At 37.2% G+C, this 64,891-nt stretch overlaps 3 protein-coding genes and 1 pseudogene across 8 annotated transcripts; 2 read left to right on the forward strand and 2 right to left on the reverse strand.

The window, feature by feature from the left end:
* Positions 1 to 8,872: 8,872 nt before the first annotated feature.
* On the forward strand, positions 8,873 to 10,192 carry LOC148875090 (F-box protein SNE pseudogene; annotated as a pseudogene).
* Positions 10,193 to 11,470: 1,278 nt separating this feature from the next.
* On the reverse strand, positions 11,471 to 19,009 carry LOC148875091 (uncharacterized). Its single transcript, XM_088964160.1, has 3 exons — positions 18,663 to 19,009; positions 13,562 to 13,718; positions 11,471 to 11,711 (listed from the first exon to the last, which is right to left on the reverse strand). Exons 1-3 carry the CDS (start codon positions 18,921 to 18,923, stop codon positions 11,665 to 11,667), a joined length of 465 nt encoding a protein of 154 aa, XP_088820286.1. The 5' UTR covers positions 18,924 to 19,009; the 3' UTR covers positions 11,471 to 11,664.
* An 11,650-nt stretch (positions 19,010 to 30,659) lies between these two features.
* LOC148875092 (uncharacterized) lies at positions 30,660 to 34,246 on the forward strand. Its single transcript, XM_088966145.1, has one exon. It carries the CDS (start codon positions 31,763 to 31,765, stop codon positions 33,938 to 33,940), a length of 2,178 nt encoding a protein of 725 aa, XP_088822271.1. The 5' UTR covers positions 30,660 to 31,762; the 3' UTR covers positions 33,941 to 34,246.
* A 2,079-nt stretch (positions 34,247 to 36,325) lies between these two features.
* Positions 36,326 to 60,491, reverse strand: NAR1 (ferredoxin hydrogenase). 6 transcript variants are annotated; one of them, XM_088965881.1, is made up of 13 exons: positions 60,404 to 60,487; positions 60,048 to 60,203; positions 57,597 to 57,679; positions 56,633 to 56,717; positions 54,079 to 54,232; positions 53,656 to 53,842; positions 50,601 to 50,727; positions 39,188 to 39,365; positions 38,656 to 38,705; positions 38,407 to 38,578; positions 37,980 to 38,106; positions 37,807 to 37,898; positions 36,326 to 37,036 (listed from the first exon to the last, which is right to left on the reverse strand). In XM_088965881.1, the coding sequence occupies exons 4-13, from the start codon at positions 56,644 to 56,646 to the stop codon at positions 36,884 to 36,886; spliced, it is 1,254 nt and encodes a 417-aa protein (XP_088822007.1). In that variant the 5' UTR covers positions 56,647 to 56,717; positions 57,597 to 57,679; positions 60,048 to 60,203; positions 60,404 to 60,487; the 3' UTR covers positions 36,326 to 36,883. The 6 variants fall into 6 exon arrangements, with proteins under 6 accessions (XP_088822007.1, XP_088822006.1, XP_088822005.1 ...); XM_088965880.1 differs by having other exon boundaries at positions 60,358 to 60,475; XM_088965879.1 differs by having other exon boundaries at positions 60,292 to 60,465.
* Positions 60,492 to 64,891: the final 4,400 nt, after the last annotated feature.

Raw genomic sequence — 64,891 nt, forward strand, 5'->3', positions numbered from 1 at the left:
GTTTACAGTTGGTCCATACATATCCCACTAGACTGTAGTTGGCATATGTTATTGGTTGCTATTCATAGCAAAGCTGGAGACACTAGTTTTCCACTATAGATAATAAATCTTCCTATATACAAGGGCTATTGAGGATCTATGACTACCTTTTTCCTGACATAAAGCCTACGTTCCAGATGCCCTGTTCTTATCTTCTCCTATTTTGGTACCACTTTTCCTACATATTGGGCCAAGAAACAGACATGACTATCTTCCACCATACCTTTAGGGATCATGTGAATTTATAACCATAGACGTTTCCATACCTTCTTCGTTACCCCTGTAAATGAGTCAGACCATTCATCCAATAGTAACCAGCTAGATCTGTAGAACCAAGGCCCTTCTTCGAGAGCCTTCTTTTTGTCTTCAAGATTTTCGAAAATAAACTCCAAGTTACCACCCTCAATAAATCTAATTGTTAACGAGGATTGAATATTCCATAAGTTTTTTGCATGCCCTTCCATTATTTTTTGAGAGACTTATTGGTCATATATTTAGTTTTTGCATGTCCACCCTCGATAAATTTTTTTACCTAATTGACCATATATTTAGTTTAATGATCTTGATTAGATTTGAAGCTCAATTTTAATGATCTTGATCTTTGGTCAGAAGAGCATGATCACAAATACTTTTTTATTAATATTAATGAAGAGTATAAATTGTCCTACAAATAAAGAAAAGGGAATTTATGATTTGGAAACATTTGACAAGGCATAGAGTTATATTGAAAAGTGGATCTTATTATTCAATTTGATTTGAAAATCCAAAATGGAGATATCTGAATCCTACAAAATAGGATAAGACTTTGAATCGGATTGGATCATGATTCTATTTGCACCCCTTACTTGGATAAGTATTTCCCAAATAGGTGTATTTACCTATTTCTTTTTGTTTAGTGAGTTTTCCATATTTAGCCTTAGACCCTTTTGTTTTTTAAAAACGTGTTCATTGGACAATTTGTCTTATTAATTTTAGTAGTTTTTTTTCAGGTAAGAAATTAATTTACTCAGTAAGGCCCTATTTGATTTCACTTCTATTAAGTGCTTATTTCTATAAGTATTTATAAGAAGTGTTGGGATCACACATTAAGTGATAAATAAGCACTTATTCCTAATTGGCAAAAAAGTCAGGAATAAGTGTTTATTCTAAAAGGAAGCACTCAAGTGGCTTTTTTAAGCACTTGTTGAAGAATTGCTTGTTCGATTTTTATGGGACAATTTATATAGTACCTACCTATTTTATGTAATGCCAATAATGCCCCCACAAGGAGAAGACCCTCTTCCTCCTTTCATTTGAAAAGAAGACAACCCAGAAGTGGTACACCAGGCTTATTGGCGACCGACAACCACCGACATGACAAAGAAACCGGCTGGCGATTAGGTCAGTTTACCACTTTTAACCTTTTGCTCCTTCCCAATCTCGACTTCACATGGTTTTGGGATGGTTTTAACGTCTGGAAAGCTTCTGGCTTTTTTGTTCTTAGATCCGGGTTTCAAAGGGGTTTAACGGTGAGAAATCACCATACAGTCGCCGTTGATTGAAGGTAAGTCATCCCAAATGAAAACCCTCCATCGTTTCTAGTGTACTTTCGATTTTTTTGGTGTAATATAGTGTTGAAATCCTTTTTTTTTTTCAAATTTTAGAGATAAAAACTGAAATATTGTGAGCATTTTATGTGCATTGCTTGTGTGATGATGTGTATGAATAAGTAGTATTTTTTTTGTTGAAAATTATGCTAATAATGTGCTGAAATATGAGGTTGCTGAATTTTTTGATGTTATTTATTTTGCAAAATCTGATTTTTTTTTTCTTGATTTTTAATATGAATAATTTGTTATGTGATTACATTTTGCATAATCCGAATTGAGGAATAATTGCTAAAATTATTTTGCACATTTGTGATTGTTGATCTTCAATTTATTATTATTAATATGAATAGTTGATGTTCTTCAATTATTATTATTATTATTATTATTTATTAATAGCATGTGTGGGCTCACTTGGTCTCTCATGTATCACAATGTGGTGATGTGGCGAGTTTCTTTGAAATGCATGATATAGTATGTGAAGACCATTGTTTGTATGTGTGGGTGAAATAAGGGCTAAATTTGTCATTTAAACTAAAAATAAGCTTGTTGTGAAAAAAGTAGCTTATCAAACATCATTATCCCAATAAGTGATTTGACAAATGGGCCACTAAAAAGCTTAATTAGTTGTTAATAAGCAGCAAATGCTTATTTTTCAAACTACTTAATCACTAATCATAACCTTAGGTAGAAAAAGAATGACTTTTTGCCAAAAATCGCTCTCAAAGCATAGAGCCAAAGTTTTTCTGCCAAATTGGAACTTAATCGTCTATTCGTTGGCAAAACTGACAAAAAACCATCTGCTTTAACAAAACCCAGTTTCACATATCCAAACTCTTCCTCAGTTAAAGGTTGAACGTAGACCACGCAACTTTATTCAAATTCAAAGCCATTGGCGGAGCCACTCGTACTCTCTTAGCATAAGAAAACAAGGCCAAATACATATCCAACAACTTTATTCCTTCTATGCCTTTTTCACGACGGACAGCTCACAGCTGATTGTGGTCCGGCACTAAGTTGCCCTTATTAGTACCGTGGTCTGGTTGGGTATCTTCAATTCTAGGCCCCATCTTTGTGGGAGAAGTCATGTGCTTTTATTTGAAATCAGGGACATATGTCAACTGTGGACTAGAAGGTTATAACATTGAGCAAGGATTAGCTGAAGGTGATAACTAGTTGTTCAGCAGGCTGTGGAGTCAATGATAATGTTCCACGCGTGCCGATAATAAAATTACATGGCATTCACTCGTACTTTTTACGGTGAGACCCGTCAATTTATTATTTATTATTGGTGTGAAACATTATCATTGGTTCACAGCCTTGCTTTCAGCTAATCTGAATTCTCTAACATTTGTGTGTTTTAAACACTCAAAGATGAACAAGAATTATATCCACATTATATAATATAAATATAGAGATACCATCACATAAGCACCATTTAGGCGTTTTGATTTTATATTTGGTTGGGCTGATTTAAGTGAAAATGGTTGTACTTATCTTACCTTCCAAGATATGTACACAACTGAACTGTTTTCTTGATTTCTAAAATAAAAACGGACTGAAAGAAATAATTATATTACCAAGCTGGTGCAATAATGGACGTAAGATTTAATCCCCTTCTAAATAAAGATGGGGTTCGTATATTGAAATGATCACTAAGCAAGTTTTGAAATGTTGTTCAACTCTACCCATTAAATTATGACTCCATCCATAGTTTAGTTGGGATAAACTTGGGCGTCACTCCAGAAAAGAGGGATCTGATCGATCAAACATTTAGAACACTGCAGGTTCTCTGTATAAATGCTCAAATACACCCTGTTCTACTTGATCAAATATGGATTGATTGATTCTATCTTCTGTTAATTTGATATAGTAAACTAGCTGTTTAAGGGGACTCCTTTTTCTTAATATTTGTTCTGATGTGTGTTTTGATCTGAATGAGAGCTTTCCTTTTGATGTCATTCATTATTCATTTGTGGTGGAGGCGTGTATCAACCTAATGGAATCTCTTATGGTTTTTGTGTCTTTCATACATCCAAGTCTTTTGTTATGGTGCTGGAGGAAGAAGGGAGGGTAATCCTGGGACTCCTTTTTCTTTTCTAGATCAAATTGTAACTCTGAAACAGTATTTGTCTGTAATTAATTTAAGTTTATTTCTAGGTCTGAGAATAGGGCTGTTCACACTTTAGCTCAATAGCAAAAGATTTGGTAAGGGATCAGTCGAAGGAAAAGGTAAGGAAATCTATACATGGTTTGTAAAGATTTCCTTAACTTTCCCTTCCTTTCCCTATTTTTTCCTTCAAACCAAATACAGATTTAGTGTTTCTTTTTCTTTCATCTATAAAAAAAGGGACACCCTGTTCTACCCCCACCTCTGAATTCTCTCTAATGTGTGTGCTATGTAATACCCAAAAGAAAAAGAATAGTCACAGGATCCAATCTATTAATTGCCAAATTAAATTATGAGCTTCTCTCTAATCATTAATTTGTCACTACAAATCAACGTTTCCTCTTCTGGTTATCTTTGGCTCTTCTACACCATTCCACTCTAAATAAACAAATCATTTTGTTTACTGCTATAGTAGATGAATTTGTATTCACATGCCCAAACGATGTAGGAAAAAGATGGTCAAATTCTTCAGGTTAGAATTAGAATACGATATTTTTATTATTTTTAGTGATGTTGGGTATCTTAGATTCATCATCACTATTATTCTTCACGATTTAGGTATTGTTGTTGGACCAAGTGTTCATCCAAATTTGATGTGATTTGAGAAAGTTAGTTAATTATTTGTATTTTACAAGGTTTGTTTTAAGTAGGACTTGGGTCTTAAGGTACGGTTTTATTTCTCATATATAGTTGTTACGGAAGCATTTTGAGGAAGTTTTATGATTAAATGAAGATTTGAGTCTATTTTATTTGATTTCTTAATTTTCACTTAGGTTGTGTTTGGAAATGGTGCAAATAAGTGTGAATGTAAATATGTAGTGCGTAAAAAGGTTCATCATAAATTGTAAAATTGGGTTAGTTTTGCACTCACAAATTTATCTTCTTACCAAACAGACTTTAAGCTGTAATGGATACAAATACGAATTCTAATGAAACATATGCCTTTTTTTATCAAAAGCCCACTTGAATACAAATTACTTTTACATCTTATTATTAATGTAAACATGCAGTGGAAAATATGTTTTTTGTCATTTGTTAATGCATAAATGTAATGTTATCAAACATAAGCAAAAATGAACCAGAGTGCAAATTTACCCTGAACCAGAATTTACACTCTATTTTCATCGTTTCTGAACACAGCCATATAGGTTTCATTTATTTGCAATGCAGATATTGTACCCGGTTCAATTTTACATCTCTTTATTTCAACAAGATGCTGTTTTATGCATTTAAATTCCAAGTTCCAACTCAACATCATCAAATTAATTATTTTGGTTAAATCATGGATAGACAAAAGAGAAAATTATTACGTGTTGGAAAATTATTCTACCAGCAGGAAGACAAGTTGCACGCCTTTTTCTTTTGTCAATTAAAAAAAAAGAAGACAAGAAAAAAGGATACTAAATTAACTAATGAAACTGCGAAAGATAATTCTTACAAAGTTAATAAAGTTATTATTAAAAAGATGAAACCATGAATAATGCCAAATGATGATACATCTGAGAAAGAAGTTTGTGCAAATGTTGATGATCCAGATTCAGTCAAAGCTCAGAAGTCGTCTCAGCTGTGGTTGTAGAGCCAAATTAAACAAGAAGTTCACCACGATGTACAAAGCCAAGATACATGCCAATATCTGATTTTTAGAAATCTGTAACCGATGTGGAATTGAGCAAAATTCTTGTAAAGTACTCTGCATCAATCCCGTCTATTAATACATAAAAAAAAAAAAAAAAAAAAAAATCTACAGACGAAACAAACACCTACATAAGACAGTTTTTTCAACCCAGCCCTGATCCGGGCAGCTTGACTGTTTGACTAAAGCTGTTGACTGAATACAAGTTGTAGACCGAGAGGCCAAGCTGGTAAAACTTTCGATGATGGGTCATGGCCTCATGGGTCAACCCATAAACCACAGAAGTACCATCGTTTCAAGTGTTGGTTTTCTTTTGACTGATGAATCCTTTACAGTTGATTCAAAGGCCACTGCTACCACTGACCCATCTCCGGTCAAGTGGTATATGAGTGGAAGCCCTTCAAACTGTAACGGTCAGGTGGTGTATATGAGTGCAATCGATCATATAGTAACCCCTCTTGTTTCTAAGTTCATCAACCCTGTAGAGCAGTGGTTAATTACCCTGTGTTGATAATGAAACTGTAAGAAAATCATTATTCCAGGTGGCGTTTGGCTCTGTGTCGGCTTCACTTTGTATCTTTGACTGAGAGAGTTTTCCTCTTAAAATGTTCTCATAAAACAAGGAAAGCCCAACAAACCACAAAAAGCTATCTGCTTCTCTCTCAAGAGCCAAACAATACATATACTACTAGAAGAAGACGCAGTTGGAATATCGAGACGAAAGGAAATAAACCCATCTCAACCCAACACTACAAACATTTCTGGCTAAGAGAGCAGTTAGGGTTTGGTGTCCCTCCTGATACCCAAAAATCATCTTCTAATGGTCTCTTATCCAAGTTTTTTTTTTTTTTTTTCGCTTCGCTGTTTTACCTTTTTATCCGCTTGTTTGTTTCTTCGTTTTCTACATTTTTTTCTTTGTTCCATTTCAACTTTAAAATAATGGGTAAGTAAATGTCTCCTTAGAGTTGGAAGATATGATTTGTTTAAATCTGCTTGACTCTTCTAATTGCTGTGCTCTATAAAGTATGGTTTTTTTATGCATAATTGAGGTGTCAATGGAGGAAAATGAGATGGGATCTCTACACTCTAGCCTATTCCCTAAAGGTAAGGGAAGATTAAAAGTTGCAATCATGCATTGGATCAGCAGATTTACTGCTTATCTTGTGTTCTAGTAAACCCAACTTGTTGAACTGGATTTCTATTTAATATCTAATTAATGGGAACAGAACAGTAAGCCATGAAGGTTTGACCATCTAGGCTTCTTACTATTATTATAATAATTAATTACATTATTTGATGAGAGTTTTGACTTTACTTCCTAGTAACATCACATTAAAATACGGACATTTTAAATTATTTGTCTCCAATATCTATGACAATATTGTACACCACTGAGATGGTAAAAGAATGGGTCAAGGAGATAAAAAAAAAAAAAACCAGCAGTTTGATTCATAACTGGTGTTTCAGAAATAAATAAAAAAAGAGAAAAGTCCACCAATCAACTTGATATTCATGTTAAGCAGAGATCATAGAGACCATTCATATGAGAACAAACTAATCAGTCTTTGACAGTGCAGACTTAATATGGTATTTTCTTTTCCCCACTAGCTATAAGAAGTCACCAAAATTCCTCTCTAATGAAGGGACCACGGATGGAAGAAGCCCGCCCATAGTTGCTGTGATGGAGAGCTGATTGAAGGGCAAACAGATACAATTAGGTATAACAGAGATGGATGATGATGATGATGACAAGACTAAATCGATCATAAGATGACCAGAGAGATCATCACAACCCACAAACCAAACACAAACAATAGAAACTACAAAGTAGAAATAATGGGTGGGAGTGAGAGAATGTGGAAATGGCGTAGTTTGCGGGTTCCTCTTGTAATCTTGCTATTATCAAATTCCTACGCATCGGAATCGGGAGCAGTGCATCTCTGATATGTCCAACAAACAAGTCCAACCCAAACAAAACAACCACTCATGACGTGCTTTACAGAGTTTCTGAGTTTCTCCCTTTCTCTCTCTTGTAGTTACTATATGCATGCATGGTAGGTGGGGTATAACCATTAACCCCAGGTTGGATACAACGTCAATTTCAAACCCCCCATTTTTATTATTGTTATTTTTATTTATATGCTTTCTGTCTGAGCCTCCAAGCAGGAGTGGGGTTTTCCTTTCCATGCCAAATTCCTATTCCACGGGACAAAGTAATTGGGTCCTACCCGACCATATGCATAAAGCATAATGCATCTCTCGTCAGACTTGCTTTGGCTGTAATACACATATTATTTTGTTTGAAGGCAGAAGGAAAGGAGTCTTTTGGGCATTTGGATGATTGATAAAGAAAATTGGATAACACCCAAAGGCCATTTGCATATCTTCACATGCCACAGACTAAATTGAAACATTTTGGGAGCTTAGGTACTGGATTGGCATATTTTGAAATTTGGATAACAAAGTGAAATGAGGCCCAGAGTACAGGATACTAATGTGAAATTTAGTGGATATGTATTTCTTGGAAAGAAGACACTAATCTTCACGTTTAGATGTGATGACCATTCAGTCTTTTTTTTCTTTCTTTCTTCTTCGTTTTTTATGAAGATGACTATTCAGTCTATAGTCATTTTCTTCTTTATTTTTTTGGTTGTGTGTGGGAAATCATCTGTCAAGCTAGGCCTACAACTAACAGTGACTACTGATGAATAACTTGCTACACTAATTGAGGTTGTTTTCCTACCACTGCCAGAACTAGAGCGTCAAGCAGCTGCTGGAAGGAATATATTTATTGGTTGCTTCACATGCTTTCGTGTACGATCAATTAATTGGGTGAATGCTGAAGAAAAAAAAATGAAGATCTATGGCTGCTCTTCGATCGTCATCCAATTAATTTCCTACTCAGTTTGGGTATCGTGACCACTCATCTTGAGGCTGAGGCCGGGTTTCAATTCCTTTAATTTTTTGGGTTGATTAGGGTCATGGAGTATCATCATAACAGGGGTTGAAGTAAGAAGAAGATAAGACCCACCAAAAGGAATAACTAATAATGGAGTGGGAGGCAAAGGAACATGAAGATGGTGGGTCAGCACTCACGACTCATCACCTGATGTTGTCTTTAGAATCCCAATTCACTTAGGTATCCGACTGGTCCCCCAGAAAATCCAACGGTTGAGATCATACTCTGTAATGGCCAGTGCCATCACTCTAGGCCTTTAGAGCTCTAGCCATTACCCATTAGCATTAGCCAAAGTTAGTATTAATAATCTGCATGAATTAAGCTCTCTGTTTGAGATATTCTTAATTGGGGTTATGCGTGTGTGAGTTCCACCACTTCCAGACTTGCAGTTCCACCCCAAACTTTAGGTGTCGACTAGTAAACATCTAATATCTCTTACTAAGATCTCTGGAATTTCTGATAGTCTGATAGTCTGAAGCAGCAGCAGCAGTCCATCCTTCCATCGTAGGCTCGTAACAGGACTGACTTAAGCTTGTTTTTGTCGTCGTAATTAAAACAGATATCAATCAAGATAAAAACAACGAAAACAACAAACAATAAAACTGCTTCACCCGAGGCCGAGAAGAGAGGAGAAAAAAGAATAAAAGCAATAAAGAAAAGCATGGCATTGGTTCCAGTTCTTGCTTTGGAACTTTTTCCTTGGCCTTTCTCTTCATCTCTCGATACCCACGAAACCCAGCAAGTCTCTCTCTCTCTCTCTCTCTCTCTCTCTCTCTCGTTAAATCCCCTTCATTGGTTCATTAACGCTAGCTGCAACCCCTTCAAATGCTATCGGTTACCACTTACCACACTACGGTCGGTCTCTCTCTCTCTCTCATTCATAAATCATATTCGTTCTACTCACTCCAAGCGCCACTGCTATTTAAAATATGAAAGAACTAGTCCGCCAGCCAACTTCCAGCTAAATATATGGGGGAAGAGAAAGAGAAAAAAACCAAGTTCTGCATCAACGACCACCAAGACCTCCTCATCGAGATACTGACGAGATTGGATGAGCGCTCCCTGGGAGTGGCTGCCTGTGTCTGCCGCCTCTGGTGCTCCATTTGCCGCAATGATTCGCTCTGGGAGAACCTCTGCTTCCGCCAAGTATCCCCTCCTACGCCGGATGTAAGACCGGTGGTGGCGGCCCTTGGTGGCTATAGGCGTCTCTACATGGTCTGCCTACGCCCGGTGCTGAGTCGGCTCTCCAGACTGAGTCTAGGAACGGGGGCCAACTACTCGGGAGGCAATGGGAGGGTCTGGACTCGAGACGAGGTGCAACTCTCGCTGTCGCTCTTCTCGATAGATTATTATGAGAGGTTGGGTGCGAGGAAGGATGGTGATGCCCATGCGTCGGCCTCGTCGCTTATGTTTCTCTGCAAGCCGGTGAATGTGTGAGTCATGAGATCGACCTGAACGTTGTGTGAGAACTGAGCGATGAGATTGAGAAGTACTCCGCCATTAAAAGCAGAATGAGGGTGTTTTGTTTTTTCAGTTACTATTTTAGTTTGTTGTTTTCTACCAACCCATAAAGCAGGTTAGAAGAAGCCATAGCCGAATTCTTTCTTTTAAACGTGCATGCCGATTGATGTGTTATTACAGAAGACCAGAAAGGTCCCTCTGCTTGGCTGCCTGCATAGCATTTCTCTCATTGCATTGCTACTATCATGTATTATTTATTCTTATTCTTAGTATTTAAGATGATGAGAACATTTATTTGGATTTGGATTAATACCTAAAAGGAGGAAGAGGAATATTTGCTCATAGTCTTTTGAAGCATGCAGTTAGTTGTTATTTTGTTCCAGATGGGATGAATGAGAAAGACTTAAGAGGATTTGATTTTCATGGCGTTTGGTGATGATAGTAGTTATAAGGATTTGAATTGAAGATTGTTTAGGCGGACAAACATCATTCTAATTAATATTTGCAAAATATATTATTTATGTATTGTTTGTAGAGTTTTTGAATAAATGTAGAGGGCCGGGGGACAAGTGAGGGTGGTAGTGGTAGGGACTAGGGAGGGGACCCTCGGAATATAGAGCTAACTAGCTAGCTGTCTTTGACGTTGAATGTTCTTCCTAACGTCTACAGGTCCGGTGTCCGGTCCAGCTTCCCTTCCCTTGGCTTTTCTTCTCAAGAGAAAAGAAAAGAAATGAAAAGAAATTTTATCTCATTTGTTTTTCCTTTTCTTTTTTCGGGACGAGGGAATTCTTGTCCCTGCAGCCTGCACGATCCACCCCCAGCCCAAACGAGAAAGGACCCCAACTTGAGCTGCAGACTGCAGTGTATGCATATGATCCAACTTAAACCTCCATTTGTAGTTTTAATTTCTGAACGGATTAAAACGCAAGAGAGGGGGAGAAAGTGTGGTGGATCACTTTCAGCCTTTCAGGTGCCCGGTCTAATAAATGGGTGATGATGGTAGATGTTTTGTTCTGTTAGGATTAATAAACCCCTCCACTGTCCACTCCACCCCCTACCGATACGGAAATATCAGGCTCTGAACCACACAGCGAGCAGGTGCAACACAGACAGGCAGACAGATAGACGAACAGGGAGTTCCTGTTCACTTGCAACTGGTTGCCCGTACACCTTACCATCTCTCTCTCTCTCTCTCATTTTGGTCACTGTCTAATCTACCTTTGCATCCAAGGGAATGTTTTCTCGACACCATACATGATACATGTGACCTACATACCACATTATTTTTCTTCTTTCCGAGAGGTTTTATTTTCCCGGCAGCGGCAATTCGGCAAACATGTAAACCACCATATAATTTAAACGAAAATAAAGTTGATGGAAATAAAAACGGTAGCACGGTGCTGAGACGGGGCTAAAAAGTGAACAGGCTAATTAGCTAGCCTTTTTTACGTAGCAAAATCAACTTTCCGGAGCGTGTTTAGTTGGCAGTCAGCATTGATAACGAGGAATCAGAGAGAGCAAAGGCAACGGCGATGGACTATTACAACATCAACTTGTAAGCTTGCAATAGTTAAAACTCGGCAAAAAGAATTTTTACCAAGCAAGGAAACGACAGCATCCAGTGGGGGACGATAGCATTTTATTTTTATTTAATAACAAAACTGCTGTTCTAGTACACAGTACACACTTCTCTTTCTTTAACACGGCCATTTTCTAGGTTAGCCATTCACACAGCACAATACCCATGTCCAGTCCAGCCAAACTCTCTCTCTCTCTCTCTCTCTCTCTCTCTCTCTCTCTCTCTCTCTCCATCTTCTCATGCCATCCCACCACTTGTGGCTGTCCTAATTATCTGAAACAGAGCTGCAAATCATAAAACCAAAGAACTTAAATCAATACTTCTGAAGCAGAATTGATCACTTGCTTATCCCTATAATAGATTTCAATTACCGTTTGTGTACCGAGGTACAAGCTACAGGTTAATGGTAAATTAATAAAAAATAAACAGAAAAACAAATAACATTTCCATATTCAAGGCAATGAAATGCAGGTGTGGAGTCTTTTCACTAAAGTTCCCACTCTAGTATGAATGGGGGTACACAATGAAAATACATAGACAGTTCTATCCAGTAACCACGAATATCCATCAAGCATTTTCAAGTAGTCTCATAACACCCACAAACAATATCGTTTTACTATATATATTGGAATCAACCAAGGACGTTATCCAATGTTTGGTTTGGACTCATCTACTGGGGTACTTGGGAGGGATGGAGTGATGGACCGGTTAGAGACCTAACCAGCATTTTCTAAACAAAGTTGCTGCTCTCATATCTTACATTCTCTCACTTGTCAGCCTGAGATTTTACCATTGCTAAGCAATGACCCCTACTAGCACAGGTAGTAAACAACAACAATAATAATCAAAACCAATACCAGTAAATCGAATTCACATCAAAGCCCCGTAGCACATCCCAACCGTCTATTTGGAACATCTCCCAATGACAAGCACAGGAAATGTTCCCCATGTACGCTGAGATGTGCATGTGGGGCACATTGTGCCAGGCACTAATGTGTATTCCACTAAACCCCACGAAACAAATATTTAGAACATGGGCACAACATTTATGCAGCAATGCATGCTATATTTAACAAAACAAGTTGCATCACTCTTAATGGTATCATATGACAGCAATACGTAAGGTAAACAGAATGGAGAGTGAGACCAATAATGAATGCATTTAAAAAAAAAAAAAAGGCCAATAGTGAATTATCCCAGCAAGGAAATTGGCATAAAATTGTTACTAGGAATTGGTAAGAGTTATCAGTAGTTGAATTCATGGGTCCGCCTCAACAAAGATTGATACAAGTACACTTTATTTGCTACATCGTAAGATACTGGTAAGTAGTAACATGTTATTTCTTTTTTGATACTGATAAGCGGGTAACATGTTCCACCTCATTCATAGGGTTCTCAAATAATTATTGAAACTCGTTAGGTATTACATTGGTAAACAATTAGGAATGTTAATGGAATAAAGGTATACATTAAAGCTCAGAACTTATTTAATATGGTTGAAACCAAGAGTAATCATGTTTTAAGTAAAAAAAAAAAACACAAATTATCCAAACTTGAATTACAGGCATGGATATCAAATGAAATCCACATATATCAATCCAAGCAGAAAAGCAAACAGGGAAAAATAACAATAAATGACAGTTCGATCTACTACTGCATTAGGATTTTATTTATTACTATAATACCATATCAAGAGATAAATTAAAAGACTCTTTCCTCGTTGAACACTTCAATCAAGAGTGGTTAACGTTTCTATGACTTGCCTCACCATAAGGGGCAAATCGTCATGCAGAGTTTCTAAAATTTCTTCTTTTCCCTACTAATGGGGTTGCCATCCTATTTAGACCCCTTGTTTCTGACATTTTGGAATTCATGTAGACAACCCTATATGGTTGGAACAAGGCCTAGATGATGATGACCTGAAACTGCTATTTACCGCCTGTGACTGATGAGAGGATGAAACTCTGCACTAGTGCTACTAAGCTACAATCTCTTGGTCTCATCCCAATATGAATTTTATGATGCTCTAGTGAAAGAGATCTTCTATGACCATGCAAAACACAGTTGAGAAAGAAAAATTTAAAGATTTCAGATATTAATGGAAAAGATGCTGACTAGGAAGAAAGAAGCATACATGATCCAATGACCACAAAGACAAAGAAACCAAGTACAATTGGTCCAACCGGGTAGTCATATCCTTTTTTAATTGAGGTTTCAGGAACAGCTCCCCTCTTTGTGATGTTTTTCTGAAACTTGGCAACTTTCCTGTCTGCAAGGCGCCTTGAGGTAGTCTGTCAAAAGTCAATTCATCATACACAACCATGAGCTCATGGAACGGTAAGGGATTGGTTATATAATGGCTTGATCAAGAAAATATTCATCTAATGCAAATCCATTTTGGTTACCATGATTAAGATGCTGTATAACACTCAACCAGCAATCAAAAATGCCAAAACTAAAAAAATGAGCATTTTTATTTTATAACCCACTTCATATTAACAATGCTCTATGGTTATTAACCAAAGTTTCAATAAAACAACCCAAAGCATGTAAATCTATGGCAGGTATGGTTTGGATGCCAGGCAACTGCTAAATGCTAGTCACATATGTCCAGATACATACAAATTAGTGTTTAGAAATGTGGAGGTGTGAGATGAGGCGCTAGGACCTTAAAATGCACGAGAGAGCATCATGAAGCTTAAGGCTCATAAATATATGAACATAGAAGTCTGTTTTTGTTTTAATTTTTGCAACGAATTTCTACATTTTTAAGAAATTAGATGTCCTCACAGAATTTTAATTTTCTATCCCTCGGAAAAATATAACAGAATATAGTGAAATATTCATCAGATATTAAAATTTTGCCATTGTAGTATATGATTTCATTTATCTTTTCCTAGATTTCCTGGTCTGAACCCATTGTATAGTAAATCCCTTGAGAAATTTATCTACAAAAACTCCTTAACTGAATACTATGTGAACAATTATGCTAGCCTCATGGAACTAATTACAACTATAGGTAGATCATGTTTCAGGACAATAAAAAATGCCTTGTGTTTGCAAGAACATACATTCAATTCACATGTAAGGTATGACAAGCAAATAAAATAATTTGGCATGTGTACTCATAATTTTTCTGTTCTCTTTTTAGCATTTAGCAATTACTAGTGTAAAGGCAAGTAAGTATTCACCATATATGATATATGGTATTTAGATTTTACTTTTATGACCTGCACAGAATCCAAGGCAACTATCTACTTTATATAGTATAGATATGATAATTCAAAAAAACCATATAGGTAACTACATATGCTATTAAATTACCATTCACAAACATGCAACCATGGATTTTCTTTCTTTCTTTTTGATACAAAGAAAGCAATAACACCAGCGGGGCAGAGCCCTGCCAGCAGCATCAAGGAGGACCAAGTAACTTAGGTCTTTGACACGAGCTCATCTTCCTTCTCTACTCCTTTCTTCGCAAGCCAGTCAGCAGCAAAGTTGCCTTCCCTACATGTGTGTGAGTATTCAATCTTGGCATGGGTGTTGAATGTTGTCAAAATCTTACGATTTACGATACGATTCAAGATTTGAATCATAAATCCCAAGGGTTTCGATTCAAATCTTATGTCTGAATCCTTTTACGATTTTTGCTTGAATCCTGCGATTTGGTTCATAAATCTTACGATTTATATGATTCAAATAAATTCAATTAAGAATTAGTTCTCTAGTTTGTTATGCTTTTGTTTATATCTAATTTTGTCAAGGGAGATTTTTTTAAAGCCCTTACTAGAAAATGATTTATTTACGTTATTTAAGACTAGAAATTGAGTTTATTTTCCATCATATGTTGGTTATGTCATTATATGTGGATTTGTTTGACTTTCAAGTCCAACTTGATTATGTCATCTCAGGCTTCTATTGTATAAGTGGTAAATTCTATTATTTTAGGTACATATATGGTATATATAGATTAAAAATAGGGTCAACTTGATTATGTCAACTTGATTATCCTATATATATTTACCCTTTAGTTATATCTATATTTAATTTTTTGACAAGTTTATAAAAAATAGAAATAATCTTACGATTCATGATTCGATTCGATTAGACTTTCTCTACGATTACGATTTTCAAAACACTACAGTTGAGGGCTAGAAATTTGCATTCCTCTAAGACGGATTGGCACGTCCATGGAGCTTCCGCCTGATTTTGGAGGATCTTGACCACAAGGAGTGAATCTCCTTCTAATATAATCAACAGGCATCTGTGGTGAGAAGCAACCAGTACAGCAAGCTTGTGGGCTTGGAGTGCAGCCCACATTTCCACTGAAGTGATGGTGGTTGTTCCAACTTCCCCCCATCTTCACTATCATCATCGATCCTAGATGATTTCTGGCTATGCAACCATAACCACACCAGCCATCTTCTTTGGCTCACGCGTCAAAATTAATTTTGATGGTGTTTGGAATAGGAGGGGGGTCCATCTGATCCAGTTTAGGACCTTGCCATTGTGAGAGTTCATTGAGATTGGAATCCCATTTGCATCGATGAATTCTCTCATGTATTCCCAGGCTTTCTTAACAATTGTAGGAGGATCCATCGTTATGTTCCTAAAACATTTTTTTTTTTCGTTTCTAATTTTCCAGAGGAACCAAAACATGAAGACTATTCTTTCAAGGAACCAAAAATCCTCCTTACTAATTTTGTGGTCTAACACCTCTGGCCACCAGTCTACTAATTACCAATTTGGATCCCTCATTTGTCTTTGGATATCAGTCCCCATTAAGCTCCATACTTGAGATGACACATGGCATTTGACAAGAATATGGTCACGGTCCTCTATTTTGCCACATAAAGGGAAGGTCATGCCTGTGGTAAGCCCTCTCATGGCTAGCAATTGTTTCTAAGGAATTTTGTTTAAAATAAGGAGCCATAAAAAGATTTTAATCTTTTCCGGGCATGACACCTTTCTTGAGCTTTTGATAATTCTAAGGGTTGTATTATCCAATCTAGTGTCTTCCCTTAGATTCCCTTAGAAAATTGTAAGCTGACTTCACAATCAGATTTCCATCTGGGTTTTGTCCCCATAAGAAAAAATCCTCTTCCTGTTTTAAGGGAATATGGATTGCTTTGATCCATTTTATTAAGTAACGTGGAACTTTCTCCTCCAATTTCTTCTGGTTCCATTCTCTATTTTCCCAGTCCATATAGTCCTTAATCTTCTCCTCTTCATCTAGATGGGTGAACTCGATACCATCTAGTTGTTCCCTTGTTGGCCGCTTATTAATCTAGGTACCACTCCAGATTTTACAAGTCTCACCATTCCCTAATTTCCAAGTGATTCCTTTCCTTAGATGTGCCTTTTCCTCGATGATTTTTTTCCAAGCCCAAGAGGCCCTTTGGGTTTTATGGTTTAGGAACGATTCCTGTTTCATATATTTATTTTTAAGTACTCTAACCCATTGTCACCATTATCTTTTAAAAGCTTCCAACCTAAGTTCATAAGATTGGCCATATTTACCATCAAAAGATTTTTAATACCCAGACCTCCATTATTCTTGGCCGTACATACTATTTTCCAGTTCGCTAATGCAAAGTACTTCTTGTTTTGTGCTTTGCTCCCCATAGGAACTTTTAAGTTAAAAATTTAGGTTATTGATAATTAATGCTACTTAGGGGAAGCTCTTATACGAGGTGAGGTATAGGAGTGGGATGGAATTGGAGTGAGTAGATGGGCAATCTAAAGAGCCTTATATCTGGTAGATGGTTTAGATTGGCCATATAATCATTTTCATGTTACAGAAATAGGGTGTATCATGAATGGAAAAACTAATTAATCCAATTAGGAAAATGTCTTCGGTTATTAGATATTCTAAGGCAATGAGGTACAAGGTGCCAGATGCCAACTTGTAGGTTCAGGTGGTCCACAAATGAGCTTGGTAGGTCATTTGCATTTACTTTTATAGCATAAAATATCAATGTTGATGTGTCATATTGAGCCCTAGAATCTGAACTATGATATTTGATATTCTTATTCTTTGTTTTCTAACAAAAAAGTTATTGATTGTGTTATAATAGCGAGTGTTAAATGTGTTTCTACATCTCCTTCAACAGTTCATATGATGCTAATGCATTCTTCTTTATGGTTTCCCAAATGTCTTCATGGTTCATGAATTTTTTATAACATTTATACAACATGTGTATGTTCCCACAACGTATTTTCCTTTTAATGCTTGGACCAAGATAATGCGATTGATGTATAAAACCTTGACTACAAGTCCACTCTGAACCTAAATAATGGAAGCGACCTAGGTTTGAAAGCAGAGGTCCAAAAACCCAAATCTCATGACAAGATAAGATGTTTTTCCATGCTAGTTGAACTTAGAACACAACAATAGCATTAAAGTTGGGCAAACATATTGACTTAGATATACATAGAAAATTATCCTGTTTCAATCCTTAAAGTTTAGTTTAACTTAGTCCTGTTGGTGTCTCCAAGTCATACTCATACCTCCTTTTCTTCCCGAATACCAACCGACCTCTAAAAGGGGAACCAACTAAAGAATAAAAACTAAAAGCTTGAAGAAATACCTAAAAGACATGCCTATTTAATTCATCAAGGAATTATGCACTGTTCACAATAACAGAAGAATGAAGCATAATTTTAAACAGTTAACTTAGCAAACCATAGCAATACAATCTTATTTTATTTTATTTTATTTTTTCGGGAGGGGGAAGGGGCGGGGGTTCTTATCAACAAACAGGAATCATACGAATAGATTCAGCATACATGCCGTTATTCATGTCGATTCACCTAATAAGAAATTAAGAATCCAAAATAGAAACAAAGGGATAAAGAATTGAGTGTGATCTGCGAAAATAGATGAAATTCACAAGCAGAACAGCAACGACGTGAAGAATAAGATTCTACGCAGAGAATTCAATATAAAGAATAAAAGTTAAGCTAAAAATAGCCTAAAAAGAAAACCTTTATGCGAAATTCCACCCACAGGAAAAGGTTGAGTTGAATTTTAACAATCAGAACCAGAAGACAACGCATAAAAAGAAGAGATCAAATTATCAGCACAACATAATAACCCACATGAATACCATAGAACACAAATACAAAGCAAGCAAAATGAAGTCATGATTCCGGGGGAAAGTCATAAAATGACCAGTTGGACCCAATCGATCAGAAATTAGGGATGTGGAGCACCCAAAAGAAAACTTTACCATGTCGTCTTTTTGTCGTAGAAGTCGAAGCCGAAACAGAAGTTGCAGAGAGAGTAGTAGGGCGGAGGAAGAGATGAGGATGGTAAAGGTATGAGCGAAAACCAGGTTGGAATTGGAAAATGGAAATTGGAAGCCCCCCGGTTTATGGAAATGTGGTGTGTGATAGACGGACGGACGGACGGACGGACGGACGGAGGCGCGTTTTTTGTATTTATTGGAGAGAGAGAGAGAGAGAGAGAGAGAGAGGGAATTCATATTCATAATTCGTTCAAGTTGTCGAACCAACCAACACGGCAAGTGAGTCGCAACACTAAACACGGACAGAGTCCAAAAAAAAAAAAACAACAGAGTCAACAAGTTTCAAGCGTGACTCAGACTAAATGTCCTCGTTCTCTGATTTGAGATTGTGGGGTGGGGCCTCACAAATCAGACGGTAGGGACCAGCATGATCCAAGCGGAGTAAGGTCATTCCAATGTGTTCATGATAAAACCAGAGGACGCACACGTATTAAGTGTTACGGTTATACTTATAAATAAAGGGTTTTGTCTTCTTCTTCACGATTTAGATTGGAGTTGGATAGATTCCATGGTTTTATTAACAAAACTATTTATTTAAGTATATCCTGTTTTTGACACGTTCAATATAAAATAACACTGACAACCCGAAAATAAATAGGCCTTTTGTTAGTGAAATTCTTAGGGCCTTTTCAAACCTTACATTTTTCTTTATTTTTTCTTTTTTTTATATGCTAATATATGAGCAACAGTATTATAGTTTCTATTCATATGTACAAAATTAAGTTGATCAAAAGTAGATAAAAGTCTTCTCAGGAGCTATTACTACATGCAAGAAAAATTTCTTGATTGCCTTTTGTCTTACAAAAAGTTAATCAGTTGTAAATTTTTAACACAAATATCTTGTTGTTAATGGTTGCCTTTAAACCTTGGACTAGGGCTCTGATTTTTGCATCATAATTGTCTATGGTCCAACCCAACATGGTTCTCCTTTAGCAATACTTGTGCTTGCACCAGGATATTGGAGAATGGGAGCTTGTCCTACTACGTACAAAACCTGAAATTGGATCATATGAATTTGTAGTATAGAGGCTGAGTTCTGTGTGATTCTCATGCAATCGTCTTGACTGAGTTCTAGGTATGACATCCTTAGGAGCGATGTGAGAATTTTTTAAAAAAGATTTTATTTTCAACCTGCCCCACCACTTTTTTTATGGAGATAAATAAATGTATCTTCCTCTTCATTTATTTCAACGGGATTCAGACTACATGTGCTTCACACCAGACCGCCCTTGTATAAGGGGTTGGGTGGTTTCTTTGTTGACTTGGCATAAAGGATAATTTAATTCCAAACAAAAACCCTATATATACACCGGTAGGGGATGTTCAACTTCCATACATCTTTCCAAATAAAGTGGGTGGGTTTGTGAGGAAGATGGTTGTTGGGTTTTGATAGATTTGTAAGTTGACTTGACTGTGTAGATCCCCAAGGTGTTAGGTTTCCATATGATATTGTCATGGTTTGATTCTGTGTCAGTAGTGATGATTTGAACAATGTGTGAACATGTTTGGCTATCAAAGAGTTGAAACAAGGTTCTGTGTTTGGGTTTAATAATGTTGAGACAAGCTGATTGTTGTTTTGTACAAGGATTGGGTTTTTTAGGTAGGGTATACCTCCTATGATGGTCAGGATCCATGGATTTAAGAAGATTGATATATTCTCCCCTGTGCTGACTTGCCACAATATATTGGGTTTGATCTCTTTCAAAATCTTGAGTGTCAAATGCCACCAGATTGATAAGTTGTGGGTTTTTTTGGGTTAGAAATGGGCTTCGTTTTGGGAAATATTTTTGTTTCATGAAGTGGCTCCATAAAGTATAGGGGGAGGAGATGAGTCGCCATAATTGTTTCCCAAAAACTGCCTTGTTCATGTCCATACTCTTTCTGAAACCCAAGTCACCTCTTTGCTTTGGTTGATTGTCTTTGCTCCACCGGATTGTGTGGTTTGTTTGCTTTTCACCTGCCTACCACCAAAAGTCTTTAATCACCATGTTCAGTTTTGAATGCACCATGTGAATTAGTATTGAAGTTTGCATCGAATAGATTGGGATTGCTTGAAGAACTAATTTGATCAAAGTTGTGTGACTTGCTTGGGATAAGAGTTTAGAGTTCCATGAGGAGACCTTAGCTAGAACTCGGTCCACTAGTGGTTGGTGTGATGATATTTTGTCCATAAAGTTTTTCAAAGATGAAGAGAATTTGCCATTAGATTCTGATTTGGGACATCTCTACCTTACAAAAAAGAATGCAATCATCTACAAATAGCAAATGAGTGATGCTAGTGCCATTTCTGCAAATCTTTGCACCTCTATGTGACATTCCTTTTTGGTACACACTAGTAACTATGTTAGAATCTCCATTCTAATAATCAATAGATATGGAGAAATAGGGTCACCTTGTTTCAAACCCCTTTGTAGTTTAAAGTGTCTATAGTGTTTTCCTCCTATCTTGACTTAGAAAGTTGGGGTGGAGATACATTAATGAATGAGTTGGGTCCATTTTTGTCAGAAAACCCATTTTGTGGAGTGTTTCCATAATGAAATCCCATCCCATTCTGACAAATGCATTCGACATGTCTAATTTTAGAGCTATGATGCCTTCCCCTTTTTTTGCTTGTGCATGAAATGCAGTATCTCCTTGGTTAAAATGATATTATTTGTTATTTGTCTGTTCTTGAGGAAACCGGATTGAAAAGGGGAGATGATATCTTTTAGGACTGGTTGCATTCTAGACACCAACCATTTAGAGATGATTTTGTAGAGGACATTACATAGACTAATGAGTTTGAAATGTGAGGTGTCCATAGGGTCGTAATTCTTTGGGATAAACACTAGATTTGTATTGTTGATTTCTTTGGGAAGATGTTCATAATGAAAGAAATCAGGCACCATTTGATGTATATCATGACCCATAATGTCTTGAAAGTGTTGATAAAAATAGGTTTTAAACCCATCCAGACTTGAGCTTTGTGTGGGTGCATTTGCTTGACAACTAGGGATATTTCATCACAGGTTGGAGACTATAGGAGGCTATCTTTTTGTTGGTTTGAGAGGGTGGGGTGGGAATCAAGGAGAAGAGATGGGTAGTTAAGTTTTCACTAATTGCTCCAACATCTTGCATGGATTTTGTAAAGAGCTGAGCAATTTGTTCTCTATCACATGTTCATTCTCTTGTTGTGAGTTTCAACCACTGAAGGTTGATATTGATGGTTTTTTGATTTGTTGTTCTATGAAAATATTGTGTATTTTTGTCACCTACTTGGAACTAGAGTTCTCTGGATTTCAATCTCTAAATCTCCTCCCCTTTTCTTATCCAGTATAGGTATTGAGATTGAAGTGTTTAAGTTAAAGTCTTTTGAATTGACCAACCAAACTGAAAATTGGCCCAAATCAATATCAATATTTTCAACCTGTCATTGATATGACCAGTTGAACTGTTCAAATCATCACATGACATTGGTTCCAAGTCTAGTGTGGACCCATGTGATGCACAAAATTTGTTAAGTGAAAGTTAAAATATATAAAGTGCTGAAGTGGAACGGTTTAACCCATTTGACCCAAACAGTTGAACTAGTGACTATGACCCAAATGCAAAAGCAGGTCGGTCTCTGGGTTGGTTTTTAAAACATTGATTGGTACAACTCGAGTTGGTCAGTTTTGAGTGACCAACTCCCCAACCCAATGATATCAGTTTGGTGTGCCAAACAATCTACAACCGAATTGAACCACCTACTGAACACTCCTATTTTCAACTAAATTAGTAGTCTAATTTATAAAAAATAACAATAGAGGGGATCTCGAAGCAAGTGAACACTCCAAAGTTATCTTCTTCATCTCCAAAGATGGTCAGCTCCATTGTCTTCGAAGTTGTCTTCTTCATTTGTTAACCCCTTGTTATTGTCGATGTAGATCTAAACCCCTGTTATTTTTTTATTTTTTTGCTCTAAACCCTTGTTTATTATTTAGATCTGCTAAACTGAAATTAGATTTGTTGCAAATCTAACAAGAATTTAAATATGTTCATGAGGTATTGGTCCTAACAAAGTAATTTCTTTTCTGGATATGTTATTAGATCAGCAATTCACCCATTTTGATTGATAGCCATTTGAATGCCCATTTTACTTGATAATCAACCCAAAAATCTGAAATGAAATTGATTGTAGTGCCAATAATTATTTTCTTCAATTTAATGAGCTTGCGTTCAGATTAATGAGTTTATTTGGGCTCAGGTTCCAAGTGAAAGATTACTATTATCTTTAATATCTAAGAGTTTTTAATTTTGCCATGTCAACATGACATGTGACAATATTCAAATATTGTTATGCCATGTCAACCTACAAACAAATAAATCTTGTATTGTGAAATTGAAGAGTGCATGAATTTATCAAAGTGGAATAAATCCAATCATCTTGCAAAATTTTCTCAGCAACCAAAAACTGGGAAGCAGATTTGATGGGATAAGTGGTATCAACAACCAAATTCAGAGTGATAGGAATGGGAAAATAAATTTTTCCTTCCCATCCCATCCTTTCTCAGCAACCAAATGAACCATTAGGGCAGAGGTGTTCTCCGTTCAAATGTGTTGTGGTGAGTGACTTCTTGTTACACAAAAAAAATAAAAAAAATAATAATAATAATAATAATAATGGCCATGCAACCAAAATAAACCCTCCTCCATTTTCTTGATGATCTTGGGCAAAATTAAGTATTATTGAAATACCAAATTTACTTGTCAAAATTTAGAAACAACATGAAAATGTAAGAATAGAGCTGATGTGGGCTGGAGGATTAACTACATTATCCCGCTATGTGGCAAAAACTATGGGAGGTTACTCGGGTAAACGCTCTACTTGACTCATTAAGGAACATTTTGTTGACCAGGTTCTTTGGTCTTTGGGTCATGTGGTGATCATCCTTGAACAATTAGGAAATTTTACAATTGGCAAATTAGTTTGGAACTCAAAAGAGTCCCTACACTTTACATCCCATTGTGTTCATGATAATATTTTGACCCAATGCACCTTGGCATGTGTGCAAATTAACTAATGAAGTAAGTTTGTTTTATATTAATATTAAAAGAACACTTAAAACTTTGAACAACTATTATTAGTTGTAAAAACCACGAATACAAGCTGTATGGCTGATATATGGATTGGCAATAAAATCCCTCCACTCCACATACATGATAGCTATTGGTGGCGTAGACTCCATGATCGGTAGTCAAGTCTCTGAAAGTCTGCAAGTGTTGATGATTGTCGATCGAAGAGAGAGAGAGAGAATTAGAAGGTGATATGATAAGAAAGGAAATCTTTTCTTGTGGTAGGTATGTTAATTGGTTGGTCGAGGGAAGGGAGATTCATGAATAGAATTTTAGAATCCACACACGAGTACGAGCCTGAATATAGCTCTGCTCTTGGAAGCCTCTTTTTAGCATTAGGCATATTTGGAGTGTTGTTGGTTATGCTTATAATCGTGTTTGTCTCAAGCATGATGAATTGCTACATTGTACTTTGAGTAGCGTGGTATCACAACTCATCTCAAAAGCGCTGAATTGTTGAGCGGGAGATGTTATATGCTTGTACAACGTTGTAGCATGGGTGGCTGTGGCACTACCGTAATGAGTCTTTATTGAATGTATGTATAGGTTTTTGCACATTAGGCCTTTCGTTGGAGTTCGCATCTCCGCCCCACACAATGTGCGGTGGGGTGTTCGCGCATGTAGGGCTAACAGGACGGATGTTAGCCCCAAAACGATCTCAAAAGGACAAAGTTTGAGCTTCTCCCATATTCCCACCCCTTGAACCTCAAATCGCTCCAATCATGAGGTAAGCTCCAACCCTCATTTTTTGTGTGGGTGTTTGTTTTTTTTTTTTTCAAATCAGAGAATTTTTCCTTTGATGTTGTGTTTTTCATTTTAAACTAGAGACATTCTTTACCCTCTTCCACCTCTCTCTTCGGCATTGGCGATTGCTCTGCCCACTGTCACTAGGTATACTCTAACCCTCATTTTTTGTGTGGGTGTTTTTCATTTCAAGAAACCAATGCTCAACCAAACACCGGTGTCGGAGTGATCGTCGGTGTCGGAAAGGGAGGTGGAAAAGGGTAAAAAAATCTCTAATTTGAAATGAAAAACAAAACATCAAAGGAGGGTTTCTCTGATTTCGAATGAAAAATCCAAACATGCACACAAAAAACAAGGGTTGAAACTTACCTGATGACTGGAGCAAAATGAGGGTGCGGAGATCTGAGCTTGTGCTAAGACGGGGGTCAAAGACTCTAATTTGAGGTTTAGGGGGCGGGAATATGGGAAAAGCTCGAACTTTACCCTTTTGAGATCATTTGGGGCTAAAAGAGTAAAAGGTGGGACTAACGTCCGTCTCCTTAGCCCCACACACGGGAATGCCCCACCGCGTGTTACTAATAGGTGTTAATCGCACATTGTATGGAGGCAATTGTGGGGCGGAGACGCGAACTCCTCTCGGTGTTGGGCTATTGACGCTCGAGCTTATAGGTGTTTTTATGCGCATTCTTCTTGCTTTTCTCTATGCAGAATTCTTAATTTGGTTATGTTATTATGCCATATTCATATTTCTCTCAGTGCTTTCAGCGCCTAAGTCCATGTACGCACACCAGAAATAGATAGATCTTTGTATGAAGCTCCTATTTTACCCATTTAATAAATTAATAGTATGATTTTAGTTAGGCCATTTAGTGAATATCCCTAAATGATATATATGTAGTTCATGGGGTAGGGACATAAAAGGGTGAACATGATGTGAGGCCCGATCTATGGTTAGGTAAGTTTGATTTCATGCCTCCTCTCTATAAGGGACGCTAAGTGATCATCCATACTATTAGGTCATCTTTGCACAAAAAAGGGTCATCAGCAAAAAATATGGTACTTGGAAAATTAGTTTGGAGCTCAGAAAGAATCTCTAAGATCTTCTATCCACTATTTCTTTTTGTGGAGAAAAATTCCAATCTAGGCTTGCTTGTAGGCAGGTTTTATGTATTCAACGTTTGAATTAATGTTTTAAAAATCGATTTGGAATCGAAACAGCTTTGGTCATCAGTTTTTTAGTCAATGACTCGATTGCCTGATTCAAATGGATGATTCATTGTAATTTCAAAAAATAAAAAAATTAATTAAAATAAAAATGGCCAAAACCGTTGTCTAGATTGAATGAATTAACAGTTTTGATCACTCGGGTCGGTGTATTGCTGACCAAGTCAATGATTTTGTGCAAAATTCTAATTCAAGGGTGAAATGAAACCGATTGACTGGATAATTTCCAAGCCAAAAGGTCTGACCATCCAGGTCATCGATGGTTCAAAAACCATGGCTTGAACAACTAACACTAATTGTGAAAGAAAGGGTAATATGGATCGTGAGATTCAACATGTTGCTGATCCAACACAGGATATGCTACTCACATAGGGCGCCTCACACCGGCCTCACAGGCACATCCTACCATATATTGGGAACATCTCCCATACTTATTATATTATTATTCACAGGAGATGTTCTCAATGCATGGTAAGATGTGCATGTGAGGCGCCCTATGTAAGGAGCAGATCCCAATTCTGCTGATCCAAGGGGTCACCTATATCTTTGTTGGTTAGTTTGGATCAGCTATAAGGTGCTCAGATTTGCTTCCAACACCAGCATGAGATGTTCCCAATGTGAGGATGAAATGAGCTCTGTGTTGGTTTGGGAACCAGGTCCAGTCTGTCCAGATTTGGATTCGGCCATAAGATCCATCCATGAGGCAGAAATAGGTTGATTTGCTCAAGGAAACTCCCAAGTTAAAAGAACTACTGAACCTTTTTGTAGTGTTTTGAAATTACTGTTGAGTTGGACGGTTGGACTGTTTGACTCAGAAATTATTTAGGCAATCGGTTCCATTTTACCTTTAACTCGATCTTTAGCCAAAAGCCATTAATTTGATTAACAACCCACTGTCCCATGTAATTGAACCGTCGACCGTTCAATGGCCTGAACGGTCAAACTGTCAACCTAAAAACCAATGGCCAGAACAGTTCCAATTCTGAATTGGTGGCTAACATAGTCAAACTATCTTGTAGGTGGGGTCCACCTTCCTCTAGAAAAAGTGCCATGAGAACAGGAAATGGCTAATTGAGACCATCCATTAAACAAAACAAAAGGATTTTGCTCCCTCAAGAATTATATTCCACTTGATACTAACTACCAACCTATAAACACACGTATTGAAAGTTTCTGAAATCTTTTATTATTTGAGTGGCAATAATGGTTTATTAGCATCAATAGAAACCTGGCATGTCATGCAGAATGCTTGAATAGTGTGACCGTGTAATTTTAACAGCTCAAGAAGAGAGTGGGTGCTTGAGATTAAAAGCAAAAGAGGGGAAAAAACTAAGTCTGTGTTTTTTATTTATTTTTCTTTATAATAATCTTTGCTATATAGAAATATTCCATCTTGGTTATATGACCAATCACGAATGGCAGGGAAAAAATTTTGGGTTAAGTAGATTGTAACTCAATGCAGAAATCTGAATTACAGCCCCCCATACTCTATTAGTAGACCCCCCCCCCACACACCCACCATATTTTGTCCATGAATTTAGCATCGATTCACGGTTAGGAATTATGACCTAGACTGATCAGTTATTGTTCCAAAAAATTTTCGGAGAAATATGGACAGGCCTAATACAGATTTCTGAATTCCGCTACAAATCTATCAACATTTAAAAGGTAAAAAATCTACACTATGCATTCATATCCGCCCATGAATTGACATCAATTCTGAGCTAGCACCTACCCCAACTGTACTTTAGGCCTATGAATTCTGACCCTGGGCTAAATAGTCATTCTCCCAAAAATTTTCATTGTAAGAAAAAGGTAAAAATATAAATGTTTCAGCCTTAAAATTTTAACCTATTATATTTTGTTCTTTTAATATCAAGAATCTAGCTCAAGCCTATGTAGATCTGGGCTTGGCCTATAATTTAAGGCCATTGTGTGAGTTAGGCCAGGCATACATGAAGCCCCTTTATACCAAGTGCCAATCTCAGGGTTTAACTAGCTCTTTACACTGTTTGATTTGAAGGAAAAAGTAGGGAAATGAAAGGAAAAGGTAAGGAAACATTTACAAACCTTGTATTGTTAAGCTAAATATACATTGGTGTGAGTCTATCATTCTTCTAGACAGGTGTGTTATTTAATCACAAATCAAACCAAATTTAGTCTCCTAATCAAATAAAAAACATAGTCTAGATGCTTCCAAACCTTTTCTATTACCATGTTGATAGTGGGTCCCAAAAAAAAACCTGCTCATGTGCAGTTGCCTGTACTTATAGGGAAAAACTTTGGCTGTTTGGGAGATTCTTGCACATGACACATTACCATGAGTATGGGGTAAAAGAATATTTCTAATCAATATTTTTTGAGCCAAAAGGACAAATAAGAGACTAAATGTAATAATGTATCATGACCAGGAAATCTCAAACAGTACAGGTTCTTTTTTCTAAGGTTTTAAAAGGTTAAAGGCATAGATGAGGTGTAGTGAATTAAAAAAGTGCGGTGTAGCAAGACGTATGCCTCTAAGTTTTATAAAAAAAATATTCGTTCACAAAAAGAACATATAATAAGCTAAGAATAATATAACTTAAAAGCATTCATAAATAAATCTATAAATAACAAATTCTACACTTTTAGCATTTAACAAAAAAATAACTAATAACTAACAACCATAAAACTTTCATATTTCAAGTTTTATCTAAATTGCTCAAAGTGTTCAAATGACCAATCTTATATTTTAGATTATAAAAAATTTCTCTTCATCAAAGCCTCTATGAAAAACATTTCAGAAGAAAGTAAACAATTTAGTTGGTATAATCTATGAAAAACAATAAAAAGTAAAGATCCATTATGAAGATAACTGAGAGGCAAAAATCAGGTAAGTATACTAGTTTTTTTTTTTCTTCTTGTGGAGAAAAGATAAAAAAAAATGACAAACTTAGAATTCTATATTTTTGGTCACTCAAAAATGTAGAATAATAAGAAAAAAAAATGCCACTTGATTTGACCAAAAATGAGGAGAGAATGAAGGATTTTTTAGCCCCCGTTGTCATCCCTACCCCTAGGGGATGGATCACCCTTGTTGTATAGCCCATAAAGCCAAAGAAAAAGGAAAATTTATGTGTGCATAAGTATACCTAAACAACCAACTTAGGTTGTATTCAAAAGCGTAGTGAAAGATATATTGAGTTTCAAACCATGCCACACCTCATTCATTTTATTTGATTGTTGTGTGACATGTAGGGGTGGATTCGAGCCTAGCCAAGTTGAAAAGTACGAGGCTCAAGGTTAGTTCGAGACTGTTCTACAAGGCTCGAGTTCGGTTCGAGTAAAAAAATCATAAGATCAAGCTCGAGTTAGGCTCGAGTCAAAAATTAATAAGCTCGAGCTTGGTTCGACTCGAGCTTGATTTTGAGAAAAAATAAAAAGTTATACATAAAAATATTTTTATTTGATATTAAAAAAAGAATTATAATAATTATAATATTTTTATTATATATATTATTTTTTATAATTTTATTTTATATATATTCAAACCGACTTACGAGCCTCACAAGCTGAACTCTAATAGATTCGAGCTGGAACAACTTGTGAAAAGCTTAGCTCATTCCCACCCCTATATAAATGACATGGTTCAAACTTTACCATACAAGGATGTATTTTTTGCCGCACTCAAAAATCGCCTACGTATTTTTCTCATGTGTTCTTTGCCACATCTAAAATATCAACCACAATTAAGAATGGTTCAACCAAACAAACCAATCCGGGTTTTAAAAGATCAGTCATAAGATAAGTAAGCTGATAAGATGTTGCTGAAGATGACAGTGGTGCAAATTAATTGAGTAAATATAGAAAAATAAATTGCTGAAGATGAGTCTTACCCATCGAATTCAGATTGGACTCAACGTCAGAAATGGATATTGTATATCATCAAAATATCATATATTACTAATAAAACAAAACTATATATTAATTCTTTAATGTTGGATCTTATGATATAAAAATAATTCTACAGGATTTACATATTAATTCTATGTAGATTCAAGCTTATGAATTATGATGAATCAGATCGAATCAAACAATATCCAGATCCAAGTTCGGGTGATGTTAACCCGAATTAGGTGAAGGGGAAACTGTTGGCAGCCCTAATAAGTTAAACCGTGGGTTTCGGATTCATAATTTTTGGTTTTTGTAGTATGAGGTCTGATTAAAAGTGAAGGCTGAAGGGATTACATGTGGTGCACATGCATGTGGGAAGTGGGACCAACAACCATGTGACACGCCAGAAAACGATCTAATCAAGTGGGCCATACCTCCACAACCACAAGTCCACAACCACTCACTCATGAGTAACTCAACCAAACAAATAAAAAAGAAGGAAAAAAATACTAATAAAAGGCCTCTATCTCCATGAATGAAATGGAAGCAGTGATTAGATTGATGTGTCGTGGCGGGCATTAGAAGAATGGTGACATCTCCACCAGTGGTTCGGTGTAGGTCCCACCCTTGCCCTGCCCCAACATCTACCGTAAATTCCAAATAAAAGCAGCATAATAAAGTAGGCAAGGCAACCATTGCAACGGATCCGTGCTTTCATGTCATAAGTCGCAAGTCATAATTAAGCTACCAGTTTTCACTTTTCACGTCCATCACTCCTTTACTATTTTGATATAATAAGCGTACGTCCACCGTAAAAGTCTAAAACTCGCACAGTGCATACCATAGGCTAATCTAATGGGTCCCGACTCCTACGTGTAAAGCCACACACACAAAACAAACACCGTAGGCGCACCACGCACCAGCGCGCACAGTTGGACTCTCCGCGTATTAAATGCCGGCGACAGTTTTTAGGTTCTTAGACTCTAGATTTTAGGTGCTTTATTAGTCTCGCTTTTTTCTCTTTTTTAACGTATTTACAAAAATTCCCGTCTGGCGTTCGGCGACTGCTGGAATCTACGTCGCCGGCCGTCTGAGGAATCTGACCCACACAAATCCGTTTCTCTGTTTCCCACCAGCAGTGAACAGCCCGTTTTCCTTTCGTGATGTGTACTTTTATATAATAAAACACAATTAAAGGATATCTAAACTTTGTGTTTTCTTTCTATGTTTATTTATTTATTTTTATTTGCAGTGGTAGGAAGAGTTGGGTCTGTTTTGCTGAAGCTTCAAAGGGCGAAATGGCAATCCGAGGAGATTTATAGGGATCTGGGTTTTGTTCTTCATGTTTGTCTTCGTTGAAATCTTCAGTAAGTTTTCGTGGTATTTTATTTCTTTTTTCTTTGTTGTCTTTATCTCCAGGTCAATATTTGTGCTCTGATCTTCCTTCCCTAGAAATTTGCAAAATTTTCGTTTTCAAAGTAATTTGGAAGCAGGAATTCATCCTCTTAGGGTTTTGGGTCTTTGATTTCTTTAGTTTCCGTGGTTTTTTTTTTTTGTTTGGCCTCAAGGGGTTTTTGTGGACTTGTGCTTTTAAGATCCCGGTGAAATCAGGGCTTTTGGTTTTCAGTAATTTCAGTTTAATTTTTCTTTTGCTGTTGATGAACTTGGTGTTCGTAGTTTCTTCAAACCCGTGTGGAAATTATAGATATCCGGGTTCTGGGATCGAGAAGTCTTAGAAATGTTCCTCCAGTCTGTCTGATCTCACTACTTGGTAGACTGAAACTGAATTTCGCATCTTTGTTTTAGAATCTAAACCCTAGAAATGTGACGTTTATTCTGCAATTCACTTCGAACTTGACCCTAGAAGTCCTAAATTTAATGGATGTGGTCAATACAAATTTTCATTATCAGTTGTACGTTTACCCTTTCGTTTCCATCGCCGTTTTTGGGAAGTCGGGTTTCTAGGGTCAGGTTTCTGAGGCTATTCACCGCTCCTTAGAACTGGATTGAGGCTTCGGGTTTCTAGGGTCAGGTTTCTGAGGCTATTCACCGCTCCTTAGAACTGGATTGAGGCTTCGGGTTTCTGCATGGAGTGCAACAAAGAAGAAGCTTCTAGAGCCAAGGAGACAGCAGAGAGGCGATTCGCTAAGAAAGATTTTGCAGGTGCCAAGAAATATGCAGTTAAGGCCCAAAAATTGTATCCAGAATTGGATGGCATCTCTCAAATGCTGGCCACATTTGACGTTTATGTTGCTTCGGAAATTCAAATCAATGGGGAAATTGATTTCTATGCAGTTCTTGGATTGAATTCATTTGCAGATGAAGATGCAATTAGGAAACAGTACAGGAAACTGGCGCTAATGCTTCACCCTGACAAGAATAAAACTGTAGGTGCTGATGGGGCATTCAAGCTTGTATCTGAAGCGTGGACTCTCTTATCAGACAGTGGTAAAAGATCCTCTTATGATCAAAGGAGAAACAAACCATCCTCGGCAAATGTTGTCAAGACAAACTCTGCTGTAGTTCAGAAGCCCATAGCTAATGGCTCCCGTAACTGTACTAAAACTTCATCTCATGACCAGACCAAGCCTCAAACTTTCTGGACTGCTTGTAGTTCGTGCAAAGTACAATATGAGTATCTCCGCAAGTACCTAAACAACAAACTCTCCTGTAAAAACTGCCGGAGAACCTTTGTGGCTGTAGAAACAGGGAAAGCCCCCACCAATGGTTCTATCCCTTTCTGTTCTTGGTCATTTGCTCCAGAAAATTTGCATGGAAATCATGGGTTCGGTGGTATAACATATTTTCCAGCCAATACTATCTTTGTTACAGGAAGTGCAGTCCCGGGGTTTTATTCTGGATTTGGGTATGAATATCCACACATGACTTTCCAGTGGAGCCCATTCCCTGGTACCTCTGCTGGCACTATGACTGCTCACGGTTCAACCACACCATCTGCTGGTGTCACCCATCAGGTAAATAACACTGTAAAAAGAACAGGGGAGAAGATTAAGACAGCAGCAAGGGAGAAGGATCTCAAGAAGAATCTTATGAGTACTGCATCTACCAAAACACTTGCCAGCAATGCTGAACCTCCAACTTCCAAGGCTGAGAGACCTGAGAAGAAAAGGAAGGTTGATGAAAGCGCTTCTATAAATGGGTATAAAGAGAAAGTATCCAAAACTGAGACTTCAGATTCCAGAATGGCCAATAAAGAACGAAACGTTGGGCAGAATGCAAAGTCTTATGGCACAAGTGAAGCAGCAGTTAGATGCCACTCGGTTGCACAAGTAAATGGAAATGTCGGGTCCAATGCCAAACCACCCGGTGCAGGTGAGGCTCCTGTTAGGCGCTCAGGTGCACTGCCATTTGATGCACGGCAGCTGTTAATTAACAAGGCAAGAACTGAGATTAGAAAGAAATTGGAAGAGATAAAGTTGGCAGCAGCAGCAGCAGTAGCAGCGGCAGCTACAGAAAAGTCAAAGATTCAGAATCAGAACTCCACGGTTCTACAAACAGGAGATGATTTGGGTGTTTCTGTTAATCAGTCAGTGTCAAATGGATTGGGATCAACCTCAATAACCGTCCCTGATTCTGACTTCCATGATTTTGACAAGGACAGATTAGAGGAATGCTTCAAGCCGAAACAAATATGGGCTATATACGATGAGGAAGATGGTATGCCTCGCTTGTACTGCCTGATCCGCCAGGTTATCTCTGTGAAACCATTCAAGGTTCAAATCAGTTACTTGAACTCTAAAAGTGACAGTGAGTTCGGCTTGGTAAACTGGGTTGATTCGGGCTTCACCAAATCCTGTGGAAATTTCAGGGCATGGAACACTGCTGTCATTGAGCAAGTGAACATTTTCTCACATGTTCTTTGTGGACAGAAAGCTGGTAGAGGAGGATGCATCCGAATTTTTCCCAAAAGAGGAGACATTTGGGCTGTGTATCGTAATTGGTCACCAGACTGGAACAGAACCACCCCGGACGAAGTGAGGCACCACTATGAGATGGTGGAGGTCCTTGATGATTACACGGAAGAGCTTGGAGTCTGTGTTAGTCCCCTTGTTAAGTTAGAAGGATTCAAGACGGTATACCAGAAGAATGTTGACAACAAAGCAATAAGATGGATTCCCAGGAGAGAGATGGTACGGTTTTCACACCAGGTACCATCGTGGTCACTAAGAGAAACTAGCAACTTGCCGGAAGGATGTTGGGATTTAGACCCAGCAGCAACTCCAGATGAGCTTCTTAATTCATGACGGAAAGAGAGAGAGAGAGAGAGAGAGAGAGAGAGAGAGAGAGAGAGAGAGAGAGAGCTAATATTCAACCCGATCCAGCAGAGAAGTCATGACATCCGTAATTGTACCAAACTACCAATTGTAGCATTTCATCAGATAGCTGGAGATGTAAGTGTACAAAATATACACATTGCCGGTCGATTTTCAGAGAATAGAGAGCCAGGCGGATCAAAAGTTGGTCCACAACTTAAACCCCAGGTGATTTATTATTTTTATTGGGGTGCAAGTGTTATTTTTGCAAACCAGTGATATTGGGAATTCGGAATCTATTTGGCTTCTTGCTCAATGAAATGCTCTCCTTTCTTAACCGCAAATATAATGAAATTATCGTATTTGTTCGGACCAGGGATCTTTCTTACCAGACTCATCGTCGAGTCCGTCACCGTCAGTAAGATGAATTCCTCGAATCGTTGGACTTGGTTCGTTGCATGCCTATTCAATGGCCCTATTATATGGTTATTCAGCTGAAATCCATCCTGAATTTGCCACTTGTACACTTTATGCACATGGATCTCCAAGGAAGCATATCCACGCAACAAAATCGAAGCACAGGCCATGGTCACGACTCACGAGTTTCCTTGTGCTATAACGTGTGCTTGAAGCCTTGAACCAGCGTTAGAAAATGGAATTTTATACCGACCATTTATGTGTTCAAAGTTCAAACACATCTTATGCGTCTCAAACTAAGCTTTAACCATTCAAATCCTCGGACCAATTCTTTCCTTTGTACTTTTGCTGCAAATTGTTTCTAAGATTCCCCTCTTTTCAATATGGGGTGACCCAAATAATTTAATTGGTTGCTGCTGTAAATTCAAGTAGCAGTTAGGCCCTAATTGGATGAATTATATTTAAGCTCTTTTGTATGAGCATAATTTGGTAGGGCTTCCAAGTGATGGTGGCTCAGTTGGTAAGTTCTTGGCTGGTTGGAAATCCACTCACCGGGATTTGGGGGTTATAGGTATGGGAGACGGTCTACTCTAACACCCCCTTTTGTGCAGCCCCATGGAGAAATAAAAAAGGTAGGGCTTGAACCAGTTAACCAGTTAGATTAATATCTGAGGGTCCGTATCCATTTGGTTTATATCCACAATCATCGGAATAGAAGTCCTTTGGAATTGGAATTGTCTATTCTCATAGTCTGTTTGGTTTAGACGAGAATAGGAATCGGAATTGAAATTGGAATCAGTAGGAATGAGATTTCATTCCCAAGAGGGGCAGGGACATTCATGATTGAACTTTGGATCGAACTGAACTTTGATGTTTTATGTAGTGTTTTCAAAACCGGACCGTACTGAATGGTTAGGCTGGAAAAACCGGGAACTGGTCACCTGACCAGTTCTGTTTCACCTCAAAATTGCTTTTTGGCTAAAATCATTGACTTGGTCAACAAACCGTTGACCTAGGCAATTGAACCATCAACCCGGACAGTGTTTTTTGGACTTTTTTTGTTTTTTTGTTTTAAAATTTTTAATGTCAGAGAGGGCCATTTGAGACTGGACGATTGGACCATTCAACCCGGGAACCAGTCCCCAGAATAGTTCCGTCTGATCCAGTTTTAAAAACATTGGCTATATGTGATGAACAAAAGGGAACAGAATCTAGTAGACAACATAAATATGTTAAACAAGCACTTGATAATTATTTTGACAACAGTCAAAAAGGGGTTTTAATCTTTTTCAAGGGTGGGCTGAGGGTATTTTAAGGGCCAGATGTAAAAGAAAAAAAAATTCAAATTCTCATTAAACGTGCTTACAGTGTTGTGCTTACCTGATCCTAACTGGAACAAAACGGCCTGAAACTAATTTATACAATAAATATATGTGCAGATGAGCAGACCCGGAGTCCACGCTTGAGTCCTTGATCCTCCACCACATTTAGATGGGAGACAGGCGACCATCCAACTATTGAGCCATTGCCTCGTTGGCAATAAAAGCATATATACGAGTATACCGAATTGGGATGATGCCAAAGGATTGAAAAGCATTTCGCTCATCTTGGATGTACATACTTAGGCTTTTTGAGGGAGAACAAGGTCACGCTAGCCCTTTGTTTTGTTAAAAAAGGCCGAAATATGTACTTCCAGGACAGAAAAATAAAACTCGATAGGACGGGGGTTGATCCAATTATGAATTGATAGCATTTGGATATCACCTCAATTGGGTCGAATTCAAACGCAGCTACTTTTTTGGGGACAAGGGAAAACAGTCAAACAGATACCATAAAATTTGCATTAGCCATGCGGGTTAATCATCTAGAGAAACTTAAAAAAGAAAAAGAAAAAGACGAAAAGTGTCAAGACCAACAACAAATAGTACATAGCTACCATCGCTCAAGAAGCAATTCACCTTCATATCAATTTTCTCTACCTTTATTAGGCCCCTTTTTGAAATTCAAATTTTGTTATCCCCACCTCAATGGAGTGTAGATCCTTGAAGCAATTCTACTCATTAACTCACTATACATTGAGTAGATACATAAGATCTATAGATGAAAACAATAATGTTAATAGACACAGCCCCTCTCATTAATACCTAAAAAACAAAACAAAATAAGAAAAATAATAGAACAAGAAAATTATTTGATTACAGGTATGAACATGATTAAGTAAAGAAACAAAGTATCAATACACCAACAAGGTTATCCATTGTCTGGAGATCCAGCATTTATAGTAATTCCCTCTCGCCCCCTTCTCAAAATTGGATGTCAAACCACTTTGCCATGTAATGCAAAAGTATCAATACACCAACAAGGTTATCCATTGTCGCACCAGATAGCAAGAATGACACATCCTACCAGAAGTGAACCCAAGCAGAGATGGCAAAGCAGCAGAGTTCATTTGGACAGGAATTGGGGGCACCAAAAGAATTTCTCACCAGTTCATTTGAGCAGTACACAAAGAATTGCTCACCAGTTGTGAAGTTGAGAAGCAATACTTTTCACTATGGGGTGGTATGTTGTATGCATATACCGCTTAGCCTTCTCAGAGCCAGGCTGGTCTAACCACTCGTCATACAAGCCCTTTACTAAAGGATTCTCAAAAGGATCAGCTACCAAAATCTGTGAAACAAAATAGGTATCTAAGTGCATTATAAGATGATATCTACGGGGGCAAGTAATCACAATACATGTGAAAAATTTATACGAGGTCTGTTTGGATGAAATGGAAACTTTCTTCTAGAACTAGGAAATCTTAGAAAAATAGTACTGTAAGTTCACATTCTATTGGCAAGGATACTAAGAAATAAAGCAAGGAGGGCAATTAATCAGTTTGCCAGGTCTCCACTATTATCATGATGCTGAGATTATCAGTAAAATATATCATGTCAGGCAGTGAACCTGATTTCCATCAGCCTCAATCATACAAAACTTAAGTCTGTTCATTCTATTTATTCCCTTTTGTAAACCAATCCAAAGAAGTTAATCAGGGGGTCTCATGAAGTAATAGTTACGGGACATTAGCAGGTCTCTCATAGTTTAGGAAGCCTACAGCCTTGTAGGGACTTTAAATTTGTGGACAAGTCCTATAAGAGTTTCTGTGTAAATTGTAATGAAAGGGGTATATTCTTTGTAGCTCAACAAAAGGATAATTATGGGATGGTAGCATCTGGTATTTTGAGTATTTACGTTTTCTGGTTGGGGCCTGACATCAGCCTCGGAATTTTATAGCTCCACAAAACTTGGCCACAAATAGGATACAACAATCTTTTAAATTACACCAAAGCATCTTCACTGTTACTGTTCCTCGTGATAAGATAGGATGATGCAAAATGACAACTAGCACTTGCTAAAAGAAATGGTCGACAAGTGTGAATTTCAAGCAGACTTACATCTTCCATGTATTTAGTTTCTAACGATTGAATCAAAACCTTAACAGACTGTCCAGGCTTTGATTTAATTTGACCTCCACCATTCAAACAACCTGTTGAAGAAAACATGACAGTTAGACCTTTTCACAGGCTTCTGCTTCAATCCGGATAGACGATATTCTCAATGATCACACCTGAAGGGCATGCCATAACCTCCAAAAATTGATAATTGCATTTCCCAAATTTGATTTGTCTAACAATATTCTGAAGGTTCCGGAAGCCATAACAAAGTGCAAATCTCAAAACAGTTTGCCCCTCTACCTGCGTAAGTAGCAGTTTGAATGTGTGAGTACCACAATATTATAAATATTATTTTGATTTTTATGCAAAACTCTAAAAATTGCTAATCTACAATATGAAACTATGATTCCTATTGTTCACTATGAGCACAATATGTTAGGTCCTTGAAGAGATAAAGGCACAATATAATCTGAAAACATAATCAGAAGATCATCAAATTCCAGCATGGCCCATAAATGGGGCTTGACCCCTTTCCGTGTGTGCACACATACAGGTTCGCTTATATTTCTTAGAACTGTAAGAATAGAAAAAGTGCCTTACTTCTAGAGTCACTTCCCGGAAATCAGAATTCCGTAATGTTTTGAAGTCAAGAGGACCTTTTATCTCTTTTCCAAAGAGTGTCTTAGCTGCATGGCGGAAAATTGTTTCTGCATAACCTCCAGAGCTTCCAAGGACCCCATAAAGATGTCCTTCTTCATCAACATTTGTCAGCCTACAGGTATAATGTAGTGTCAATATATATCAGACAAAAGATAAACATGATTAAGACAGGATAAAGGAGTGCCTTACAGTCTATCTAGAGGAGACTCTTCCAAAACCTTGAAATTGGTGGATTTTAACTGCAGCAGTCCCCAATAAAAGGTCAATGTTGCATAAAAAATTCCCCTTGAGACAATCTTTTTTAGATGCACAAAACAGGTACAAATGATTATAGGATTCTTAGTTTCTCAAAATACAACATAGTGATTGCAATGTTAGTGTACCACCAAATATGTTGATAAATGATTATTTCCCTTCTAGTTAAGTAGTTTCTTTTCAAATACCCATATCATGGGATTTGAAAAATTGTTAAGTTTACAAAGTTTGTAATGCTAAAATTGTTAGATATACAACTTATTTGTTTCTTTTATTGGGAAGCATAAATAATAAAATATACTTTACACGAACAACCTAAGATAATCTCTTTGCAACATACAGATAACTTGTACACTAGTACTATCCACAGATTCAGTGACAGTATCAGTACTATATCATTTTGACTGAGCTTAGATGTTAGGCATACAGTTCAAGTGCTGGTAAGACGGAACAAATGTAAAGTTACCTCTATCAATTCCAAGACCTCTCCAGATGTCAAGACTGAATCTACCTCTGTAATCCTTATAACCTTATCATCACCAGTTTCTCCTTGAAGTTCCACTGAAAACACAAAATCATCCCTGGCAGCTTCAAGCTTCTTATCATAACAGGGCATCACAGCCACATGGTAGACATTGTCAGGCCTATGAAATATTTAAAAATCAATATATAGAATAAGAATAAACCAACTTATTCTATGGCTATATATCATTGCTATGTCTTTCCTTATAAGAAAGAAGTATTGGTCTAGGTTTAGACAACCACAAAAGTTCAGGGGAAATAATAATGAACTGAAAGATTAGACAGAATATATACCTGCCTTCAATTCTAAGGATTAAAGGAATTATGCCAAGACTTATGTGAACATATCCATATTGTTAGAGAACATCAACCTATTCAAGGACCTCACCTAACAGCTTAAGCTTTTAGGAATGGTTCTTTGAGATGGTATCAGAGCCACTTTGACCAAGTGGTCTAGTGTTCGATCCTCATTACCTTCATTATAATTAATTAAGTTTCAGCACAAGGTGTGGGTGGGCCTGTGCTTGTTCACACTTCAAGGCCAATGGGCTTTCATATAAGGGGGCATGTAAGAGAATATCAACCTATTCAAGGACCTCACCTAACAGCTTAAGCTTTTAGGTTGAATAGTTCTTTGAGACATATTCTCAAAATATACTGCATGTAATGAGCTTCAGCTTGCTTTTGGTGAACTAAATCATTCAAGAAAAGGAATATCGATAAACCAAAGTATTCATGACAAGGAAAACAAGATTAATTATTTCAAAGGGTTTGGTTAAATTGAGTCAAGTATTTAAGCGATCTCAAATATATTCACAATCAAAGAAAATTATGGGCATCTACAAATCCTTAGAAATTGAAAGTAAACACATCCTACCAAAACACAGAAGAGTCATGAACAGTTCAAAGCATGTCACTGGAATAGGATTGTCATTACTTTCAGCATGCTCCCATCTTTCCCTAAGGACAATATCCCTAATTCCATTGAAAAAAAATTGCTACATAATATTTCTTCTTTAGATAAATGAAGTTCATTCTTCAATATCAGGTGAAATTATTTTCTGAGGTGATAGTGTGCAATAACTGGGCAATACCAAGAATATGGAATTCTTACCTTGTAGCATCATATTACTACTCTATTACTATTCTCAAACATAGAGCACTGTATTTAACAACATAAGTATTACCAAAGAAAAAAATTACAAATATTGTAATGGAGAATGAAGATCAAAGCCAAGTGCTTGGAAGACAATCTTGCTAAACAAGGGATTCAGAGACAGAATCTGTACTGAGCACAATTGTAATTTTTTGGGGGCCTGTCCTATCCTAGATTGCTTTTATACACAACTTCTTGTAAACTCCTTTATAATTTCTTTAATAAAACTCTTTTCTCTGTGTTGCTCATAAAACAAAAAGAATGAAGATCAAAGCCACAGGCAGTATTGCATGGATGCCCTAGCTTTGGAGGGGCTTGTGAGTCAACATGGTTCCAGCCAACTCATATCTGACTCTCCAAAGCAAGGCTCAAAATATTGATACACCCGATACACATGAACTTGCATACCGAATGTTTCGATATCACAACATTTTAGGTTTTTTTTTTCAAAATTGGTCAGAAGATCAGTCTTTGGCTTGCCTACCCCCTAATAGTGATCAAAACCCCCAAAGCCTTTATTCTGTGTATTGGGGGCTTGGTGATACAATACGATACACCCATATCATATCAAATTTTTTAACCTTGCTCAAAGGTTCATGTTTGATTCTGCTACAGTATGAATCGGGGGGATTTGCCAAAATGCCCACTTTGTCAACTCTTCAAAATTACTAATCCCCACTCTAAGTGCTTTCATGAAAATGTACGTGTGTGAACATGATTTTTTTTTTAATCCTTAGTATCCCATGTCCCAACGTTACTAAATGTTAACATTTTTAGTTTGTCTTTTTTATGAAGTATCAAAAAAGAAAAAAAAAAAAAGGTGTTATAGGTGTTATAACCTAGAATCCAGGACAAGCAGCCCATGCGCAGCAAGCCATAGTTCAGCATGCCCAATCACAAGGCCCAGTTTGAGCCACAGAGAGTGAAGGGTACAAACCACCAATCAAATATGTCTACTCTAGGAAGGTCACGTCACCTGCAAGTTAGTTACAAGTTATCATGCACCGGGAGTGATTTATACCAATGTAAGAAGAGTATAAATAGCACCACCACCTGCAACTTCTATCAGATCCATGGCGGCTGAGTTGAGAGTGGATCAGCTCGAGGTCGATCTCCATAAGGTGATCATCGATCTTAAGGATATCAAGGTGTTATTGGTGATGGCTTCCAGGTTTGAGAAGATGATGACATCGAATAAGAAGAATGGTGAGCAGGAAGCTTCCAGTGATGGTAGTGCGAGGAGAGTTGGTTGGCCAGGTGTGCAAATGATTAAACTAGAGTTCCTGGTGTTCTCAAGTGAGGACCCTACTCCTTGGCTTTATAGAGTAGAATGCTACTTTGGTGATTCCATGAAATACCAGCTGTGCAAATGTTACCCATTGATTCGCTGCATCTAGATGGGGAAGCTAGCATGCGGTACCAATGGTACCACAAATTCCACATACAATTAACTTGGCTTGACTTCATGGAATCCCTCTGTGTCCGATTTGCTCCCTTTGGCTATCAGGACTTCAATGGAGCCTTACCCAAATTCAAACAGATCGGGACAGCCAAAGAATACCAAGTGGAATTTGAAAAACTGGCAAACTGGGTGCATGGTTGGCTAGAAAAAGTCTCTTGTAGGGTGCTTTGTGGAAGGATTAAGAGAAGACATAAGGGTGGAGGTCAAGGCCATTCAACTGACCTCCTTTATCTCGATTGTGGGTCTTGCAAAGTTGCAGGAGGAGAGACTAAACAGTCTGAAAAAGATTTCCAGGCCCATGGTTATTCTCAAGAGCCCACCTAATCGAGTCGAGCCCATCCATAATAAGACCCCGAGACCTGGGCCCCCTACTTTACCATATAAGCTGCTGACATGGAAAGAAATGGAAGCCTGTAGGGACAAGGGCTTTGTTATAATTGTTATGAGGGATTTGTCTCGGCCCACCATTGCAAGGCTCAACAAATTTACTTAGTGGATGACGTGGAAGATGAGTTGTCTAAAACTGCTAATATCAAGGGAGAGGATAAATCTGATGAGAACCCAAGGGCCAACTACTACGCCATATCCTTGCAGGTGTTTGTTGGATGGAATCTCCTCAAACCATGAGGGTCACGGGCCAACTACTGGGCCAAAGGGTATCAATTTTAATTGACAGTGACACTCAACTTCACCACTTTGCTTACTAGACAATTGGGCCTGGGATTTTAACCCTTCGACCCTTCTAAATCCATGTGGCCAATGGGAACCGAATTCAATGTGATGGAGTTTGCAAGACCATGACCCTAAAATTACAGGGAACCCATTCCTGGTTAACCTACACCCAGTGGTTGCAGCAGTTAGGCCCAGTGCTTTGTGACTGGACTAAATTAACTATGGACTTTAAGGTAGATAGACACAAGGTTTGACTTATTGGTTTCAGACCTCAGAAGCCCAAGAGTGGGTCACCGGAATCTCTAATAAAGGCCTGTAAATACATGGGTAACCCATCTTTCATGTACCTGGGGTCTGGGCTCATTGACAGTAGGGCCAAACTTATCCTCCAACCTGGATGCTCCAGAAACTGAAGAGAATCAAGCCCAATTACACCAACTACTGCCAGCCAATTCAGATGTTTTTTAGGAGCCTACCTCTCTTCGCCTGGACCCATGACCATCACATAGAACTCCAATTGGGGACCCCACTGGCAAATGTTAGACCCTACTGGTATCCCCACTACCAAAGAGAAGAAATTGAAAAAGAGGGTGCAAGAACTGTTTGACAGAGGCTTTATTAGGCCTAACAATAGTCATCCCCCATCCTCTTAGTAAAGAAAAAGGATGATTAACAGATTTTGTGTTGATTGCTAGCATTAAATCAAAGCCATAGTCAAAGACCGGTTCCCCCACTCCACTCATAGAGGAACTATTTGATAATTGGGCTAATCAATCTATTTCTCCAAGTTAGATTTGAGGTCCAAGCATCATATTCGGGTGCACCCAGGGGACATTCACAAAACAGCCCTTTAGGCGACTGATGGACATTATGAATGTGTTTAAACCCTTTCTGCAATAGTTTATTTTGGTTTTCTTTGATGATATTTTAGTCTACAACCCTACTTGGGCCCCTCACATGCAGCATTTGGCAAGCACTCTAGAGACCTTGAGACAACATCAGCTCTTTGCCAAGTTGTCAAAGTGTTCATTTGGGCAAACACAAGTGCAATATCTCAAGCATATCATTTCAGGGGATAAGGTTCAAACCGATCCTGAGAAGGTGAGGTGCATGGTGAATTGGGCTTGACCCACAACCCAAAAGACCCATAGAGGCTTCTTGGGCTTAATCGGGTATTGCCATTGATTTATTAAAGGTTGCAAAGAGTTAGCTTCCCTGTTGACCCAATTGCTTAAGAATGAATCCCTTGAATGGAGTGAAAAAGAAGAGTAGGCCTCCCACATTGGCATTACCTGGTTTTACTAAAGAATTCATTGTGGAAACCGATGCTTCCGACTGAGGATTGGTGCAATCCTCATGCAATAAGGGCAACCCTTAGCTTACTTTAGTAAAGCCTTCACCAAGCAGCTAAGCAGTGTCAAGCACTTGTTGGATCAAAGGATACTAAGCAGTCTAAGCCCAGAACAAAAAAAATGGGTTGTCAAGCTACTAGGCTATGACTTCAAGATCGAGTACAAACCAGGCTCTTCAAATGCGGATGCTAATGCATTATCACATGCAGAGGAAATTTGCGCTATAGGCTTGTCCAAGCTACAGTACCCCCCACTACATCGCTTGAAGGCTGAGGCCCAATAGGGCCTGGATTTGGCCCACATTAAGGAGCAATATTTGATCAGCCCAACCCTGTGCCCAGCATACTTAGTAGTTGGGCTGGATTTATTTCAATAAGGGTGGTAGCAGCTAAGTCGGCCCATCACCAGGACCTACTCCAGTTATTCCATGATCCAGCTATTGGGGGCCACTCTGGGGCCCTACGCACATAAAGAAAGCTGACCCAACACTACAAGTGGAAAGGAATGAAGAGGATGGTCTATGATTATGTTCAACACTTCCAGGTATGTCAACAATATTAGTAAACAGAGCCCAGCTTGGCTCTTACAACCACTGCCCATCCCTGAGAAGGTTTGGGATGATATTTGATGTAGAGGCTACAACACTTAATTATTAAGAAACATATGACAAACCTAGAAGGAACAAGAAATTGAAGAACTCTCGTGCTTGAATTTAGCTATTTTCTTGTTTTAGTTTTGATGATTTTCTAGGTCGTTTCTCAGGTAATTAATGATTTCTAGTGGATTATTATTGTTAGGAAGTGTCTTACAGGGTATACAGCTATTAGATTAGTTTATTTTTGGGTTTTCCTTACTATTTTGGGACAGGGGTATTTTTGTAATTTCAGGGTTTTATTGGCTGCCGACCCTACTAGAACCCCTATATAAGAACATTATTAGCCGCTGTTCAAAGAAGAAAAAGGAGCATATTCAATTACCTCAAGCTTAAGAAAGCTGTTTTTTTCTTTCTTCATTCTTTTCTTTCTTTCTCTTGAATTCCTCAAACAGTTTGGGTGATTTTTTTCTGTAAAAATCACAAGAAATAGATCTGCTAGACATGTTCTCCTGCATTAGGTGGTATCAAAGCCTGAGTTTTCTCTCAAACATGGCCCACAACAGTGCTTCCAGTGATGGATCCGAGATTCTCTCAGTCATCAAAGAGTTACAACATCAACAAGCTGCATCCTTTCAAGGTTTAGAAGGTGCTATTAGGCAGTTGGTTGAAGCAACCACTAGGACTAATCTTCAGCCACCTGGTACAGCCCCAACCCAATAAGAAACTAGTTGCCTTATGTACTAGCAAGAAGAGTTGATCTAGGGATCAGTTTCAGCCACAGGCAAGGTTCAAAGCATTGATACACCTCTGTGTATCAGCAGAGGTGTAACGGTACTTTGACTGATACACATTTTTTTAGTTTTGAATATATATATATATATATATATATATATGTATTATTGTTTTTATCAATAGCAGAAAATTCATTAATTGATTAAGGAAAATAATACAACAGAGGGGAGCTAAAGTATCTTAACTCCCCACAACTGTCAATGTATACCCAAAATACAAAATCAGTTATAACTGGGCCCAAAAAACAGAACTCCTATTCACCCCTTGCCTAGCTAAGCCATCTGCAAATAAATTTGCACTTTCTCTTTACTCATGTGCATTGAACTTCAATGTCTAGTGTTTCAATGTCTACCTAAGCCATCTCCATTTAAATTTCCTCTTTTCGTTTCTGTAGTTCCAGAGCCTAGTGTTGTCTTCTTTTAACCAGCTCACTACAGCCTCTGAGTCACTTTCTATGATCAGCTTGTTTAAATGTAAACCTTTCGCCCTTTGGACCCCGTCCAGAGTGCTAATATCTCAGCTCTCAGTGAGTCTCCCGCTCCAATTGGACCAGAAAACAAGGCTAACACATTCCCTTGTTCATCCCTTATAACTCCCCCTATTCCAGAAGGCCTTGGATTACCCATGCTGCTGCCATCAGAATTCAGCTTGGTAAAACCAAGAGGTGGGGGATCCAGTAAGAGCTTGAGACCTTCCTGGCTGAAGCCAAATTTGTAAAAACACCTGTAAAGAGGTGTATCAAGGCTCAGAGATACAATACCATATGCCCCATATCAGGCATAAATGTGTCGGTATTTTGAACCTTGGCTGCAAGTGGTGGTCCAGCCCCAAGAACAACCACGTTTCCAAGCCCTAGCAACAGCCTTTGATTTTAGTGACGAAGAGGAAGATTTTGAAGATGAAAATCAGGGTATGGGAAGGCCAATTGATGCTAGACAGCCAGCTAGAAGAAGGAACAAATGGTGATAGGGATTACAAGATGAAGATTGAGTTGCCAACTTTCAATAAACAGTTATATATTGAAGACTTCCTAGATTGGACTTGTGAGGTGGAGAAAGTCTTTGACTGAGACAACAGAAAATAAGAAGGTGAAATTGGTCTCTTATAAGCTGAAAAAGGGAGGAGCTGCTGCTTGGTGGGATCAAGTTCAGATGGAGAAAGTTAGAGCTGGAAAACAAACTAATAGGACATGGCCAAGAATGAAGCAGTTACTTCAGGCTCAATTCCTTCCACGTAATTATTACCAATACTTATTCCAACAATACCAATGTTATGTGCAAGGTACACATGGGGCTAGAGAGTATGCATCTGAATTTTTTAGGCTTTAAGTTCATAATGAGTTGGCTGAAACTCCATCACAAAGGGCTGCTCGGTTTATTGAGGATCTGAAACCAATCATACAAGAAAGAGTTGCAGCCCAAGATGTGTGGAATTTAAATGAGGCTATTCCTTTAGCTGTAAAGGCTGAAAGACATCTTGAACAATACCCAATTAGACACCAAACTTTGGGAAGGCACTACTTTGGTGCCACATCTAGATTCTAGGGTTGAGACTATTGTTGAGAAAGGGAAAGAGGGTTAGGGAGAACCAACACTCTCTCTTGATTTCTAGGTTGATTACTTGCTGGGCAAGTTGATTTTGTTGTTTCCGAGGCTGAATTAGTTTCCCTCTAGGATGGTTCTTTTGTTGGAAAGTATTATGGAATGGGGCAGTGGGCATTCTGGTCTTACTTACACCAAAGAAGGATGGGAGTAGCAAGATGTGTGTGGACAGTAGGGACATCAATAAAATAATTGTTTGATATCAGTTTCCAATCCCTAGGCTGGATGATATGTTAGATATGCTTCATGGGGCAGCAATGTTTTCTAAGATTCATTTGAAGAGTGGTTATCATCAAATCAGAATCCGGCCCTAGAGATGAATGGAAAACGGATTTCAATACAAAAGAAGGGCTGTATGAGTGGAAAGTTATGCCTTTTGGACTTTCCAATGCCCCTAGTACATTCATGAGGTTGATAAAACATGTTTTGAAGCCACTGATTGGCAAGTGTGTGGTAGTATATTTTGATGATACCCTAGTGCATAGCAAGGACAAGGAAGAACACCTACAACATTTGCAAGAAGTTTTTTGGCGTTCTCCACCAAAATCAGATTTATGCCAACCTTAAGAAGTGCAGTTTTATGACCAAACAGCTTGTGTTTCTTGGGTATGTGGTCAGTGATTCAGACATTATGGTTATGAGGAAAAGGTTAAGGCTATTAGAGACTCGCCTACACCTAAAAATGTACTTGAAGTATGCTCTTTCCATGGTTTGGTTACTTTCTATAGATGATTTGTACAACATTTCAGCAGTATTGTTAGTCCTATAAATGATTGCTTATAAAAGGGACAGTTACAACAGACATCGGAGGCAGAAAAGGCATTCCAATTGATAAAGGAGAAGCTAACCAAAGCTCCTGTACTTGCTTTGCCCAACTTTGATAAGTTATTTGAAGTGGAATGTGACGCTTCAACGACAGGTATAGGTGCTATACTATCTCAAGAGAACTGACACGTGGCTTTCTATAGTGAAAAGTTTAATGAAGTAAAAGGAAATCATCTACCTATGAGCAAGAGCTATATGCAGTAGTGTAGGCTTTGAAGCATCGGAAGCATTAGTTGGTCCAAAGGGAGTTTGTTTTATATACCGATCATCAAGCTTTGAAGTATATTAATAACACGAACACTACTAACCATATGCATGCTAGATGGATAGCCTTCTTACAAGAGTTTACTTTACTCTCAAGCATAAATCAGGGGAACAGAATAAAGTAGTTACAAGTTATCATGCACCAGGAGTGATTTACACCTATGTAAGAAGAGTATAAATAGTAGCTATCAAGGAGAGTTCGGCATAGCAGATTAACCCCAGTTCTTCTTTCCCTTCTTCCTTTAAACCTTCAGTTCACTCATCTCAGGTTGCATCAAAAGGCAACTGAAGTTTTATTGCCTCTTTATCTTCTATTTTATTAATGAATCTGTGTGCACATATTTAATGGCTTACTGTAGCCATGAAATTCTAATTCTTTTTGCATCTTAGGTCTAAACCAAAGAAATGAACTTTCTTATTGTAGTTTATTTTGGATATATATATATGATTGAAAAATTTTATTAATCAGAAACTGTTAGAGTTACAAACAACCCAAGGAGTGGCATGAGGTGCAACCCCTCTAGAAAATCACAAACGTCTTTTCAAAACTCAATTAAAACAAGACACAAAGTAGCCTAAGAAAGACAATCCTGAGAAGCCCCTTGTTTAGCTAATGAATCAGCTACAGCATTTGCCGATCTGCCCACCCATTGAACACTAACTCTCATGTTGCTAGTTAGCCATTTCACTTTCTTGAACGGATCTCTACAGCATTAGCCATTTCACTTTATTTTCGATATATATTAACAAAAAAGAATGAAACTAGGCTATGTTTACATGCATTGGCTTAAGAATCCCCTAATGTCCAGTTTCCGTTTTCATCCAGCACTATCCCTATTTATTTTCTCTTGAAATTTTTTATTTACCTTAAACCTAAGGATCAAATTTGGATATCGGTGAGTATCAATATAATGATACTTCTTTTTTATTTTTTATTTTATCAGCCTGAGTGGGATGTCTTCTATCATCCTAAACTTTCAAAACCCACAAACATTGTGTATATTGGTGTATCCACAATCTTGGATAGGGATATGATATGGGTTGTATCATATCGATATTTTGATCCTTGCTTACCTATTTGAAGCCCTACCAAGGAACTTTTAGTGTTATTAAGAATTTTTCTTTATTCTTTCAAGTATAAGTGACATCAATAAAATTATAAAAAATAAAACATCATCTTGTTGCCCCCCCCCACCAGAGAGAGAGAGAGAGAGAGAGAGAGAGAGAGAGAGAGAGAATAAATGCCTACCAAAGGTTTATCTTGTATAGGTTTTAATCATAAACCAGTGATTTAATCTTGATGATCCAACCTTGCAAAATCTGAATAATAGAATTCCTAAACCATCATTACTTTGTCCTACATTACACCTTCACCAACAGTTTGGTTCGTCTCAATTTGGCATAGCTAACTGGTGGTCTGTTCACAAATAAGATTGTCAATCTTCTAATGAAGGCTTTACACCTAGAGTTTCAAGAAGAAATCCCCCTGCCTATGGTGATAGGCCTCCCATTCAGGGAAGGAACAACAGAAGAACAAATTGAGTGATGTTGACTCTGTTTCTGGTAAGAGCGAGACGATGCAAAATAACAATGGCACTGACACAAGGTCAGGGTGTAGGACTCTCCAGAATTTGGTGAATAGAGGTCACGATTGGAAAAAGTCTGGGTTTGTTTTTCTGGGGTGTTGAGGAGTTTGCTAGAAGGGCCTTTGATGAGTTTGAAAGAAGGAAAAGGGAAGAGAAAGGTGAACAGAAAAAGCTCAACGGGAAGGTGACAAGCATTGGGATGAAGATGATTCAAGCCAAGAGGATGAGTTTATGGAGGAAGATTGAGGTCTTGGTAGAGCAAGGAGGGATTAAGTTTCTGTTCAGGAGTGGGGTTGGATGTATTTGCTCTCATGGGGAATTTTTTGGGTTGTTTCCTTGGCCTTTGCTTGAGATTGTTTTGAGAGAATCTTGAAGCTTTGTTAGTTGTTTGGTTTTTTGGGTTTTAGTATGGGACTCTTGAGATCTTTGTTGGGTTCTTTGGGTTGGGTTTGCTTCCGCTTCGAGTGATGTCCTATTGTATTCTATTTTCCTTTTTCTAATGAATTTTTATTTTTATTTTTCAAAAAAAAAAAAAAAGATCATCCTGTCTATCCAACAGATATTTTCAATAGGTTAATAGAGAGTGGAATTTCTGCTTAAAACCTCGAATTTTAGTTCCTCTTTTCCTGTTTGTTCAGGTTATTCTCCAAGTATCTTAGACTAACACACTTTTGACTTTCAAGTGATTGATGGAGAAACAAAAAAGTTTAGTCTGATTAAACTTTGAAAGAATGTTTAGAGCCCTTGAAATGTATAGCTATTTCTTCTATCCATTCATGAAAGTAATGACAATAGAGAGAACATTCATGCAATATAAAATGCATATATTGACCCTATAGTCCTCATTATCCTCTAAAAGTATCTGTAAGGAATTATTCTTGGGAGTGCGCAAATCTCAAAGTTATAAATGAAATAAAAGAAATATCACTGCAAACCCAAGAGACAGAAAGCCTCCAATAAACCTTTTAACTCCAGTTGACAAGATAAATATCTTATAATAAAAAATATTCAGTAATTGGGTTTGAAGGAATTTGGAAGATAAAAGAACATACGTCAAACCCATTTTTTGGCAAATGTGGTGCTTGATGGCAGCTCCAATTGCTTGTTGGGGGCTTTTCACATTGGAAATATAAGGAAGAATATAAGATCCAAGAGTTTTTTCCGCATAGCAAATCCAACCTGAATTTGTAGAAAATTTGCTTAGTAACATTTATTGACAAGAATGAAATTGCACCTGAACAACTACTATTTTGTAACTATCTACATGTTCCAGGAAATTATTATTTGAAATTGTGTAAGATATCTGAAGGACATTTAAGCTGTGTTTGGTTTGAAGGAAAAAGTAGGGAAAGGTAGGGAAACCTTTACAAACCTTGTACAAGTTCCCTACCTTTCCCTTCCTTTCCCTACCTTTTCCTTCAAACCAAATATAGCCTTAGTGCTAATAGCCTCATCCTATGTATTCAGATGATTGTCACGTGTTTCATTTTCTTAGGATGGCAAGGTATGAAAACATTACTTAGATCCTACAGAACTAAGATATCAACTTGATGGAAAGATTTAATATTTTTGCCTAGTGAATACCACTTTGCTAAAAGGAAGATCTTATAAGACAGGAGGCTATGCTGTATACAGCAAAGTATTGGGCAGTCAAGAAACAATATGTCCAAAAAATGAGTGTAGCAGAAATACAAATGTTGAGACACCAGTGGGAAACTAGAAATGAATTTATTCAGCTCCAATAGGTGATACAGATAAAGTGGTTTGGTCACATGCAGAGAAGACATCTACAGAACCCATATGGTTGAAATAGTGAGCAATGGTTTTAAGGCCCACACTTTAACAATTGATATGGCACTGGACGAGCGGAATGGTAGAACAGGATTCATGTAGCTGACCTCATATGGTTGGGACTTGGGACAAGGCTTAGTTGAGTTGATTATGAACCATTCAGAAAGAAAAAAGCAATTCAGGATGGTCAGAGTATTGACAAGAACGGAATCTTTGTTTTTCCCTTCCAACCATGTCCTCTAATCCAATTTCAGATTTCCCTTCATGCATGCCTAGGCATAATAGTGCTAATAGGTCAATGGTTAGTTTTCTGATGGAAGAATCTTCATTTACCCCCACCTCACAAATTTTTATTTCACCATACAGTTGGGAACAGTGACTGAGGGAATTGATAACAATAAGGGGAAGGGGTATGGTGTCATAAATGGGGGTGTTGGAAGTTTTAAATTGTTGCGAGTGTACGGTGAAGTGAAAATTTGTAAGGGTGGGTTTTGGTGAGATTTTCCCTTTCTGATCTGGAATCTACAGAACAGTATCAGTTATTGGGTAGTTTGTTATCTTTCCAAAAAAAAAAAGTTATTGGGTAGTTTGTATATTGTCCACAGCCAATAATATCTTCTAAGAGGTTTTGGTGCAGATATCCATTACAGGTGCATAGGTATCACTCAGATTCATCTAAACACAGAACCCTGGGAGAGAGGACCTCAACTAAGACGGATGCATGCGTATTCAACAGAGATCAAATATTTCATATATTTAAGTTTGAACTTCTATTTTGGTATCTTGTAATGGTATTAGTTAATTATTTATGTTGGTTGTGTCCAAAGTCCAAAAAAAGTGGATGTTTTGCCAAGGGGAGGGGCAAATTTTGTGGATCTGACACACTTTTATTTACCTTGCACATGTCTGGTCTAGGATGATCATGGTCTGTGTCAGGCACAAGCCATGTTTTTACAGAATATTAATAGCTTAAGGCCTGCCCAGGCCCAACCTGCATGCTGGATCTGATATTACATGTCCAAGCCTGGTCCTGGGCCAGGCTGGCCGGTATGAATTAAAATTAAAGTTTAATTTAACCTAATAATCAAAATTACACAAAAAATATTTAAAAATTTATTGTGTATATATTAATATATTATATCATATATACATACATACCGTATATCATGTCTTTCGGGCAGAATAGATTTCCTCATATATTATATATAAATACAATTTCTAGGCCAGGCCTAGGGCTTACTTGGCCCGGGCCTGGCCTGCATTGCATACAGGCTTGATACAGGTCCAGGCCGGGCCAGGTCATAAATGATCATCCCTAGACTGGTCATGTTGCAAGAGTAAGATGAGGTAAAATAAGGTGTAAAGGCACCATTGTCAATATATAATCCCTGTTATTAGCCTCCTCATAGGATTACTTTTATGGTCATCATTTAAACTGATGCACTTCTAGGTTTTGTTTCAATTATAGTCATACACAAGGCCATTATTCAAATTCAATGCCACTAACAAAAAATTCAAGGTCCTAGGAAGGGCAGACTGGATATAAACCTAACCTCTGGCATTTTTATCACAAAGCTGCCGCTCTCAAACTCTTAACTGCATTCTCACACTTGTCATCCCTGGATTTTACCACTAAGCTAAGCAATGGCCGCTCAACATGTTTTCAACAGTTCAAGAATTCATAAGTCAGAACTCAGAACACAGTAACACAGAAGTGAGAATTCATTATTTCCCATGATTCTAGTAGTCAGAGGGTAGACTTGACGGCTAGTGCAACAGTTGGGTTCTCCTTTGCTACCTAAGTGACCAGGGTTCAAATCTTGAAAACAGCCTCTTTGTATGTGTAGGGGTAAGGATGTGTACATCTATCCCTCCCCAGAACCCTGCATTGGCAGGAGCCTCGTGCACTGGGCTGCCCTTTTTATCCCAGTACACAAAATTGATAGCATGCTAGAAGAAGGTTAAAAGGTGACAATTCAATTGTTTCAGCATATCAAGGAGTTTCAGCAACAGAGTTTAGTGTAGCATTGACCAACAAGTACAATTGACTTGAGGTTCTCATCCAATTTCCATTGACATGAAGAAGACTTATGGCCACATAAGCTGGCTGCACCATACATCAATCTTTTTTTTTCTTGGGGGGGGGGGGGGGGGGGTGGGTGGGTGGGTGGGTTATGGAGGGGAGAGAGACTAAACAAAAGCAATTATAGGATACAAATCTTGCTATGATGGATGTAATGTTTTCATTTTTTCTTTGTTCTACAAAACATGCTTTTAAAAACCATGATATGATGTGTGACCATGTGTTGAACAAACCTGGACATGCTGACGAAAGCATAGGAAGGGACATATTGCATCCTTCACCATCAGTTGAATGAGGCTGCTTGTACCGTGCAACAAACTCATTGCATGCTTCAATAAGTGATAAGTCCCTACTGCAGCTGGTATCAAATATAGACTTTACCCCCAAGGACTTGAAAAAGGTGGTAAGTTTCCTGAAAACCTGAATACCCAGAAAGGAGAGAAAACATTTATGTTTATAATGACAAATCATATGGCATAATTGGCAACTAATAAATGATTAAAGAAGCACAACATATTTTAGCCAGGCATGGAAAGCTCTATATTCCAAGGAAGATGTCCTAATCATAGATTTAAGCATGCTCTGATTTGTGAGAGAAAAGCAAAGTTTTGTAATCCAAAGAAAGGAAATAGGACAGTCATTATTCTCTATGTTACCTGAGATGGAGAAAGGCCAAAATGTGCAGCTAAGGAAGCCCTTGACTGCGGGGAGACAGAGACAATAACAGCCTTTCCGGATCTGATGCTAGAGAGGAACTCATCTAAACTTTGTTTCTCAAGCATAACTGTCTCAGCAGATGTTATGCAGCCACTGAATGACATATGAAAAATTACTTTTCTGCCTTAAAAACATTTCGAGGCATAAAGTTTATAAAAATAATTAGGATTTACAAGACTGAAATTATTAAAAATGAAACAAGTTACAATCAAGTGCCCTGTAGTAGCACTTACAAGGGAAAAGTTCTGCACATGATAGGGATCACCAGAGGAATATCCCGAAGAATCTCCAGTAAAGAGGGAAAATAATTCAATTGACAGAGAGAAAAGTTTACCCAGTTATATAATTAAGTTCACCTACTTATATAATTGTTTGGGGCCTTTACCTAGTTATATAAATATATAATCAAGTTTTGAGTTAGAAATATCAGAGTCACATCACATGGAAGAATCAATTATTTATTTAGTCCTTATACTTTCTTACTTTTAGCATTATTAGGAGTGTTACAAAGAGCTGTTTTATTATGCTGAATGTGTCTCAATTGCAACCCCATACAGTTGGGATAAGGTGTGGATAATGATGATGTCACCATTGCAACTTGCAAGGCTTTAAAAGGCTAAAGGTGAAGCAAGGCGATTGGGTCTTAGAGGGGCAAAGAATAAGCCTCAAAAATTTTAATATATATTCTGTGAAACAAAGACTAAATCTACTGTAGTTTTTTATATATTTTGGAGTGCAAATCACTTCTTTTAACTCCAATTTATATTTTTCATTTTCATCACATAAATATTCTTTTTTATATTTTTGGTCTGCAAAATATTCTTTTTAATATGAACCCTATATCTTTGAAATTTTATTTTATGTTGATAACTTTCTCTCTACCTAAATGAAATATTCTGTTTACTTAATTTACATGTATTCTAGTTTATCCATAATATATATATATATATATATATATATATATCAGTAATTTCTTATGCATGTTTGGGATAGAAATTATTTCTTTCATAGCCTATTTACTTTTTATTACATATGTGGCTCAGCCTCTCAGGTCTGTTATGAAAGTTGTGACAATACCATTGGCTGTGCTGTGAACGACCATATGGGGTGAAGGGAACAATAGGATTTTTGAGGAAGAAAAACTGATAAACCAAATGGTTGAAGAATTAGGAAGCTGGATGAACAATCATATACAGTTCAAAGAAGACTTTTTTGTCTTCTTTCTTGGCTGTAGAATTTTTTGGGGGTTATTAAAGATGTTCATATGTACAGAGACTTTTCGTTCAGTGAACATTGTATACTTTTTTTTTGTTTAATACACTTTTCAAAATAAAAAATTTTTGCATTTTATTTTACATCTATAGCCTTCTCTACCTAAATGAATACCATGTTTTGTTTGTTGTTTGCTACCTAGCAGTATAGGATTTTTTTCTTCCTGTGAAAGCTTTTGAGCTTTACCCGTTTGTAAACTCATGGATCGCTTTGAATACAACTCATACATTTCCTTGTTTCAAAAGAATAAATAAATATTAATCCTACTGCATGTTATGGGTGAGCAAATGGGTTGAGATGCTACTCACATACAGTAGATTTAGATGTGGTGATTTCCCTTCAATACTCTATAACTGATTTCTATTATTTCTACCATCCACTTGCTGTTTAAATATTAATTCCTACACATAGATTTTATCAATCCCACTACATTTTTTAAATCTTGTTGACCTATAGCCATGTAAATACCCTAGATGACCTTCACAATTCATTCCAACCTGCAGTCATTCCTTTGCACATCATAATACACATCATCCACCTTTCCTTAAACCTTGGTCTAGCCTCTTTAGATCTAACAATGAGCACACTATTACTGCCCTAATTTGAGCCCCTCATTCCATGGGCTTTGCCCCAAATTCCAAGCATGCACATTCCTGTCATAACCACTAATTAAACTAGCCACAAATAGGCCCCAATTACACTAGATTTCAGCTCTAATAAACCCTGTTTGACCAATCAATCAGAACTAGGAAATCCCAAACCTCGTCCTACAACCACCCTAAAGACATCACAGCCAGTTTGATTTCTTTGTGCAATATAACTTGATGACTGGAAACATTTTATCCCATGATTCACACATCAAGTATGCAAAAGCTAGAATTCAAAAACTTCTTTTACCAATAATTTCAGAATTTTCTAATATTTTAACTTGCATTCACTAATACATTTCTATTGTCAATGTGAATATCTGCATCTTCACTAAAACTCATACAATTAGGGTGGGGGGTCTGCAATGTGATTATCTGCATTCTCTAACACATTTTTAACTGAAACATTTTCAGCTTCATATTCTGGGCTCATTTTTTTCCTTCTCAATATTTGTCTCTCCATGACTTTTTTGGAGAATGGTAACAATCAGAAGATTATATTATAGAAAAAGAGGATATATACACGATAGGACAACTGGAGTCTATAAGGCTTTGCATACTATAATTCACTCACAATGATAATAACATATATCATCAACATCATCTGCCTCATCCTACCCAAGTGAAGCCAACAGTACAAATCCCATTCCTCTGTACGACTGCAAGCAATCAATGAACAATGCAAGTGTAAAATTTAGATTCTACATCCGAGTTAAAACTAAGGAATTAACAATAACATGGAGAGGACAATACCATGTCTATATCCAAGTTCGTAAGTTTCAACTTCAATGATTTCCAAGGATGCCTTCATATGCAGTTGGTTATCATAGTTCATATAAGCTAACTCTTAATGATAGACATGAATGGAGCAGGATGATTGATTGTAAAGGCCTTAGCAGAAGTGGTAGTAGCATTTAGTGTTAGGAAAGAAAATAGTCACCTGCCTTTCATCCAGGGAAGTGCAAGTGGATTCAAATAGTTCAAGGATTCACTTCCAATCAAGTCTTAGCAGAAGGGTCAAGTGCCTAGTTCGACATTTTCTATTTGCAGTCATGGTGTACTTAATGCAGCATTATTTTATTGTCAAGTAATAGAAAATTGCGTTATTATCAAATGCGGATGTATATCTTAAAACCGTCTATGCCACCTTTTATATATTTTATTTCTAAAGTCAGTGCAGTAAAAGAAAACTACATAACACATACAATATTGGTAATCATCACAGTCCACGGTAATTAATGCCTCACAATTATTTTGCTTCAAGCTTTAATTTTTTTCTTTTCAATTTTACACAAGTATAAATACCACATCAAGGGAGCAGGTTTTCATTCTCCTCCTTGAATTTTTATATGTTTAAACTTTGTGCAAGATAGAAATTGTCAACAGATACAAAGGTTTGTTACTGAAAAATAGGTCATTGCATATTGGACACATTTCACTCTATCATGGTATGCACATGAAAAAAGAATGCTAGACAATTTTATTATCATATGTCATTAAATAAGAAAATTAAAGTAATGAAAGGAGATATCTCCTACCTGCATGCTAAGCAGTCTTTAAGTGAAATTTTAACTGGTCCTGTTTGTGAGGGCTTGAATGGAGGACCAATCTTCTCTTGGTTCTGAAAAATAAGATTAAGAGGCAATTATGACACTAAAAACCTCTTATTAGCAGACACCAACATGATACTGATAGATTTCTTAAAACAGATGAGTAATTATTATTTACAGGAAATGGTTATTTTGATACCAACATGATACTGATAAAATACAAGGTAGGAAATGGTGAACAAGTGTTGTTTGGAGAACAAATGGTGTGACAGAAGGCCTCTCATGGCCTTTTCTTTTTTTTTTTTTTTTGTTTGGAAGAGTAATGAAGAAAAAATTTATTAAAATAGAAAAGAAAGATACAATCTTAATGGGTGTCAAGGTAACACCCAACCAACTAGAAACTATGAAAACAAGTTAACATTACAGGCTGGGATCTCAAGAACACCCAGAAATTTTCTACTAGATCTACACTGTTAAATTGCTCAATTTCTGGGAGAACCAAAACCCAGCAGCCAGCTTGAAACAAGCTTTCCAACTGAAGCCACCAAAGTTTCAATGCCTCTTCATTTGTCCTCGAACAGTCTTTTATTTCTTTCCTTCCACAATGCCCAACACACTGCAAAAGGGATGCAGCTCCAAATAATTTATGCATCTTGCTTCCTTTAAATCTTGGCTAAGCCAAGAAGATCTCTACATGTGAGAAAGGCTGAAAGAGTAGAACCTCCATACTTTTTCCCATTTTACTAGATGAGCCTTCTTCGTCCCCCTTTTCCCTTTCCAAAGGAAATCCCTCTGCAGTTTCTCTATTTTGATAGCCAGCTCATTTGGTATCTTTAACAGTGAAAGATAGTAAGTAGGTAAGTTTGACAGACACCCTTAATAAGTGTGAGTCTGCCACCCAGAGAAAGATATTTTGCCTTCCATTTTGCCGGTCTCATCTCCACTCTGTCTATGAGGGGTCTCAAAATATTGATAGATGTCAATTTAGCTCCAACCGGAAGGACCAAGTATGTGAAAGGTAGGCTCCCAATCTGACAATCCAATGCTGCTGAAAACCTGACCATATCTGCTTGGCTTAATTCCCTTATTCCAATTATAAGTCCTCTCACGGCCATGGAGTCGCATCCAATACTTTTTGAAAAATAGCCTGTAATAAGGAAGCAAGGGTGGCTGAAAATTTAGTGATACAAAACAATGAAATGGTTTGGGGCCCATAATTCTGTAGAAATTTGCATGATTGGGAGGTGGAGGTTTCTTAGCTGGACCTGCTACATAAACTATATAATATGAGATTGAACAGGAAAAGGGTTGACAGGAGGACTTGGGTCTGGGAGTAATCAGGTACCTTCTCGGTGAAGTCCTATAGAAATTTGACAAGAGGTACTGATGCGGAGTTTTCAAGTTCAAGAATGTGTGTGCAGCTGTTCCTTCCAGAGTGATGCTTTTTTGTATGGATTTCTATTATGGACAGAACATTGACACTGGATAATCTGATAAGGATGGGTATAGAAGTGGAGGACTTGGGTTGTATAATGCGTAACAGGTGTGAGGAAACAGTAAACCGCTTGTTGCTGCACTGTGATTTTGCTTACAAGGTCTGGATGAAAATACTACAGTTGTTTGCAGGCAAAGGATGTTTCCCGGAATCTATAAAGGACTTTCTAGGAAGCTAGTACTTAAACGGGTTTGACCGGGAGAGATAAAGTAGCATTGCAATGTACTTATGCCTTAACTGCAGTCTGTTTTTTAGGCAATTTGGGAAGAAAAGAATGCTAGCCTCTTGAGAACAAACAAGACTCAAAGGAAGAGGTAGTTAGGAGAATATCACGAATGATGTTCTTGGGGCCAGAGAATCACAAACTCTTTAAAGGAAGGAACTATAGCTCTTTTTTTATTTTGCTAATCTTTTTGTAAGCTCTTAAAGTATCACAATTTACAGTTTTATTTAGAATATAATGTTTAGGTGTACATTCTCAATATACATGGTTCCTCAGCCTTTTCTACAGCCCGACGAAATTTAACCGCGGTAGCCAATTATTACATACATCCGTTGTGCAACCACATTATAGAGCATTTATTGTGCCCTTTATATTTTGAAATTAACACAAAAAAAAAAAAAAAAACAATACACCTTTTAATCGGGAGAAGCAGGGAGGGGGAAGAGAGGATTGCAAAGGGAGCTCTATCTAAACTTCGAACCGAGAGAACAAACGTTACTCAAAATTACCAATTTCGATTGAATTCAACGCCATAACCCTGGGGCCTGGACTCTGGAGCAGTATTTGTTAAAGCTACAAAACGTTGAATAAGAAGCATAACCTTTTTTAAGATTTAGATCATTATTACTTCAGTTTTCTGTGTCTAAATACATAGGGCGAGCTCCACCAAAGCAAGGATCAATAAAGAAAAAGCACACTGTATGTTAGCTAAAATCGTTACCTCTGTTTTCTCCCGCTTCGTCAGTATCAGACCCTTCTGAGAAACAATGCAAGCTTGCGACGGAGCGATAAAATCATTGAGATCGCCGATCCGCAGAGTCGGCGAGAACTTCTCCGACATTTGTGATTCCCAGAATATCAATAAAACGATAGAACACTGAAAATCAATAGAGATGTTAGAAACCTAAGTTAGAAAACTTGAATCACGATAAATGAAATCCAGGTAAGGGAATCGCAGGGCAGACAAGTGTATGGATTTTGGAAATTTAGGTGCTCTCTAAAGCTCGATGAGTGGAAGTGGAACCACGAACCAGTTGGTGGGAGGTAAAAAAAAAAAAAGTAGAGCTATTGTATTACTGGAATGAGGTATAGATGGAATGAGGTTCGCGGCTTTTTTTTCCACAGAAAGAGGGGAGAGAGATTACTGGATTGAAACGAAGGCGGCGGTGTAAATCGTAATAAGGAAGAGTTTAATGACAACTGTCAAGTGTCAGCTGTTCGTAAGCAAAGGCAACCAAGAGGTATGTATGGTTGGTTAAACCAACAGTTACGTATAACCAACCGAGGGATGGTTGGGAATTGGATGGTTCGTTGGTGTGTTAGCCGGTTCACTCCATTATGACGTGGAAAAGATTTTTACAATCACCAATTTGGGAAAAAAGGGTTATTAGTGCGTATCACCAAATATTAAAAAAAAAAAAACAAAGAACTTGAACATATGCAGTCTAAAATGACATTTTTAACCTAATTTCTAATCAATCAAAAATAATTATAAGAAAAGAAATAACCAAGTGAAAAGTGGACAATAAAAATGTTTTCTTCTATTATTGTCTATTTAATTTTTATTTTTATTTTTATTTCTCTTATTTTCCTTTATTTTTGCTTTAATTTTTGTTTCTTTGTTTTTTCTTGATATTTTTTGTTGTGTTTTTTAAATAAAATAAAATAATGTGGGGAGGATTTTATTTCTAATATGGGAATTTTTAGAGGTTTACCATTCCCAAACGGATATACAAATACTTTTGATTCCAAGCCGATGACTTTTATGCATAAAAAAATTAAATATAATGATTTATATTTTATGCCATATAATATGTGTATTGAATTAACTTATATATTATATAATATATAAGTGTCTTATTATAATATTCATACATATATAATAAAAAATATAACATGAATAACTTATATAAATATAAAAACAATAATATGTAAATATTGTGGGCTGAACTAGGCTTAACACAAAATTTATGCCCAAGCATAGAATTTCTGGTTTAGGTTGGTATGAAAATGATCACCTTTTATAGGGGATGTCTTAGTAATACCAAAGGTGTGTGTGTCAGGTGGCATTTGATAAAATTGAAATATGAAATCTGAAAAAAAAAAAAAAAAACAATACATTTTTTTAGGCCATGTTTGGTTTGCAGGAACAGGGGTTTAGAATCGGAATCTGCCGAATGGAATTCCCCCATTTGATAGAATGACCATTCCCTGCCCCTCTCTTGGGAATGAAATCCCATTTCTGCTAATTTTTATTCTCATTTTCATTCTTATCTAAACCAAACAGACTATGGGAATAAAAGAATCTGATTCTGATTCCAAAGGTTTTCAATTCCGATTCCAAATGCAGATCAAATGGACCTTAATTGTCTTATCTTAACTCTAAAAATCATTTTTTTTTCAAAACTTCTACATCTATTTCTATTTATCTATAGATCACCATTTATAAATATGAGAATGGAGCAAGTACAATGGTCCAAGACCCTGATTTCCCTTTTCCAATATTACCCCATCCAAGTAACAAGCTTCTATTTTGTATATATAGACAAATGAGCCTGATTTTGTATTTACAATATTATCCTGTATAAAAGCCATAGAAAAAGCAAATAGCAGAAAATTATTTCAACATCAACACTTGTTGAAGATGGAACACCATGTGTTTCAGTTCTTGGGTTTCATTGATAATCAAAGCTTTTGCGGTAATGAATATTGAAGGAGAAAGCATGCCAAAATCCTTCTCAGCAATGTTGTGTTTTTCCCATACAAGAGGTTGTTTCTGATCTCTATTATTCTCGTTCTCTGATAATCAGTTAGTTTTTAACTATAAATGTCATAGGTTTTAACTACATTACTTCTTTTTATGAAATCTTTTGTTATTATTATTCTATTAATTTTAATTAGGGTTTTCGATTTAACAACATATGTAACGAAATCAGGTTTAGACTTATATGTTTTAAAAGTAGATTTTGTGTTTTATTTATTATTATTTTTTTTTGTAATTCAATTAATTTTGATCAATTAGTGTTTTGGTTTAATAATGAATTTTTATTGAATTAGGTGCATATACATTTGTCTCAAGATGGACCTTTAGATGCATATATATTTGTCTCAAGATGGACCTTTAGATGCATATATATTTGTCTCAAGATGTATGTGTGTTAATAAATTCTTATCCACATTTAGTTGTGTTATTGTTACTATTCTAGTACTATATAAAAAAGAGAGTTCATTCTCTCTGTTTACGTCCATGATCGACTTTTGGTTTTCCAAGCATTATCCTTCTAAATTTATTAATTCCTTTAAGCCCGTTTCCTTTGTTGCAACTTTCTAAAATGTCCTTGCTAAATTTAGGTTTTCGTCCATGATTGGAGGTAGTTGGCAATGGGCTCCGGATTGCATCCGGCTAATGCCATGTGGCGCCATCACAGGCCTTGCTACGTGGGCCTACACTCATTTGTTAATTCATTCTATTAGATTTAAAAATTACCGATTTTGACGTAATTCTTTATTTTTTTTTTTTGTTTTTGTTTACATAACAAGCTGGTCAAACCTAGAATGCATACAATACTCATATTTTTAACCTTATATATATGTGCTCCCTTCCCCTAGTGATATTAAAATAGAATGGAACATTTTGGTCTTACCATATCAGATCTCTATTACTTTATAGAAGAATGGTTCAAATGTTATTGCATTACCAGAAAAATGAAACCCGACCTTTGAAAAAGCAAAATTTTGAGATTTCATACCCAGATTCAAATCCATGCATTCATGTAAAACCATAGGCGGTGTCTTACGGTCTGTTTGATTGGCAGGACCCAAATGATAAAATAAGAATATTGCTTAAGATTTTTATCTTTCTCCTCTTTGTTTTGGGTGAAACAATGAGATGAGATGAGAGTTGATTTCTCAAAATTAGGGATGTGAGGTCTCACCACTAGTAAATGATCCCCCCCCCCCCCCCAAAAAAAAAAAAAAAAAGAAAAAATTAAAAAGAGTTATCCGCTTGGTTCACAATCCAAATTGGAATCAAAATCCATTGAAATCAAAATTAGAATGGTCTATACCTATAGTCTATTTGGTTTAGACAGGAATTGAAATTAACTAGAAATGAAATCTCTTTGTGCAGAAATAGGAAATAAGGTTCCATTCTATCCAACCAAATGATTGAAATCAGAATGGGTCATTTTGATTAAAATTCTATACCTCTATTCCCATGAACCAAACAGGCCCTTAGATATATCAACAAATCCAGTTCAACATGAATTTGGATTGATTCTAACTGGAACAAATTAATTGAAATGGGATTGCTAAATTTGATATGCTCCTATCAACATTACCACAATTCTTAGAGAAGGCTATATTTAGAGGTATAAAACGGGCTAGGTTGCTTGCAGGCCGGCACGACCTGCTGGGTATAGTGACAGGCTGTGTCAAGCACAACATGACTCCTGGGGCAGGGCTAGCCTGAGGGATTTTGGCCCGTGGGTGGTGCCAGTTTGTGTGGGCTCGTGCCGGCATGGACCCCAATTCGGCACATTGTTTAATCATTTCATTATATTTTTTCAATTTTATTTAATCATTTTTTATTTTTATTATATGAATTGATTATTCATGTGGAATAAAATTTTAAGATGATACTTTTCTTCTAAATTGTTATTGCAATCATTGATTTTTTCAAAATTTCCTTAAACTTTCATCATTTTATATAAATTTTTGTATTTTTGATTTTTTTTCGTAGTGAAAAAATAAATGAAACAGGCCACCTCAACCTAGTCCGTCTATGGGCCATGCCGGGCGGGTGGCACGAAAATGTGGGTGGATACGGCCCAACCCACATTACACCTCTACGCTATATTTGCACGTTTTCAATGCATGCCAATGGGTTGGGTTTGAGAAAGATTAGCATCAACTGAAACTCGATTAAGGATGGCCCAATCCAAACTGGTGTGGAGTTACCAATTAACCTGACCCACTGATACCTCTAGTTCTGATGCGGCAAATCATGCATGATTGAGCAAGAGTCATGATCCAGTTCCATAGAGGTTTCAAAGTCAGTAACCCAGACAATTACTTGTTCACATATGATAACAATTCGACATACGGCTTATATGGTCCTGTTTGAATTCAATCCAATTACACTAATCAGAAATTGATCTAATGATATTTGGATCGGATATGGATCCATCCAATACGTCAATACTTAAGTGGCATGCTTATGTCTATATAAATATAAAATTTATATGCATCAAATAATTAGATTGATGTGGATGTATGTTTATCAAAAGTATGGGTTCCCACTCTATATACTGTTTTTTTTTTTTTTATGATTATCTCTCTCAAAAAGAGTATGGAATTTGGGCGGTCTTTTAGACATCAACTGATTCAACTCGAACTCTTCAAGCATTCTCCAAAACGCTTAAAAGCTTAGAAGCAGCTAAAATCTAGTCCTTCGAGAACGGGTAAGCGACATTAAAATTTTCATGGGCTCCCAAGTGGGCCCTACCCCTTATAAAGTTAAATTCGCTCGACCTTAATACGGTTCCTTTTATTTTAACCATACTT

The sequence above is a fragment of the Nelumbo lutea genome, chromosome 1 (assembly GCF_056320005.1).
Source record: "Nelumbo lutea isolate HS-2025 chromosome 1, American lotus-T2T, whole genome shotgun sequence".
NCBI classification, from domain to species: domain Eukaryota; kingdom Viridiplantae; phylum Streptophyta; class Magnoliopsida; order Proteales; family Nelumbonaceae; genus Nelumbo; species Nelumbo lutea.

What these genes read in the sequence shown, in the direction of transcription:
- LOC148875091 (XM_088964160.1), bottom strand. Translation starts at nt 18,923, where the DNA reads ATGAATATGAATTCCCTCTCTCTCTCTCTCTCTCTCTCTCTCTCCAAT. An exon ending in TACGACAAAAAGACGACATG is followed by an intron (nt 13,719 to 18,662) that starts GTAAAGTTTTCT and finishes GACTTTTGACAG; the next exon opens with ACTACCTCAAGGCGCCTTGC. An exon ending in CTTTGTGGTCATTGGATCAT is followed by an intron (nt 11,712 to 13,561) that starts GTATGCTTCTTT and finishes TATGATTTGCAG; the next exon opens with CTCTGTTTCAGATAATTAGG.
- LOC148875092 (XM_088966145.1), top strand. Translation starts at nt 31,763, where the DNA reads ATGGAGTGCAACAAAGAAGAAGCTTCTAGAGCCAAGGAGACAGCAGAG.
- NAR1 (XM_088965876.1), bottom strand. Translation starts at nt 60,167, where the DNA reads ATGTCGGAGAAGTTCTCGCCGACTCTGCGGATCGGCGATCTCAATGAT. An exon ending in TGCCAAAAAATGGGTTTGAC is followed by an intron (nt 39,366 to 50,600) that starts GTATGTTCTTTT and finishes AATATTTCATAG; the next exon opens with GCCTGACAATGTCTACCATG. An exon ending in GAGTCTCCTCTAGATAGACT is followed by an intron (nt 38,579 to 38,655) that starts GTAAGGCACTCC and finishes TTATACCTGTAG; the next exon opens with GCTGACAAATGTTGATGAAG.